General features: G+C 35.0%; 1 protein-coding gene, 4 long non-coding RNA genes and 1 pseudogene across 7 annotated transcripts in view; 3 read left to right on the top strand and 3 right to left on the bottom strand.

The window, feature by feature from the left end:
* Nucleotides 1-4,715, top strand: part of LOC138857183 (uncharacterized) — a 20,047-nt gene extending 15,332 nt beyond the window's left edge. The window contains exon 3 of the long non-coding RNA XR_011396207.1: nucleotides 4,577-4,715. This is a non-coding gene — a long non-coding RNA (uncharacterized lncRNA). The remainder of the gene's footprint in view (nucleotides 1-4,576) is intronic.
* Nucleotides 4,716-20,129: 15,414 nt separating this feature from the next.
* On the top strand, nucleotides 20,130-24,729 carry LOC106623279 (galactose mutarotase). Of its 3 annotated transcripts, none has more exons than XM_036372779.2 (7): nucleotides 20,130-20,641; nucleotides 20,704-20,797; nucleotides 20,861-21,234; nucleotides 21,327-21,565; nucleotides 23,956-24,049; nucleotides 24,175-24,294; nucleotides 24,367-24,729. In XM_036372779.2, exons 1-7 carry the CDS (start codon nucleotides 20,531-20,533, stop codon nucleotides 24,469-24,471), a joined length of 1,137 nt encoding a protein of 378 aa, XP_036228672.1. In that variant the 5' UTR covers nucleotides 20,130-20,530; the 3' UTR covers nucleotides 24,472-24,729. The 3 variants fall into 3 exon arrangements, with proteins under 3 accessions (XP_036228672.1, XP_014098203.1, XP_014098204.1); XM_014242728.3 differs by having other exon boundaries at nucleotides 20,131-20,641; nucleotides 24,172-24,294; XM_014242729.3 differs by having other exon boundaries at nucleotides 20,133-20,641; nucleotides 24,190-24,294.
* An 8,707-nt stretch (nucleotides 24,730-33,436) lies between these two features.
* On the bottom strand, nucleotides 33,437-39,227 carry LOC138857056 (uncharacterized; annotated as a pseudogene).
* A 1,850-nt stretch (nucleotides 39,228-41,077) lies between these two features.
* Nucleotides 41,078-43,224, bottom strand: LOC118682861 (uncharacterized). The gene is made up of 2 exons (XR_004978650.2): nucleotides 41,848-43,224; nucleotides 41,078-41,727 (listed from the first exon to the last, which is right to left on the bottom strand). It is a non-coding gene; the product is annotated as an uncharacterized lncRNA (long non-coding RNA).
* Nucleotides 43,225-46,347: 3,123 nt separating this feature from the next.
* Nucleotides 46,348-47,140, top strand: LOC138856995 (uncharacterized). Its single transcript, XR_011395973.1, has 3 exons — nucleotides 46,348-46,595; nucleotides 46,651-46,807; nucleotides 46,897-47,140. It is a non-coding gene; the product is annotated as an uncharacterized lncRNA (long non-coding RNA).
* Nucleotides 47,141-59,384: 12,244 nt separating this feature from the next.
* Nucleotides 59,385-60,801, bottom strand: LOC138856932 (uncharacterized). Its single transcript, XR_011395887.1, has 2 exons — nucleotides 60,623-60,801; nucleotides 59,385-60,568 (listed from the first exon to the last, which is right to left on the bottom strand). It is a non-coding gene; the product is annotated as an uncharacterized lncRNA (long non-coding RNA).
* Between the last annotated feature and the right edge of the window lie 11,288 nt (nucleotides 60,802-72,089).

Genomic DNA, 72,089 nt, shown 5'->3' with positions numbered 1-72,089 from the left:
TTCAAGCCCCTAAGTACTGAATATGTGGACCCCAGTGCCTATAGTTGACCTTCTACCGAAAATATCAGTCAATCCACAAAGAAATCTCAAACGAGTATACCATTTGACTTTGCGAGAGTATAAAATGTTCGGTTACATCCGAACTTAGCCCTTCCTTACTTGTTATTATTTAAATTTTTGTTTATGCGCATACCAAAGAACATCTGTGCATATGTATATATATACATTTTGCTTATAGAGTGGTGTAGTTCGTTGCGTAAATTGACAGGATGGTGAAATTTTATTTTCGAACTTGATGAGGGAACATCGAAAACGCGCAAGTTCGAAGAGAAGAGAAAATCCAATAAATGCAAATCAGAAAATAGTTGTGAATTGGTTTGAAATTGCATCTAAATAGAAAAGGAGAAAAAATGAAATTTCAATGTTAGAATCAAATGTGCATATGTATGTATGTATGTAAGTATATACATATGTAGGATATATTATATGTTTTAATAAATAAATATAAATAGTAGTAAAGTAGTTAAAATATAGTTTAAAAAAAGGAGTATAAATAAAAAAAATATAAATTGTTATTCAATTTTTTGACATGTGGGTGGGATTTGACCATTGGCAAATTGCAAAAATTCTTACTAGATCAGAAGAGGGAGGTATTCTCCTCTATTGATGTACCTGTTGGATAAATTTCTCATGACTTGAATGGGTGTTAACTGAGAAAATATTCAAATTGGGTAAGTGCGAAAATATAAAAGAAAGAATAGTAAAAGCAGAGAAACGAAATTCCAAACTATTAGTTATAATAAAAGCTTCTTGTGGTGCGGTAGTAAAATTTTAAATCGGTTTTAATTTTAATTAAAAAATTTATAAAAATGCCGCGAGGGCGAAAATGTTGTGAGCGCGAGTGTGAAAATGACAGTGGAAAGTGCAATTTGTTCATTTGGCCGAAAAATGAACAAATTGCACTTATATGGAGGCGAAACTTGGGGTTCGACAATTTACCCATAGCCCCCTCAAACGCGTTTGTTTGTGCTGCGCATTTCGCAGAAAATGCAATGGGGGCTAAAAAAATTGAGGATTGGTGCTGTACCCACACTAAATCTTGGTAAGTAACAAATTTAAATAAAATAATATTTTTGCGGTGATTTTATATATATATATATATATATATATATATTGATGCAGCATATATGCACGTATGTATTGTATGTATGTACTTGTATGTATGTGTGCCTATCGGGGTTTATGTATTCGTTTTGTTTGCTTGGGGGCATTCATTTCGAATGACATATTGTGTATATTCACATTATGTATATAAACATAAAATATTATTAATTATACATATATTAAATATATATTAATATGATAGGAAATTCGATTGATATTGTTCCTCCATCGAAAACGGAGAGGCGAACCTGCTGCGTTGAAGCAGAGAACTTAAAACAATGAGAAGGTGCAGGTTCGACAGCGAACAATTTGTAGGAATTCATCAAGGAGTTCACCCAGAGAACTTAACCAGAGAGTTGTTTTAAGTTCTCTGGTTGAAGGATGTCCATCGAATGGAAAAAAAATCCTTTTTTCATTCCCCCAAGATGAGATTGCCTTCAACAGCTGGGTTTTAGCATTAAAAATAAGTGCATCATACTCCGACCATAAAAAGTTGTTTATTTGTGACTGTCATTTTGATGCAAATTATGTCACAAATAATAGACTTAAGGAAGGAGCTATCCCTAAGCATAAAATATTTGTTTACGAAAATGAAGGCAGTTCCAGTAGCTTTTCTTCAAACAGGGTCCTTCTGCCTATTAAGCGGCAATACTCACGTAGGAATCAGATAGCGGGGGAAGATTTAAGTTTTGAGGAATTCGAATTATATTCGGATCTCCAGGTGAAGCGTAAACAAGATAGTGTTTCCTTCAACCTCGATTCCTCAAAATGTGACCGCGAATCTTGCGCTCGGATTGTGCGGGCTTATCAGCAGAATGCCCTTAAGCAAAATGAACGCATGAATGCGCTCAGGCAGGACAATAGGATTTTGAAAGAAAAATTATTTGAATTAGAGAATAGGACAATTATTGCATCCAAAGATGCTACTGAGGATGCAATAAATTTTGCTAGGATGATTGTCAGTACAATCAATACATACACTGAAGATCAAAAAAATTTAGCGCAAAATATTAATTATATGTCAACGAAGGCATATAACTTCTTGAGGGATGATCTTCAGTTTGCGCTGCCACATCCAAAATCTCTACTGCGCTGGCGCCCAATTAGATATGTCGTAGCAGGGATTGATCCTAGGGTTATAGGTAATTTGAAAACTCTTGTTGGGGAAATGTCCGAACACGAACGAATCTGTGTAATTATATTCGATGAAATACAATTAAAAAAGATTTCGTTTATAACAAAAGTAAGGATGTCATCGATGGTTTCGTTGACAAGGGAGAGGCAATAGGGAATTAAATATTGCCGACAAATGCTGCTTTTTCATGGCGAAAGCTATAGCATCTAATTGGAAATACGTAATTCCGTATTATGTGGCAAAAGGAGGGCTGTCCGCAGTAGATTTAGATGTAATATTGAAGAAAAACATTGAAGTCTTGGACATGATAGGACTCAATGTAAAAGCGATCATTTGTGATCAAGGTCCGGTGAATGTCCGATTATATAATAATTTAAAAGTTACAAAATCCGAACCATATGTTATAATCAATGGCAAAAAAGTTCATTGCCTATATGACTATTGCCATTTAATTAAGTCAGTTAGGAATAATTTATTGAAGCACGACTTAAAAACTATCGATGGCATAGCTAGCTTCAAGGTTATAAGGAAGCTGTATGCAATCGATAGTGTAAGTCATCATTTTAAAATATGTCCGAAGTTGACATCCTCCCACATATATCCCAATACTTTCGAGAAAATGAGCGTTTCTAGAGCTACACAGGTGCTCAGCAATTCAGTAGCAGCTGGCATCGACATGGCATTCAGGCAGGGATTATTGGGCACGGATGCATATATAATGAAATGCGCCATAGCGACACAAATGTTGGTAAAACGCATGAACGACTTGTTTGATGAGCTTGATTGCAAGGTGCTCAACAGTAAGAACCCGTTCAGGTGTCCCATTTGGCGAAACACTTCGGCCATGTTTGATAGGCTGAAGGACCACCTGCAGTTCATTTCGAATATCCAGGTTCCTAACACTATAAATGTTCAATGCTTATCAGGGTTTATCATAACCCTGACAGCAATGATGAATTTATCCAAAGATATCTTTGATAATTACAAAGATGTGAAATTTATATTGTTAGGAAAATTAAATCAAGACGCGCTAGAAAACTTTTTTTATAAAATTAGGGCTAGTCAGGGGGTAAATACTCATCCATCGGCCTATGATATTCAATTCATAGTCGCTCGTCTTATCTCAATGAAAATATTGAGACGCAGATTTAATAATAAAGGCTCAAACTGCGAAGACGATGACGACCTGAATCTTGATTGGAATATCAGCGAGGAAGATCATAACGCCCTCGATGATTCCGAGCAACATGCCGTTGATATAGTTGACATTCCCGATGAGCATTTTGCAGAAACCGAAGAAAATACTGCGGAGCTTCAAGTACAGCGGTATTACACTGGATACTCGATATACCAAAAACTTCTCTACAAGTTCAGATGCGATAACTGTGCAAAAGAGCTGTTGAAGACTCAAGGAGATTTAAATAAGCACTCCGAGTCTTTAATACGCTCTAAGAACTATAAAGATTGCACCGATCTGCGACTAATAAATCAGACTGACAGAGTTTTCGAAATTTGTCGGATACAGATGAAGTGGTATAAAGAGCTATTCGGAAAATATGCGCATTACTATGGAGTTCGAGAGCTCATCGAGGATGCCATAGATGATAGCACTAAAAACGTTTTTCCAGAATGGTTTTTAGAAGCTGGTGAATGCTTGGTCTACCGACAACAACTGTTTAAGTCCTTAGTAACAGTGTTGTTGTATAAAAATGCGAAATGGCTGGCTGAAGTAAAGAGGCAAGATAATGTGCAACGCCGAAAAATACGTAAACTAAAAAAATTAAATATATAAAAAATAGGGATTATGGTGCACTTATTTTAATCTAAAATTCTATTGATTGAAGGCAATAGGTATTAGGTGTGTTTTTTTGTGTAAGTGATGTATCATATCCATACATATTTAATACAATTTATTACATTTTTCGTTCACATTTAGATGTTCTTTTATTTTCAGCTCTTCTTTGTATATTTTCAGGTGTAAATAAGTTTAATTTAGAAGGTTTAAGTAGTTAAAAATGTATTTAAAATATATGTAGAAATAAGTTATAATTAGTTTTAGTTGTAGTGTAGTTTTTCTAGTTTTATTGCACATGAGCCTAGTTTTATAAAACAGGGCACATGAGCCTAGTTTTATAAATAGAAAAAATCGTGTGAGAATTTGTGGTTGAAGAGGAGGCAAATTCGCAAATCGTGTGCAATTAAAAAAATTTGTTTGTTTTATCGTTACAATTTAAATAACAAAATTACTTATATGCATTTGTTTTTTTTTATTTTCAGTGTTTTCTATTTTTCCATTTCAGATTTTTATTTAGATTAATATAATTAAGAAATACCTATAAGTATAATTTATTATTATTTTAATTAAATAATAATGTAATTAATAAAATATAAATAAATAAAAATTAATTTATTTGCATTTAATTCGTTAAATATTTGAGGTTTCGATAATACATAGGTAAGTATAACATTTTTTGATTTGACCACCAGTTAGTGTTCACTTCGTTTGTACAAAGCAGCTAAAAGTAGAATTGATGAATTGCCACGGTCTGTTTGTATGCACTATGACTTGTATACATACAAACAATTCAATATGCTATATACTTGTATTCATAATTACAAGAAGAAAAAATTCATTCATGCATATGCATATCTACATACATGAAAACGTGAATATGTCAAGGTCTGTTTGTATGTACACACGTCATATGCTCTTCAATATGCCATATATTCATACAAAAAGAACAAATTCATTCATACATATATCTACGCATTTAAATAACACCAACAACAAATTCATTCATAAGAACGCGCATATTCTACAAGTTGTTCAAAAGCTGCTTCTTCATGGTGATACTAAAAATCAGAAGTTGAAGAATTTTCTGATGTTTACTCTAGAAGAGAAAAATGGCAACTTGGGTCATTGCCGATTTAATATTTTTATACTACATATTGTTTTAAATTATAAAATTTATGTAAAATTGCCATTGCAAACTACATATAGTGCTTGTATATGTTTACTTATTATCATTCTTTAATAGTTTGTCGATTTAGCCCGTTTTATCTACAAACGACGTTATGAAAATGCAGACCAATCGTTAATCGTAGCATTTCAAAAGAGCATAAGTCAATTTTCAACAGCAAAGCCCTGCAAAAAGGACAAACGAGACAACATAGCCGATCGACATTGTCGCAAAATTGTCGATAGAAACAAATTTTGCCAACTCCGCCACGATGCACAAAATTCGGTGTCAATATGTATGCGAGCTCGTATGCATGTATGTGAATATGTATGATTGTCGACAAAGTCGTATTTTCGTTTTTTTCAACAACATAATGTACGCGCGAACTCGCCGTTATTTTCTTGGCTTGCCACCATGCACAGAGGCGTGTCAAGTGAGGGCTCATAATATATTAATATCTTGCTTAATTTGTATTGAAAAGTACTAATGCATTAATGACTTAATTTCGTAATATAATTAATAGACACGTAAAAATATAAATACCAATAAATTCAAACCTATAATCGTTTTTCGTTTAAATTCGATAAATAAAATATATATCTGATATAATTATGTGGCAGTGCGCCCCTGACCCCTTCTCGCAAAAAGCAAAAAGTGTAGACAAAAGTCATTGCTTGTGCGGGGCAAGAAGAAGCAAGCATCAGCGTACGTGTATTTAAGAATGTATGTGTGATTATCACATTTGTGTAAATACGCATAATAAGGAAATATTCAATAAACCTAAACATATGAACATATTTTCCTGATAGATTTTAATTATATCAGGAAGTAAAATATGCTATTAAGGGAATTGAATTGAGATATGCTAGTAATTCCAATTAATAAAATAAAAAAATTAAATAAAATTTAATTTTATGTATTTTACGATTCGAACGATATGCTCGTATTCGAAATGAGCTTAACTCCTTCGCGCTTACGACCTAAGCCACCACAAAAGTGGAAACACGGCCGCTTAGCCACCGTTTTATTATTATTTTTTGTTCAATAAGCAATTACTCACTCAACGCACATACAAAAGTTGGAAAAATTACATATCAGAGGTTATTTTATTATGAATTCTGGGGTTTTTGCCAGCAATCCTCCTTTTTAATTCAAAAGGCTTTTCACAATTTTAATTTTCGTCATATCAGTGAAATTGAAAACACAAATCTAAATAGGTATGCTCACCGATTATTCATTCGTTGTGTCTATTTATAGCCTTTTCTCCGTTTCGCACACAGCGTGGTGTATTTTTCTTTTTCGAAGTTATATTTTTCGATGTTCCCTTATGTGGAATTACAAATTAGTACTCAAAAAGTTTTCAGTTAACATTTGCTCCTTCTCTATTCATTTACGTTCTCTGATTTTATCATAGCTAACATTCGCCTTCTCTATTTATAAACATTCTCTGACTACGATGATGCTTTTTCGAACTTTCTATTTTAGCAATGACGCCAGGTTTGGTTTCTCGAACTGGTTGCATCATGCATATTGCAGTGTTTGCACATATATCCATACATACATATGTACTTATATTATCTGTGGTGTCGTTTGCATAGCACAGTTCTTTATTACAACATAAAATATTTTGCTTAAGTTCAAATCCTATCCAACATATGTACATACATTTTTTTTTACTTTTCTATTAAATTAAATTTTTATTATTAAAGGTGTTTTTTATTTGACCAGGACGTTAAGATAATTATATTGACTTAACAAAGTTCTCTTAGCTAGTATGTTGAACTAGTGGCATTGTCAGTTGATTGCAGATGAAAATGTAAGCAAACCAAAAATGCCGAGCCTTGTAGATGAGATTTGGGCTAAAATTAAGACAATTTAAACTTTTGTTTTCAGTTTTTTGTGTCCTTGATCTCAAATAAACAAAATCTATATATCGGGTTTTCCAATAGGGATGATATGATTTCTAATTGCCTGTTTGGCCATTTTTAATATGTCGTGATCTGTAATGATGATTACAATTTCATCACGGAAAGATATATGCAAGAACAACGTTTACAAATTATTCAATTTTATTATCAAAATAATCGTTCTCTAACTGCAGCTTTTCGTGAGCTTTTGCCATTTGTGGTCGTAATAATCGTCCACCTGTGCTCACTATTCGTCAAATAAATAATCAAAGCTGTCGGTTCTAGTGCTAAGAAAATTCACAAACTATTCATTACCAACCCTTACATCCATCTAAATTGACGGGTTTTTGGTCTGAATTGGTCTTTAGCAATAAACTAGACTCTCTTGAGCCTTAGAAATCAATATTGACATACATCGAATTCGTTCCTGCAAATAAAGTCGTGGAGGTCATTTGAATTTTGTTATATTCAGAACTTAATTATATCGATTGTACGATTAAAAAACATTTGAATTTCCTTAAGATTTTTTTTTTAATCATTCTTTTTGGACCATTTATTGGGTAGGTATTTTAATTATTCGTTAACAATTTCAAAAATTCGAACTAATCTTATCTTCATGTCAGACATTTTGAAGTAAATTGAATATCAGTTGACTTTACTTCCCCGCCTTGCCAACACAGTTTGAAAATATGAAATAAGCTAAGTGCGTTTTATTTTTCAACGATTTAGCTCTTAGCTTATGACCATAGGATGTATTAAGTTTGCCACGAAGTTTGTACCTCCCAGAAGGAAACGTGGGAGACCCCATAAAATATATACATAAATGATCAGCATGATGAGCTGAGTTCATTTAGCCATGTCCGTCTCAGTTTTTAAGCTATCGATCTGAAATTTTGCAACTGTCCTTTTCTCACAAAGAAGCTGCTCATTTGTCGGAACGGCCGATAGCGGACTACTATAGCATATAGCTGCCATACAAACTGAGCAATCGGAATCAAGTGCTTGTAAGGGAAACTCTTTCATTTGACGAGGTGACTTCACGAAATTTGGCATGGATTATTATTTAAGGCAATAATCTAAGCGCCGAAGAAATTGTATAGATCGGATGACTATAGCATATAGCTGCCATATTAACTGAACGATCGGAGTAAAGTGCTTGCATGGAAAATTTGTTTATTTGACGAGATATCTTCACGAAATTAGGAACTAGTTATCGCTTAAAGCAACAAATTATTCTCCACAGAAATTGGTCAGATCAGATCACTATATCATATAGCTGCCATACAAATTGAACGTTCGGAATTAAGTTCTTGTAAGGGATGAAAATTTTCTTGGTTCCTTTATAGAGTGGTGTTCCTTTATGATGTGGTGTAATTTCATTTTCGTACTTGCAGATTTTCGGTGTTCCCTTATAATAATTAACATTTTAGAACAGCTAATTCTCTGGTTATGTTTTTGTTTTGGATAACGCCTTATTATTAAATACATACATACATATGTATATACGTAGTTTATTGTTGATATTTCGGTGTGTGGTCTCTCACTAGTTATAAAGCACTTAATGTTATTATATACTAAAATTTAGTACAGTAAAACCCCCTTAGGTACCGAACTCGCTTAAATAACCAACATTTTTGGGGTCGCAATAGCAGCGACCTTTTGCCATATATTTTATTTCAATCAGCAATATCTACATATAAACTAATTTTATAATTTTATAATTTCCCAAATTTCTGTTTATATTTACTTCGAATATTGTTGTCCACACCGAAAATACAATAAAACCGTAGGTATAACCGGACTAGAAATTGCGCCAAATTCGTGTCCAGTTTAAAATTAGCGGAATTTAACAATTGTGAAAGAAAAGTTCCAACTAGCAACTAGATTTTTTCCTGGAATGTTGTAGATCAGTGAAAAAAAAATAATGCTTACTAAAAACATAAGGTGTGTGATAAATTCGTGGCCATCACGGTGTCAAAAAATTACATGGGATGACAGGCTACTTACCACCAACGGAAAGGCTTAAAATGTAAATGATAAAGGGCCGGATACATATAGTGAAGTCACGAAAATGATTCAGAAAATCAGTTCAAGAGATAAGCCCGCAGGCGAGAAATGGCTGAATATAGTAAAAAAAAGAAGCCGATCGAGAGGTGAAATAGTTCGAAACCCGGCACTATTATCTTAACAAAACAGAACTGCGGTTATACGCGGATATCCTGAAACGTGACGTAGGAAAACCCTCTAAGGAAACCTGCTAATAGAAATTAAAAACCCAGCAGGCAAGAGGGCCGAAAAGTTGAATAGTGTCCTAAAAGCAGCGAAATGGCTGTAATACTGCCAACAACACACAACGAAATTATTATGTGCAAGGACCTGGACGAGATAACCAATTGGCAACACACTACAAAAGGAGTGTGATGATTCAGAACTTAGGGAAACAACATGTAAAAAAGTTAGGAAGGTGTAACCGAATATTACATACTCTTGCAATTTGAAAATTAAGAAACGCACAAAAAAAACAAAATCCAATGTTAGGTATACGGCGACTAAGGGAAGTATTGCCCTTATTTTATCCGATTTAGGCAAGAGGATACACTGTTATTAGGGAGATATTATTTTTGAATTTGTTACATGAAAAGTAGGCGTGGTTGTCATCGGATTTCGTCCATTTATACATTTGGGTAACCTCACGCACCGAATTTGATGAAAATGGTTAAATAGTTCCAGCAATATAGAATTTCACCTAAAGATGACCGCCCATTGACCAATTTTTATACATGCTTCTATTAACCATACCATCTTGGTTGTGAAATTTAATGCCTGTGGAGCATTTATTCAGTGAGTTATAGGACTTTTAGTAGTTTTCAACATAACTGTTGTGGTTGTGGTTATTACCTGATTTTACCCATTTTCATAGTTTGACGAGATGCTAAAGAGACTTCTTGTTAGCAAGTTTGATTGATTTAGCTTTACCGGTTTTGAAAATTTGTTCTTTAAACCAATAGGGGGTGGAGCCACGCCCATTTTTTTTTTGGAGCTTAAATTAAATTACAGTTTTGTATCTTAATTTAGTGCTAAGTTATGGCAATTTATATGTTTTTGCTTAACAGCACTTTGTGACCGTGGCAAAGAGCCGATTCCGCCCATTTGCAATATCAACCCTCCTTGGATGCCAAGGAACATTTGTACTAGGTTTCATTAAGATATCTTATTTTTTACTCAAGCTACCGCGTGCACAGACGGACGGACAGATAGATCATCTCTCGGATTTTAACCAGACATATCATTTTGGTCTTTTATACATATCTAACTCTATATCTGTCTCGATTAGTTCTAGGTGATACAAACAACCGATAGGTGAACAAAACTATTGTACTCTCCGTTGCAACATGTTACCAGATTATAAAAATATGCGGAAAACCCAAAGCGGCACTCAGCTCAGCTGGATGCTTTACAATTCGGACCACTTGTCTTGAGTACGGCTCAGTGATCGCAACCGTACGATAATTATCGTACATATGCGATAATTTCATGCCTACGTACGATGTACGATCTGATATCATTATCGTACGCAGATTGTACGATAATTTTCATTATGATGCATTAAAAATGTATCTTATTTCTACCCTCGCAGATAATTGGGCGAATTTTTTTTTATAGGAAAAAAGAGGAGAAGGCGTGAGCTCTTGGCTGTTACTGCTAGCAAATATTTTTTCCGTCTTTTTGCTCACAACGCCATCTACTGGTTCGTTCAACGAACAAATAAATTCGATATTGTGGTTTGATTACGATTATGTTCTTTTCTTGTTATTGTATTGAGCTAACGTGCTCGCGTTCAAGATTTAAAATAGTAATTCGAAAAAAAACTGTAATTGGAAGCTCAACGCGATTATGCTTCTATATTAAATGATTGTGTTTTTATATTAATGAGTAAGTATGTCAATCGAAAACTTTAATTCATTGGCTATAAACTATATATAAACTATCATTTTCACTCTGTAGCTGTAAAGTGAAAAATGAGTTATTTACGTGAAGAAATAAATAATACTAAACCAACTGATGTTGATTTGGACATTACACCTCCAAGAAAAATTGCAAAAATTAGCAATAATTAAAATAATTATAGTCATTCTTTTTAAAAGTACGATAATTTCGTTTCATGTACGATAATTCTACGCTACTGGTACGATAATAGCCTCACTTCAAGATGTGAACACTGGTATGGCTTCACCAAAGTACCTAGATATCATGAAGTCAACGAAAAAATAAGGATGTTACAACCAAATCTTAAACATTGTGCTGCAGCAAGAAGATCTGCTAAATCAAACGGCTCTAGAAAAAAACATCATGTCCCATAAAGGTCCAAAAGAGGTTAACATGGGCGAACATACATGGATTATATTTTGTAAACTGCTAGGAGTATTCAAGTACTTCAGCGGAATCACATCTCAAAAACGAAGATTGAAACAAAAGAAATTCGATACTGATAATTTTTCAGAGCATCTGGAGTGCGGCAAAGTTACCAGGCGAAAGCGGCGCCCAATCGGTATCCGCGATGCCGATCGAACTAGTTGCAGTTTGCGACGCAAATATGCGTAGGACGAGATAGTTTAACAAAAGCCAGTAGCCTACATCATAACCTGGGTGGCGAGAACGAAAACCGCCTCTGAGAATAATTTAAATGCCAAAAAAAGCTTCAGAAGACAGGCATTAACAGTAGCAAATGATTCTGCTTTGAATAGCTTTGTGAAGAAGCAAATATAGACCTCTGGGGAGCTGCTCACAAAATATGCATGTCGAAGTTCAAAACGAAGTCTCAGCAACCTAAGGGTTCTTCTTTTATGAGGAAATTCGTCGAAGCAGTCTTTCCGACACATGAGCTCATTTCCTACGTTAAGCTACGAAGCTACAGTGTCACCCTTATTAGTCACGGAAGAAGAACTATTGGCGATTGCGAAAAAAATCAAAAACACCAAAACCCCTGGAATTGATATCAGAAGCATTGACTTTAAGATCCATTCTGTTCGTAAAGTGTACAATGCGTATATAATGGAAAATGGTTGGTATTTCCCAACCCGTGGAAGGTTCTAAATCTTAAAATCAAATAAGTGAGGAAGGTTGAAGTTCGGGTGTAACCGAATATTTTATACTCTCGCAAGGTAAAGTGATATAGTAGATTTTCGTATATATTTTAATTATAAGTAGAAAGAACCACAGGCAAGAAGATACACTATTATTAGAAAGAAATTCTTTCGGAATTTCATTAAGACTACCATATTGACCAATAGGTGCAGTATAAAGTCAACCGGAAGTTCTAAAATCTTTATATTAGGTATTTGGGCAAAGGGAAGTATCGACCCATTTTACCCCTTTTTGGCATAAAGGTATATTTTTATCAAAAAATCATTTCTCCCGAGTTGAAATTATATATTGCCGATATTTTCGGCAAAAGGTCGGACATATGCTCTGGTGTCCACACATTTGGTGTCTGTGTTATTGAAAAGATATAGTCCGATTTCAACAATTTCTTGTCGTTAGATTGAATACTTAGAGGACAAAGTATTTCTTTTTCTCCATTTTCACAGTGTATAAAGAAGTGCTAAAAATACTTCTTCTCAGCAAGTTTGGTAGATTTAGCTTCAGAGTTTTGAAAGACATATATGTACCTTGAACACTTTAGAGGGCGGGGCCACGCCCACTTTAAGAAAATGTTTAGCCCATAATGGCCTCTCACCGCTGCGATCTCTTGCACTAAAAAACAGTTTTGTATATTATTTTAGTGCTTAGTTATGACACTTTATAAGTTTAATGAGTTTTGTTGGCGCAGATTACGCCCATCTGACAGACAGTCGCTCGGATTTCAACTCGTCCCGTCATCATTTATATACGAAAAAAGGAAAGGGTCAATTTTGATTTTTCACGGGCTGTATACATTCGATTATCGATAATTTGATCGATTTTTGACTTTTTTTTGCTAAATTTTGAGCAAAAGCAATGTCACATTAAGATCGCTCAGGACTGGTTCAATGACGTCAACAACAATCCGGGTTTGCTCAAACGGGTCATAACTGGTGACGAAACGTGGGAACATGGTTATGACGTCGAATCCAAGGCCCAATCATCCCAATGGAAGCTGCCAAGACCGAAAAAGACACGCCAAGTTCCATCAAATGTGAAGGTTTTGCTCACTGGCTTCTTTGATTTAAATGGTGTGGTGCATCATGAGTTTCTGCCAAAAGGTCGTACACCTTATAAGGAAGATATGTAGCGTTTGTGTGAAGCAATACGGCTCAAACGATAGGAATTGTGGAAAAACCAAACGTGGATTCCGCATCACGATAATGCACCAGCACACACATCAATGCTTATTCGTGATTTTTTGGCCAAAAACAAAATCTTAATCATGCCTCAACCACCGTATTCACCAGATTTGGCTACCTTCGTTTTTTTTTCTATTCCCAAAACTGAAGAAACCAATGAAAGGAAAGCGTTTGCCACAATTGATGAGATCAAGTCAGAATCAAATAAAGAGCTAATGGTCATACCGAAAAGCGCATCTCCGAAATGCTTCGAGGACTAGAAAAAGCGTTGACACAAGTGTATTTTATCCGAGGGATATTAATTTGAAGGGGACAAAATAGATATTGATGTATATGTGTATATATTATATAACTCCATATCTATCTCGATTAGTTTAAGGTTATACAAGCAACCGTTAGGTGAACAAAACTATTATACTCTGTGCAACATGTTGTGGGGGTATAAAAAGAAATCTGAAGAACCTTCATCGATATCTTGTGCATGTTAATACTGCGAAATATACAGTAAGTGACAAAATATAGAAAGGCGACACAAAAAATATCGCGCACTAATTATCCTGTATATGTGGATTGCGTTCAATTCAACAAAATGGCCAAATACGAGGTTAAATGTACATATCTTCTAAACTCGCTCAGAAGTAGTCTTTTTGGAGAAAATGCAATAATAACCACGCATCGTATAAGCAAGGCTCGGTTGTAGATCCTCTACTATTAACCGTGATATACGACGGATTGCTAAGAATACATCAACCAAAATCAGTGGATGACATCACAGTGGAGCAGTGTCTAAACATCTAGATGACCTTACTCCTAAGCACAAGGAAAGGGGAAAAACGAGTATCACTCACAACAGGGGGACGAATTTGCGTGATTGAATCCGCTATCAAAGTCGCCTACAGTCGAAAAAAGATAGGAGAGAACCAAACACATCACAATGTGGCAGCCATGGTGAAATAGCTCAAACAAAAGTCGGTGGAGCTACAAACACCGATTCCAAACACCCATCCGTAAGTAAATAGACAACATGGGACGTAAACTTCCACCTAACCCAAACAATAATTGGACATGGATGTTTTAAACATTATCTCTGTTCCGATTCCTTAATTAACGTAGTCTTTACTGTCCGACATGTTCAGAGTGCATAGAAAACTCTGAGCACGTATTTTTTCAACTCCCTCGTTTTTTAAATATAAGGAAAAAGTTAAAAGCTATACTCGGCGATAGTTTATCGGTGGAAAATTCGACAGCACTCATAGAGGAGACTTAAATTATTTTTCTATCCCATAAATTAATACATAATCCGGGGGTTCCGTGGGAGGATATGAGTTGGGAATAGGTTAGGTTTAGCGGAGTAAGGTAAGTACCATAGTGTGGTGGTGAATCCAATGTGTCATCGTTGTGGCGATATTGCCTCATAATTTGAGTAAATTTAACAAATTGCTCTTATTAATTTCAATGTGAATATAAATAACTGAGGCAATAGTTCCTACTTCTAATTATTAAAATAGATAAAGAAATCTCAAACGGGTATACCATTTGTGTTTGCAAGCGTATAAAATGTTCGGTTATATCCAAACTTAGCCCTTCCTTACTTGTTAAGTTTTCTTTATTTCTGTTTATAATTAATATAACTTCTTATGTACTCGTATGTACATCAAAAATCAAATTCTGTATGCTTCTCCAATCTTTTCCATACACTTTTACGCAAACACTTCTTGGATGCATCGCACCCTTGTGTTTGACTCAGAAATCAAAATATGATCATTGTAGAATTTTACAAGATATTAGACCTAAATGTTTATTTACATATAAATGGCCGTTGGCGTTAATGTTTTCACAGATTCATACATACATATATGATATATGTACATACATACATATGTAATTATATGTGGAAACAGTTGAATCCAATACGTTATGTATACGCCCTGCAGTCGGATATGTTCCGGACTCAATCACTTTTTTTGACAATTTCTTGGAACTATGTTTTGCCGGTACCAGTCATCATAGAAAAAAAATAACAATTGTGATTTCAATCATATGGTAAATGGAGTAATGCAAAATATCGTACAAATGATGAACTGCCGTCATGTAAAGACATTGTGACAGATGATGTTTACTCTTTTTCTGTTGAAAGTGCTACTTTTTATCTTATCCACATCAGCCGCGTATATTCCCTTATTATTAACATTATATTCCGTATATTCCCTTTCACAACATTAGTTCTTATCAAAATTATCTTGATTTAACTACAATATTTTCATAATGGAGGTATGACTTTAATCTACAGTAGTCACATTTAAACTGATTTGTCTTCTAAGCCAACAGTTGCTTATATTTGACAACAGTTTTGACTTTGCTACTCATTCTACGGTATTTAAATATATAAAGAAAAATTCTATGAGCATATTTTTTGGTTTCCGCTCTTGATTAATGCTTCGTGTCTATGCCAGAGTACAGGTGGCTTGGAAATTAATCAAGAGCGGATACCAAAAATATGACGCGGCGAATTACTTTCATTCTCGCTATTCTGTTTCTCCTTACACTCTTTGTAATTATTTTTCACTTTTTCTTATAGAATAGGAGATTCGTAAATTACAGCGAATTCGCCTTACTCTTATGGTTTCCAGTACAAATGTCTCTTACTATAAATAATGTGCAATAGCTGAAAATCGGCAAGCTTTCTTTAACTCGCCTCACTTTATTGTTCATATCTTATTAATTCATTCTCTGACAATTTCCATTACTTGTCGTTCTCTTGTTTGTCAAGAGTTAATTGCGAGTTTGATTACTGACAATGTTCTTTGTTAGCTTTTGATTGCAATGACTGCAGAAAGAAATACTTGTAAGTTATTGGTATCTCGGTAAATGATAAAAATCAAGTATTTCTTTATCTTTCAGAGAATCTATTTTCAACGTTGCCAAGCGTGATAAGTAAGTTATCCATTTTATTTATCGATTCATTTTCCTATGACAAAACAAGTTTCAATTCGCATCAAAATTTAATATAAAATTTAAATGTTTCATAAATAAAACTGGTCAACATCAGTTTATGGCCACCCTCCTAATATAATATCTTATGAAGCCAAGCCAGCATATGTATATTCTTTTTATACGGTAACTTGGTATAGACACTGTATGATTTGACTCCATCTCTCCCATAACTTTTTATGATATAAACCGAGTATACCAAATTCCGTCAGTTCAATTTATATATAATATAAGTACCTATAAAATACAGTTATGATACCATAGTTGTATAAAACTATTACTTTTTAACACTTCTTTCAATCGTGTTATACGAAATACAAAATTTCTATCTACTAAATTTATCGGATAAAAACAACATAAGTCATTAAAAATTAAATATTTTATGATTTTGAGGCATTAGTTTGGGAAATAATATAAAAATATTTATAACAAGTAAGGAGAGCGGAAGTTCGGGTGTAATCGAAAATTTCATACTATTCCAACTTGCAAGGGTCAAAGCCGGCTAAATACCTCCAGGTGTCGGTGAAAGTGTTCAACTTCATTGTTCAACGAAATCGTGAATGGAATCAAATTTGGTATCATATTAACTTATTTTGTAGGTCATAGCCTCCCTTAATTTAAGCATTGGGGGCAAAGAAATGGAAGGGCTGATTGCATTAATTTTGGCCATTGCTCAGGTATATTTGAGAACTTATTTTCAAGTATTCATATAAATATAAACTCATACACTGTTATCAGAAAAACACGCTCTCTTAATGTCACTAAAATAGCTCTTACATTGGCCGATATACATACATATGTGGTATAAAGTCAACTGGGAGTTCGAAAATCTTGATATTAGGTATATGGAGCTAAGGAAGTTTTGACACGATTCCATTTTCTATACGAGGCTATAGTATTATTATAGAAACTTTATTCCCGAATTTCAATTATATATCTCAAAGATTGACCGATACTTTCGGCAAAAAACCAGCCATTCGCATAAGATTAAATACCTTGAGGGCATTATTTGTAAAAAGTTTCATCCGAATTTATCGATTGGGTTATTGATTTGTATACTGGATAGTGAATGAATCATATGTAATTTAAAACTAGTTCGCGTATATACAGACGGACGGACAGACAGACGGACAGACAGCCGGACATGGCTAAATCAATTCAGCTCGTCACGGTGATCATTTATATATATACTTTATATGGTCTCCGACGTTTCCTTCTGGGTGTTACAAACTTCGTGGCAAAATTAATATACCCTTTTCAGGGTATAATTACGCTATATGAGAAGAAGGCGTGCTTGTAATCCAAATGTACCACTTTCACAACGTAACATAGGATCTTCAGGATAATGTTATATACCGAATTTGGTTCAAATCGGTAGAGTAAGTCCCGAGATATGAATTTTTCCCTAAATGTGGACGGTGCAACGCCCAACGTCAAAATTTGATACCGGCTACTATAAAGCTCTCACGTACTATCTCGGGTGTGAAATTTTGTGTCTCTAAAGCATTTAGTTATTGATTTATCGTGCTTTTTGTAACTTCTAATAAAACCATTATATGGAGATAGGGCGGGGTTATAATTAAATTTCATGAACTTTCACAGTGTCGGTAGGGGTTTTTAAAGGATTTGTTCTATGCGAATTTGTGTGCTATAGTTTGAATGGTTTGGGAGAAATGTACATTAAACTTATTAGTGGGCAGGGTCACGCCCACTTTAACACAAAATTGTTCCCGCAGTTGCCCCTTGCTACTGCAATTCCTTGTACTAAAATGCAGTTTTATATCTTATTTTAGTGCTTAGTTATAGCATTTTGTTTCGATTAATTGCATTTGTTGGGCATGGCAGTTGGCCGATTAAGCCCATCTACGAACTCTTCCTTACTTTTTTACCAAGGAACACGTGTATAAAGTTTCATTACGATAACTCAAATTTTACTCAAGTTACAGTTTGCACGGACAGACGGACGGACAGACATTCACCCTGATTTCAACCTGTCTCGTCATCTTGATCATTTATATATAAGTATATATAACCCTACATACATATACATACATATCTTTTAATGTGATATAAAAAACCGTTTGGAGAACAAAACTACAATATTATATTCTGTAGCAACATGTTGCAAGAGTATAAAATAAATCAGCATGTACAATGTACATCTATGTATATAAAACAAAAATTAAACAAGTAAGGAAAGGCTAAGTTCGGATGTAAGCGAACATTTTATACTCTCGCAAAGTCAAACAGTATACTCGATTGAGTTTTCTTTATATATCTTGCTTGGTTTGCATAGTAGAAAGTGAAAGAATCAGATGGAATTTAAAATGGTGTTGTATGGGAAATAGACGTGGTTGTAATCTGATTTCGCCCATTCTCGCACTATAACATAGAACTATGAAAAGAATATAATATACCGAATTTGGTTGAAACCGGTTAAGCAGATGCTAAGATATGGGTTTTACCTAAAAGTGGGCGATGCCACGCCCACTGAATAATTCTGAACGTGATTCCTATTAAGTCATCTCATACCATCCCAAAGATAAAATTTATTGTCCCTGGCGTGTTTAGTGCTTGATTTAGCGTGCTTTAAGTAGTTTTTATTACCGTTATATGGGGACTGGGCGGAGTTGTCACCAGATTTCACTCATTTTCACACTGTCGATAGAGATGCTCAAAGAATTTGTTCTCACTGAATTTCGTTATTATAGCTTTAGCGGTTTAGGAGATACCATATTAAACCTATTATGTGGCGGTACCCCACCCACTTTAAAAAATATTTTTAAACTACAGATACCCCTCCTGTGATCCTGTATACCAAATAACTGTTTTGTATCTTATTGTGGAGCTTAGTTATGACAGTTTATTTGTTTTCGATTAATGGCGTTTTGTGGGTGGGCAGTAGGCCGATTACGACCATCTGTGATACAACCGTCTTACGGTATCAAAAAACATGTCTACCAAGTTTCATAAAGATATCTCAATTTTTACTCAAGTTACAGCTTACACAGACGAACGGACGGCCGGACAGATAGTCACCCGGATTTCAACTCGTCTCATCATTCTGATCATATATATATTTATAACCCTATATCTAACTCGCAAAGTTTTAGGTGATACAAACAACCGTTAGGTGAATAACAGGTTGCGAGAGTATAAATATTGAACTTACTTTTTGGAGCCTTAGTTGTACGTTATATCTATATCAAATATATTTAGTCATTAAAAATTGCTTTATGTAAAATGTATACAAATTTGATATTTTTCGGACTAGGCCATTTTTAGTCAATTGTAAACTAGTATTTTTGTTGACTTTTATCTTAAGGGACTTTGAAACAAAAAGATAATTCTATACCTTACTATTGTATATACTACGTACTACTGTGAAGGCATAACTAATTGCATATATTTTTAATTATACTAAATAAATCAGTTTTGTTTGAAATATAGTATTTTGAGTAGATTTAACGTCGAAAAGTCTTCCCGCAAAAACAGTTGGCATGACCGTAATGTGCACATGAGCAACTCGTATGCTTATTGAGAGAGCAAAGCGTTGCATAATAAACACTGGCTGGTGCTTATTTGTAGCTCTCTTACTTAAAGCAGCCACAAGTTGCAATTGAGCAGCGCCGCGTCCGCAAGCAAAAGGTAGATTGCGCGCTCGATTGACGTTATCACATCTTCCATATCAGCGACATTGAATGTGAATTGAAAGACGCGCAGCGCTTGATTACACAAAAGTCTGTAGCTCGACTACAAATACTTTTTACACTTTGGGTTGAGAAATAAAAATTTTCAAAGTTTAGAGAAATGAAAGCAGTCAAACGGGAAGTACATACGAAAATTGTCTAAAATTTGTAGACGTTCAATTTGAAACGACTATAGGAATATTTTCGCCTAATCGGCGATTTTAGACGTCAAACAGTAAACTTCCATACAGATATACATATGTACATTCATATGTGTGGAAACAAAGAGTTAAATAGAAAATAATCCAAATTAAGTGTAGCCGTGTGAAAGACCAAAATTAAAAACTAACTTAGTGACAAAATGGTTTGCGTGACAGAGGATGCTTTCGGCACCACAATCAACCCGCTAACGAAGAAGGAAGTGGCAATCAGGCGCTTTACCATCACCAATGACCGTAGGATGTCGATGCAGGTGAGTGGCACAATAGCAAGCATCTAAAAATTTGTGCAAATTGGCAATGCGAACGCTTTTAGTTGATAACCTTCGGCGCAACAATAACTTCCCTTAAAGTGCCGGACTCGCATGGCATGGTGGACGACATCACGCTCGGCTTCGATAATATCGAAGGTGAGTTTCAGTTCTTGTTACCGTTAAGAGGTTGATTCTTTGCATTTTCATCTTTTTACACAGGTTACTTGACCGAGAATAATCCCTACATTGGGTGTTCAGTGGGTCGCGTTTGCAGCCGCGTTGGCAATGGCAACTTTATACTCGATGGGAAAAAGTACGAGGTTACCAAAAATTTCTTGGGAAAACACATGTTGCACGGCGGTACTCATGGCTTTAGCAAGGTCATTTGGGAAGTGGATCAAGTGAGACCGGATGGTGTTGTTTTCAAGTTTACTTCGCCCGATGGTCACGAGGGCTTTCCCGGTGAAGTGGTTGCCACGGCTACTTACACCATTACGGATGATAATTGTATGCGCTTTTGCTTTGAAGCAACCACTAACAAGCCAACACCGGTTAATATGACCAATCACGCATACTTCAATTTGGCGGGACATGTGAGTGAAATATCCATAGAATTATAAAACCTTCAACTATAATATTATATATACATACATATGTACATACACATGTAAATATGTATTTTTAGAACGCAGGCAAGCAGGGTATGGTGGAACATATCGTTAAGATAAAGGCCGATTGTATAACCGATATGGACGAAGAAACGGTGCCGAATGGTCAGTTTATTTGTCTGGAGAACCATCCTTTGGATTTACGTAAGCTGACAAATGTCGGTGAAGGTTTGAGAAAAATATCTAAGATTGCCAAGGGTTACGACCACAATTACGTACTGAAGTACACACCGGGCTGTATCGAGAAGCAAGCGAAGTAAGTATTTAAACAATTCGGTTATGTTTATTATTGAATTAAATTAAGAGTGCATTCATATCATAAGCACTTGAGTGGTTGAGGGAAATCACTGATCATATTGAGCTTGTAATTCCGTGAGTTTGGGGTAAGGTTAATTCGTGCATGCTTTTGTGACGACACTGAAGTTTTTATGAAAAAATGTATAAAAAGATGGCAACAGTAGCAATTACGTAACAGTAACGCATCTCGGGAAAAATGGGATCGTTCGTACCCAAATCAATGTTCATTCGTTAGATAATAGTTTTTCCCAGGTAACGCTGAGGGGTTTTTCGATATTTTAATTATTATTAACACTTTGAAGGTAAAAACTCGATTTTTAGAGAAAATATCGGTGTATTTGTTATTGCTGAAAAAAATTCTTAAGAAATTTAAACTCTCTGACGTTACCTCGTACATTATGTACAGAAAAAGTGTTAGAAATTTCAAAGAATCTGTGCAGTAGTTTTAGAATTAAAACCGTGAGTTGTGGGGAAAACGCTTTGAAACGTTTGTAAGAACAAAAAAACAAAAAAACCTTAACTTCAGCTGCATAGAAGCTAAAATACCCTTCACAAGTGGATTTTTTATGGCATAAAAAAGTATAAAGAGATCTTTATTTTGATTTAGGTCAATTAGTTTGAAAGGCAGCTATAAGCTATAGTGGTCCGATCTGAACAACATATTCGGATATTGTAGCGATGTCTTTGTTAATAATCTAAACCAAATTTCATGAATATACCTTGACAAATAAAAGAGTTAGGTATGCGTGTGCAAAAATCCAAAATCCGATATCTCAAAAACAGAGGGACTAGTTCGCGTATATACAGACGTGAAGACAGACCGACATGACAAAATTAACTCAGTTCGTCAAAAAATTTCTTTGTTTAGAATCTACAGATACACCCTAATGTATATACTATATAGGGTTTCTAACATTTCCTTCTAGGTGTCAAAGTTAAAGTGCATATAATTTAATTAATTTACAATAAACTTTTTAAATTTTTGCTCTTTCAGGTAAGAGTTATGACTTTTGAGATAAAGTCTTCAAAAAGCTACGTACATATGTTTATTTGGTAAATGGTCTTTAATTTATAAAGCACTTAATAGCAGTTATCTCATATTAGTATCGAGGTATGGTTCTAACGCTAATCCTAGAGGATAAGGCGAATATCCGTTTATAATCAAACGTTGTTTAGAAGCGATTATTTATTGTGAAAAACATAATTTAAACTAACTAAATTAAGGAAAAGCTAAGTTCGGGTGTAACCGAACAGTTTATACTCTTGCAACTTACAAGGATGAAAACTCGTGTAATACCTTCAGTTGTTGGCAAAACTTTATATTGAATAAGTAATGAAGAGCTAAGTTAGGGTGTGACTGAACATTTTATAGTCTTGCAACTTGCAAGGAACAAAGGCGGAAGAAAACTTTCAGCCTTATATCAAACTAAGGAAAGTATCGCCGTGATTTCATTCATTTCAGGAAAAATTCATCTAGAGTTCTTACATATTGACCGATAGATGTGGTATAAAGTGAAGCGGAGGTTCGAAAATATTTATGTTAGGTACTACATATATGGAGGATAAGGGAAGTGTTGATCTGCTTTTACCAATTTTTGACACATTTTTAATGCGATTTCAACAACTTTTGGAAGTAAGACGAAATACGAGGTGTGTTCAAAGGAAAAGGTGAATTTTAATTTTTCGCGGGCTGTGTACATTCGATTATCGATATTTAGTTTTGTTATAAACGGACACATATGTTTATCATATGTTTGTATTACAAGCCAATTTTGATTAGTAGTTTGTTTTTCAACAGAAAAGGTAAGTCACATTTTTGTGAGCTCTTCGCTTTTTGAAAAATACACTGGTATGAGTAAAACACGCTCTTTCATTTTCATGCAGATTCCTTGAAGTTTTAAATATTTGGTTGACTTAGTCCCGCATATATTAGGGATATTATTTGAGGTACCTTAATTAAACTAAGAGATCGTCTTTATCTGTGGTAATGGCAATACCAAATATAAGATTTTCAAGCTTCTCATTGGCTTCATACCGTATGCATACATATATCGGTCAATATGTAAGACATCTGAACAAAATTAACTGAACGGATAATATTGGACATATAGTTTCATGCTAAAAATATGTGATATTGGTTTACCAACTACCAAAACCGAATTTCGTCATTCTAACAACCCTATGCTGAAAATATCGGTCAGAGTATAAGTTATATATTTATAGAATTACTTAATTTAAGGAATTTCCTCGGATTTGATCCTTGCCAGTTGCAAGAGTATGAAATGTTCGGATAGACCCGAACTTAGCCCTTCTTTACTTGTTTAAATTGAATATATACCATTTTTTCAGAATATTCCATCCCCCCAGTGGTCGCTGCATGGAAATTTTAAGCAATCAGCCCTGTATGCACTTCTATACCGCGCACAACATGCCCGACTTGGAGGTTAGTATTTTAATGATTCTAACCACATTAGCCATTCCCTTCATCATTCCCACTAAATTGCTAACCTACCCCTCATACCACATCCTACACATTGATATACATTGTAATGACAAATACTAAAGAAGAAAAGGGGTAAAAAGAAAGGTAACACGCAACCCATGATCATCGGGAAGGGGCGCAGTATGTACGAGAAGCACGGGTCGTTCTGTATGGAAACGCACTGGTTCCCGGACGCTGTGAATCACGTAAGCATTTATATATATATATAATTATGTGCTAATCGTTATGAGAAAAATACCTTTTATGAAAATTTTCAGGACAATTTCCCCTCCGTTATACTGAGCCCCGGCGAGACTTACCAACACGTTTGTATATTTAGACTTGGCGTTTATGACCCGAATTGCGAACGGCATGGCAACTAGTTAAGCGACTAAGTGACAGATAAGGGACGGAGAGCAGTGCTGCTCATCAGGCCTCACCCTAACACGGCTACAGGACAGTACTCGCACACTTCCACATACAACATATACATAAGTATATGTGTACAAAACTAGTAGTATTTTCATATAGTACAGATATGTATATTCAAATTATTGCTGAAGTATATGAAAACTATTCGTCCAAAATTCATTTGTAAATTAAAGAAGTAATAAATAACAAATTATTCATCTAGAAGTAAACTTTTTTTACCGTGAACAGCGCATATTAAATTTGCCACAACGTTTGTAACAGCCAAGAAGAAACGTCCAAGACCCTAAAAAGTATATACATACATATGTATATAAATGATCAGCGTGACGAGCTGAGTCTATTTGCCATGTCCGTCTGTCTATCTATATGTATATACGCGACTTAGACCCTAAGCTTTTAACCATATTGCTTCGAAATTTTGCACCCGTTCTATACTTCTTTTTGTTAAAGTTAACATTTCGGTGAAATAGGAGATAGTATCTATTTAAAATAGTAAACCTATGATCAATAACATAAGTTAATAAGATACCAAATAATAATCAAATAATAAAAAATTCTTTCGCAACATTTTTATATTTTCGCAACATGTTGCAACAGAGTATAGTTTTGTTCACCAAAGGGTTGTTTGCATCACCTAAAGCTAATCGAGATAGATATAGATTTCTATATACATATATTTCTTCTAATATTTGGTGATAATCAGTGGTTAGGTATATTTTTTCAGCCATCATGTTGAACTTATTTTAAAATATACCAGACAACAATGCTAAAAAAGTTTCTTAGAGTGCTGGACTTTGTATAGAGCAAAAAAATCTTTCTAGAAAAAATTGCATGAAATAAATATTAGTAATGTAGTATCAAAAAGGCTAAAGACCCTTTTTATGTGGTTATAGATAAACTGCGACCCCATCGGTTTACATGCTACTGTCTATTATTTCAGTTTTGCGACACATTTTAATACGAAAGTCATGAGGTGAACTCTAAACTCAAGAAAATTACATTTTTACCTAGCGCCGTTGGCAGCTTATGAAAGGTATAGATATTACGACATAAAGAAGAAAATCTACATACCTGCTCTACATATGTGTATACCATACTTAATTATATGTAAGTTATTGTTAATTTAGCCTTCATGGGTAGACCCTTCAAAATAGGTACCATAGATCCCCCTGTTTTAGAAAGCGTTTAACAAAAGCAATTTACGAGAACTTAATTTCAATACAATGAAATAAACTACTAATTTCTAAAATATAAATATAACTATAAATTATGTAATATTATTATGTTAGTGAATAGCTAAGTAATATATAGGTATACAAAAGTACGTAAGCTGTACCAACATGTTGCAAGAGTATAATAAATATCAGTACACTGTACTGTTTGTAGTTTCAGTTTCACTAGATGTCTTTACCAGCAAAGTGCTTTATTCAAACTAATTTTAGTGTATTAGTTCTATAGTGTTTAAAGTATTATTATATACAGTGACGAGCAAAACCGTATTATATATAGTGGCGAGCAAACACATATACATATCTGGAAAAAGGAGTCATAGCAAGGACTTACAAGGAATTACAGTGAAATAGAGCAGCACCTAGGATCCAACTTTTAACACCCGGACGGACTGAATTATATAAGTATTTTATAAATGAATCCATGTATTATTAATTAATTATGCCTAGATTAAGTAGAAAATCTATATTACTAAGTCGTCTTCAGAATAGAAGACGTATGAGAGTTCTTCGTGCAAACTCTTTATATAGAGATAGTGAGCAATTACAAAATACTGTAAGTCACGCTAATCGTAGATTAGATTCCGATGTACGTTTGTTCGAACAAATTATCAATACAAATCAACATAGGACCAGGCGGGAAAATCTCGAGGTACGGTCTTTTGAACAAAATTTAAATACTGTACAACATAGAACAAGGCGGCAAGATCCGCAAATTCGCTCTGAAGAGCAAATAAGAGATACTCGAGGTCATAGGTCTCGGCGTGAAGACCCCGAGGTTCGATCTGTTGAGCAAGTTGCAAATACTGTTCAACATAGAACAAGGCGGCAAGATCCGCAAATTCGCTCTGAAGAGCAAATAAGAAATACTCAAGGTCATAGGTCTCGGCGTGAAGACCCCGAGGTTCGATCTGTTGAGCAAGTTGCAAATACTGTTCAACATAGAACAAGGCGGCAAGATCCTCAAATTCGATCTGAAGAGTAAATAAGAAATACTCGAGGTCATAGATCTCGTCGAGAAAATCCTGAGGTACGTTATGATGAACAAAGTAGGAACACTAGGGATCATAGAGAACTTCGCGCAAGAAATCCTGAGTATAGGAATTTAGAGCGCATTCGTGATCAAATGCAAAGGGAACATGCAAGAAGACATCCTGAAGTAAAGTGAGAGGAGCGTGATAGAGAAACACAACGTCGACAGCTTAGTAGAAGGGGTATGAGGGAAGAAATTTTGAATCAGAGATGTTTTAGACAAAGTCAAGTTCGCCTTCGTAGAAATAACCCGCTCAATAGGCAAATTGAAAACCAAAGGCAGTCCAACGAATCCGATCAACGAGAGAAAATAATATTATTGAAACTGATAATAGTGCCAATTTAACAGATTTCAAAAACATTTATTTCCAAAATATAAATAAGGGCCCTACTGAAATGTGTATTTGCTGTGGCGGATTATGGTTTTCACACCAAGTTCGCAAATTAAATTTCGAAACTATTGCGCAAGGTCACCCAAATGCTGCATCCGTCTTCTATTCAATGCAAAAATTTCCTTCGGAAGATGGAAATTACAATTTTTGTGCTACTTGCAAAAATGCAATTGTCAAAAAGAACGTTCCAAAAATATGTTTAACTAACGGTCTAGACTTTCCTGAAATACCGGATTGTTTGAAAGATTTAACCCCAATTGAAGAACGTCTCATAATGTCTAGATTGCCTTTTATGACAATCCGTCCGTTAGGATATCAAGGTCAGAGTTTGCTCAAAGGTGCTGTTGTTAATATCCCAATTTCTGCTAATATTGTGGCATCGCTACCAAGGTCCTTTGATGAGGCTCATGTGATACAAATTCACTTAAGAAGGCGTTTGGAAAACAATCATGATTACATGATCGATACCATACGCCCCGCAAAGATTATGGAAGCTTTGCAATTCTTAGTGAATACTCTTCTGTATCGTGAGCACAATATACATATTAATGAGAACTGGATTTCAGAATTTAATAACCAAGAAGAAGTTCTGTTTGTTGCATCTGCAGAGGATTTCCGATTGGTTTAATCTTTTAATGCGGCACAAACTTTTCATGATAATCCCTCAGGTAATAATATCCCCACGGATCTTTTACCTTCAGAGCTAAATCCAGGCGGTCAAGAAACTCTTTTGAACAATATTCCTGTAGAAAACTTAGACTATAACCATTTAGTTATAGCGCCAGGTGAAGGACAAAGACCAATTGACATAATTCAAGATAATAATTCAGAAGAGTTGTCATTTGGAACAATATACGTTGGGCAGAAGCGTACATGCTCTGAAACGTATAGCAAGATAATACGTTCTGAAATTCGCCGTTTTGACAGAAGAGCGTGTGTACCATTCCAAAGTTGTTCTATGATTACAAAAAATTAGAACTGCTACAAATTAAGAATAGTACATCCATTTGCCTTAGAAAGTTTTCAGGTCGCAACCGAGTTACGGCCCAAAATCTATTAAACGAAAACTTTGTTCAAAACTTGATTCAACACGATGATGCTTACAAGGTTTTGAAAGGCGTTAGATCCTCACCTGCGCACTGGGAAGCTGAGAAGAAAAAGGCAATCGCTATGATTCGCCAATTTGGGTTTCCAACCTTCTTTATCACTTTATCGGCTGCAGAATCTCAGTGGGTCGAGCTTTAGTTCATCCTCTCTAAAACTGTTGATTCTAAAGATATTTCAGAAGAGGAAGCCACTAGTTTAACAACCCAAGATAGATATCGCTTAATTCGGTCAGACGCGGTTACTTGTGCTAGATATTTTGACTACCGCTATCGACAAATTCTTAAGCTTTTTAAAGATAACGCCGGCATTATTGGAGAGCATTTTGTCACAAATTTCTACTGGAGAGTGGAGTTTCAACAGAGAGGTTCCCCGCATGTACACGGCATGTATTGGTTTAATAATGCTCCCAGGATCAACCTTCAAGACCCTCAGATATTCACTGATGTCATTAGTTTTATTGACAATTATATTTCTATAGATGGTTCGGTCAGCCACTTAGAAAATTATTTGGATTATCAAAAGCATAACCACAGTCGGTCTTGTACTAGGGAAATAAGAGGACAACAGTTTTGTCGTTTTGGTATACCATATCCACCAATGTTTTCAACGCAAATACTGTTACCTCTTACAGAAACAAGTCAAAATTCAGAAAGACACAAGGAAAACTTTTTCAAAATTCAAAACGTTTTAAATTCAAATATGACTACAGAAGACATTTCTAATTTAAACGATTTTGAACATTTCTTGTCTGATAGTAGAATAAATATGTTTTTTGATGACTATTTGTTAGCCCTTAGATCAAGTTTAACAAAACCCAAAATTTTTCAAAAAAGAAAATTACAGGATCGTTTTATAAACGCTTATAATCCTCTGATTTTGGAACTCCATAGAGCAAATATGGATATCCAATATATACTGGATGCATATGCTTGCTGCTCATATAGGTATAATTAATTATATAAACAAGTCTAACAGGGGAATTTCTAGGCTCTTAAATGAAGCTATTACAGAGGTAAATGCTGGAAATTATACTATTAAGCAAAAACTTAAACATATAGGTCACAAATTTATATCAGGCACAGAAATATCTGCACAAGAAGCAGTATATTGCTGGATTGGGCTCCATCTTTCGGAAGCAAGTAATGCAGAAATATTTATAAATACCTCTCGACCTGAGAAACGTGTTCGAATGGTAAAACCTAGAGCGGATCTTCAGAACCTTTCTTCAGGTTCAACTGAAATTTCCGTTGCCGGTATTTTAGACCGCTATGTTCAAAGATCCGATCAGTTAGAAACTCTTTGTTTATCTGATTTTGCTTCCAGGTATAAATATTTTAAATCTAGTAGAAGAGCACAAGACAGTGACCATGAAAAAGAAGAGAGAGAAGACGATAATTTACCAGAAAGCGGGGTTGTCATGCCTTTTAAAGACGGTAGTGGTTTTGTTAAAAAACGTACCAAACCTTGTATAATTCGGTATAGAAGGTTTAACCCAGATTTGAGTATTTCCTCGAAATGGTAATGTTTTACTATCCTTGGCGGAATGAACAGCAAGATTTCATTGTAAACGATAATGAGCAGACTTGCATAACACATCGTATTCTAATTGAATTGACACTAAAAACCTTCGCCAAATATATGATTACAGTGAACATAAACACGTGTGATGGCTTGGTTAATGGGGCAGCTGGACAACTTATGCAAATTGATTTCCATTGTTCTTTTCCAACAATTCTGTGGATTAAATTTTTGGAACCTGCTGTTGGTTTGATAGCACGATCAAAAAAGCCTCATCCTCTAGAAAGTTCTTGAACACCAATTGAAAAGGTTATAAAATCTTTTCAATAAAAAGAAATGAACAAATTTCAATTGAAATAAATCAGTTTCCAGTTGTTCCGGCTAAGGGAATAACTACAAGTATTCATAAAAGTCAAGATGCCACATATAATAAAGTTGTAGTTCATACTCGACCCAGAATGCCTAGAGCTTCAATATATGTCGCTTGTAGTCGAGCTACTTCTGCAGAAGGTCTATTCATCATAGGAAATTTTATTCCTCCTAACAAATTTTCTGAATCGGATCCTGTATTTAGGGAACTGAGGGAATTGAACACAAATAAAGCTCTGACAACAAGTTTCAATTTTATGATTTCCCGAACATCAGGACATCAAATTTTATTCCATAATGTTCAGAGTCTTCACGCTCACATTAATGATATAAAAAGCGACTGTTTGATGCTATCTTCAGATATTTTATGTTTTGTAGAAACTTGGAGTTATCCTTGCGAAAATTTTGATATACTTACCAGGATTTACTCCAATTAACGAGCTGAGAATAAATAGCACGGAAACAACCAACAGAAATAAACGGGGCATTATAATATATGCAAAGCATAGTATTGCTTGCTCTATAGAATCAAAGGCTGTAAAGAAAATATATTCAGGCCGCAAAATTTTAGAAGCGGTTTTGTTTAAATGTTTCAATATTAATATTCTGGTTCTATATAGAAATTCAGCTTTCTCTGTCAGACAATTAATTGTAGAACTTCAGGAAATTCTTACTTCTGAGTTAGGCAATCAAAATGTGCTAATTGTTGGAGATTTTAAAATTTTTTTAATGTCTACAGGGACTGCAATAAGAAATCTGCTCCAAGAAAAAAACTTTAGTTCCCTGCTTGGTGCAGAATATTCAACTACACCTGCCGGTACACAAATTGATTGGGCATTTTCAAACATGGATCCTTCCCATGTTAATGCAATTACTGACATTATTGTAGTATATCAATATATGAGAGAAATTAAATAGTATAAGGAGAAAATAAATATATTATGGATATATGTATGTATAAGAATCTCTACAAAAATTTATGTTTAATATTGTAAATATACAAATTAATATAATAATATAATTTTTAAAATTGTTAATATTCATTATTTTTAAACGAAACATGTATAATAATATCGATATAATAAATAAAAAATGTTATTCATTGTTCAAAAACGATATCTTTTCATACTCCTCACCTACAGTTGTAATGCATTCTATATAAAATCAATTATAAGCCTATACAACGATTTCTCATGATTTTGTAAATTTAGTTTACAAATTGCTTTAATTAATTTCACTGTGAATTAAAATAACTGAGGCAGCAGTTCCTACTTCTAGTTATTAAAATATATAAAGAAATCTCAAACGAGTATACTACTTGACTTTGCGAGAGTCCTATGTCCTCACGCATATCCAAACAATGTGAATGATATATATGTATACATACATACAGCTGTGTTCACAAAAATAGCAGTGCGAGAAATGCAATCAAGTAATGATATTTTTATTATTATTCCAACTTCTACGCATTGTTGTTGTAGAATGGAATGTGTATAAGGAAGAAACGAAAAAATCCCGTTAGATTTGCGAGATTTAAACAAATGAACAACTCTTTTTGCTAGAAGCACCAGTCCTTGGCTGTTCATTAAAATAGCAGTGCGTATCTTGATAAGCCAAAAAAATTTTGTTAAGACGTTTAATTGATAAAAAGTAAGTGGTTTTGTGTTAGTGACTATTATTAATATTAGAAAACACTAAAATAAATTTATATTTTTTAACTTAGTGGGCAGGGGCAAACATTGTACTCCTGAAAAAAGAAATATTATAGTGCAACTAAGAAACCTGGGAAAAACATATAAAGACATCCAAGAAATATGTGGATGTTCTGCTAAAACGATTCATAATGCTTTAAACTTTAAAGAAATGCCCGAAAATCGTGGTATCCAACGTAAAACCACGCCTCATGAGAACCGATCTATTGTGCGATATAGCAGGGCGCAGCCTTTTGCATCGTCCAGCAAGATAAAAAATTACTTAAGCTTGAATGTTAGTGGCGTTACTATTCGGCGACGTCTTAAAGAACAAAATCTCAAAGCGTGCCATCCACGAAAAGTTCCACTGTTAGCCACCAGACATATCAAAGCACATTTGGAGTTCGCCAAAAGTCGCCTTAATTGGCCCATTACAAAGTGGCGAAATATTTTATGGAGTGACGAAAGTAAAATTGTGTTATTTGGTGTAAAGGGCTCCAGACAACATGTCAGACGTTCACATAACACAGAGTACGATCCTAGGTACACTTTGAAGACAGTTAAACACGGCGGATTGAGTATTATGGTATGGGCATGTTTTTCTAACAGTGGAGTGGGCCCTATATTCATGATTGATGGGATCATGGATCGATCTAGTATATATGTTAACATATTAGAAAATGTTATGTTTCCATATGCCAATTGGGAAATGCCACTAAAATGGACGTTTCAACAAGATAACGACCCCAAACGTACAAGCAAACTGGTCAAAAGCTGGATGGCATCAAAGCGGATCGATCTTATGTCATGGCCTGCGCAGTCTCCGGATTTAAATCCAATTGAAAACCTATGGGGAGATGTTAAACGATATGTTGCAAATGCAAATCCAACATCTCGATCACAGCTTTGGGAGGTTGTTCAAAAATCATGGGAGCGGATCCCTGTCAAGCGCTGCCAGGACTTGTTGGATTCTGTGCCTCGCAGATGCCAGGCCGTAAAACAAATTAAAATAGTTTTTTGGAGTTCAACAATGTTTTTTTCAACTAATTCCACTGTTTTCATTACTCACTGCTATTTTTATGAACAGCTGTAAACAGCACTTTTTTGTTTAAATTAATAATGTAAAAAAAATTAACAACATTTTGAATAATAAATTGATTTGTTTTTGTTTAAAATAATCACAAAGTTAAAACAAAATTAAATTTGTGAACATTCATTTACTTTTTGATATATAAAATTAAGTTTAAAGTTGCAGCTCATGAGCACTGCTATTTTTATGAAAACAGCTGTAAATATGTAAGAACTTCTGTTATGCAGCCAGACGCCGTCTACAGCGTAACCAATGTGCATTGCGAATGCATAGGAGCACGCAACACTTTTGGTTAATCGCACAAAATAACAGCTACATATCCAGGTATTTCACAACTTCTCGGAACTTCTATGGAAATGTGTACTGTCTCTTTTCGACGTATACAGAATTTGCTTTTGGAAAAATCGTAAACATTGACAGTCATTTTACTGATAATATGACTGTCAGTACTGACATAATAAATGTGAGTGTATTGGTGAACCCATCAGTAGTTTCTTGTAAGGCATGTTTCCCAACCCGATCACAAATGTTGAGGGATAATCACAAAGATTCGATGACTGATGATATATTGTATCAACATCGAACAAGGTGCAACGATACAAGTATAACGACATTATTCAGTGACGCAATGTACAATGATCCATTAATTGCTATTGAGGATCATTGACCATTTTCCAATCAGTCATTTCGGTATGAGTTCACCAAATCGAAGTGCATCTGATTGAAACAACACATACTTATGTATATAAATCGTGAACTACAGTAACTATAAAAAACAATTATGCTGACAGTTTCGGCAGGGCAAGGGGGATTTTTTTTGACGCAGTAGGTGGAACTGGCAAACCATTTCTTATTTCGTTAATTATTTAATTCTAGTCGTTCATGGCTACAGTGTCGAAACAGTGCAAATTATCATTTGGGATGAATGCATTGAACACATAAACATTCGCCTGAGGAATTGGATAGGATATCGAAATATATAAAAAAACAACTACAAACTATATGGCGGCTGTCTGTAACTCCTTTCAGGTGATTTCAAATAGACACTTCCCGTTATTCCACGTTCAACATACGCTGAGAAAATCAACGCGGCTGTGGTGTAAGATTGAAAATATACAACTGACAGTGAACATATGTGTTCATATGCTCCAAGATCCATCTGCCGAAACTTTCTTAAAACAACTGTTAGATATTGGCAATGGAAAAGTTGCTATACATAAAAATACTGGATGCATAAAATTACCGAACGATTTCTGCGTAATCATCAACTCACAAAATACTCTCATGGACCATTTATTTCCCGATGTATACATAAAGTATAAAAATTTTTAGTTGCTGACAGAAAGAGCGATTTTGGCAGCAAAATATGTGGATTTCAATGGATTAACTTCAAAGATACAACAGGTGTTGCCATTGGACTTGATATCATACAAATCTATCGGTCCTGCTCCGCCGCACCATTTACAACTGCAGGTTGGATCTCCAGTTATTTTGCTAAAAAATTTGAACCCACCACGGCTTTGCAATGGCACACGATTAGTTATTAAAAAATTAATGAAAAATATTATAGAAGCCACCATTTTGAATGGCAAGTTCCGTGGTGAAAATGTATTGCGAATGCCATGAACTCCTATAATTCTTACAGATGTGCCAATTGAATTCAAATGGACTCAATTTCGAATTAGACTAGCATTCGCAATGACGATCAATAAGTCACAAGGTCAAACGTTGTCTGTTTGTGGCTTAGATTTGGGTACACCATGCTTTTTCAACGGACTACTTTATAGGACATGTTCTCGCGTAGGCAAACCATCCAGTTTGTTTGTATTCGCTAAAGACGTACAGACCAAAAATACCGTATACTCGATTGCGTTGATAGATCAATCTTTGTTTATTTTTGATTGCCATAATTAGTAGTAGAAATAACAACTAATTGTGTTTAAAAATATATTTGTTACTTTAATAAAAAAAATTTATTAACTTATATAAAGTATAAATAATATTAATTGTCTACAACTTTCTCCTCTTTATAATTACATCCCCGACACACTTATAGTGTCAGCTATTTTTAAAAATATCTCCTAAAAATTACGTATGTATATGGCAAACCAACGTTTTCAGGGACAGCTAGTATATACATATGTATATATGTATGTAAGTATATGTATGTATGTATAAAGGTAGGTACAAGTACAATAACAAATTCTCAAAGCTATTATCAAAAATAAATAAATATAGATGTGGCTATGCAGCAAAATAGGAAAAAAGTAATTCAGTCAATATATATGGATATATACTATGTATACATATTTATATATATGCATACATATATATATAAAAGTATACAAGTATATACATTGGTACAAGTAAAATAACAAATTCTTAAAACTATTACATATAAGTTAAAAAAATTAAAAAATTCCTTTGGCTCCGCTTTTATAACCTTTAAATTATTGGTGAGCATCTAAGCACCTGTATGGCTTTCATCTGCTTAGCTTGGCTCATATCATTCATTATTGACACCAACATTTTGAAGAATGCTTACACTGTCTCGCTGCCTTTTTAAGAAGCTCGCTCCTTACAAGCTTCTTTGTATAATTCAACGGCTTCTTTAAAACTGCCGTTGTCATCACTGTTGGTTCTTCCTCGTTTCCGCTTTACTGGAGTTGATGCCGACAACTCCAGTGGCGACTGCATCAACTGCGGATACTCCGCTGTATCAACCAGCAGCCTCCTACTATGAAATAATAAATAAAATAAATATGTCTATAACACATTAAAAATATGAACTTACGGCTTAGCCTTAACAAATGGTTTTAAGAAATCCATATTTGCCAGCAATGGCCAAGTGTCGTACATGAGCACCGCACTGCCGGAGTGAATCTTTCACGTTGGGACTTCCGCCGCTGTACATATTGCTCTTCTAGTAAAAACAAAATATAAACAATTAATAAAAAGGATTGTGTGGTTTTCTGAAACCACAGTAAAAGTGAAACGTTTTTTTACATTTTGGACATTAAATAAAAATTTTCAAAATAATATTCCAATAAGAGTATAAACATCGCTTCATCAATCTTAATTTTTGACTTTGAAAATTGGAATGATAACACTGGCATACAGTGGTTTTGTTGCCCTGAATATAACACTGATTTTGAATATATTTATGCTCACAATTCATGAAATTATTAATGATTTTATAAGAATTGCTCTCAATTTTGTAAAAATTATTATTTTCATTTTAAACTAAAAAAATCGGAAAATAAGAAATAAAATGACATAAATGTTGAAAATATTAGTTTTATTTTGAAAGATTAAGAAACATTAAAGTAAACAGAGAAAAAGATGATAAAAACGTTTACTATATTTCCATAAAACGCCTTTTATTAGCTTTTCTTTTATCATTCTTTTTTGGACAATCTCTTTTACTCATATTTGCTCCTAGAATCTGAAAATTTGTCAGCATATTTTGTACAATTTCTTCATAATTTGGTGCTTCATGATTACCTTGGAAATTCTCGACTACCATAACAAAACTTTCCCAAGCTTTACTTTCCGGAATATTCATAACTTTAATAAAATCTGAGTCCTTTATCATTTGCCTAATTTGAGGACCATCAAATATTCCAACTTTCAACTTTTCCATACTAAGCTTTGGAAATTAAAACAATTTCCGTCCTTGTCTAGTGCTTTAACAAATTGCTTGATCATTCCTAACTTTATGTGTAATGGTGGGAGTATGATTTTGTCTCTGCTTATCAATGGTTCCCTTAACAGGACATTTTGTGGACTGTAAATCTGGATATCTCCAGGTTTGATTGCGATAAAAACCTTTAGCATATACAACGCAAAAGTAACAATCATTGATATGATTTGTAGGCTCCATCCAGATCATCGGAATACCAAAGTCTAATCCAGAACGTTCTCCTTTTTTCCATAACCGTAAAGACTCAACGCATAATTTACAAACTTTATAAGGAGCCCATGGTTTTTCTAGTTTGTCCATTTTAAAATAATCATTGTAAGCTTCCTTAACGAAGTCTGTGATGTTTCGTTGTTGTTTTTTCGTTAAATAAACACCGCAAATATAACAAAACAAATCAGAACTATATTTACACTTTCTTCGTGACGAACTCATATTTTAAAACAACACAAAACAAATATATATTTAAATATATATTCAGTAATTAAAGGAATATAAACTCATGAGAACGTATTTAGATTCACGAGTTAGTACTTCGTCTTGTCGAATAACTGAGATCTTAGCTGTTCTGCGGAGCAAGGGGTGGGGATTGCTAAGAGTAGGGATCACGTGATGTTTGTATGAGCGAAAAAGTTGCGCATAAGCCTAATCATGACCGATAAAATCAATTTTTATGAATAAAAAACTGATTATTGTTCAAATTATAAGATTTGGGAAAATCATAAAAATATCATAAAAATAAGAGCACATTCAGTGCTTTTATAAATATATTTGTGATCTGTACCCTTGAAAACATGAAAATTATCACAGATATCCAGGGCAACAATATTTTTTTGTAGGGCTGTGTAATGGGAAATAATAAAAGTAGACTAGATCTCCAACTAATATTTTTATTGAATTCTGTATCTTAGAATACGAAATACTTAATGTTTAACAATTATTTAGAGGACATACACATATTAAAAACTGAAAATACTAAGTATTTTATAATCGTTAAGTCATTTTCACCAGTTTTTCAATTATTTTCAATCATTCTATCTTCATCATGAGTTTCACAGTTTATATGTGTATGTATTTTAGCCGCTTGCATTTTTGACGATACCTGCGGCATCGTTTCGTATTTCGTTGCTTTTGATGTAAAAGTTTTGCTGTAACAATATTTTCAGATACAGGCTCACCACTTTGAACGATATTAGTACTCAGCATGGCATCTGTTAAAAACACTTTAATAAATATAAATATATTGCATGGACCGAATACAAATAAAAATACTTACTTTAATATTCATACGAAATAAGGTAAATAATAAATTCAAGTACTCAGAATTTAAATAAATCCATAATCAACAACATTACTAGCAAAAAGTTCTAACAATGCTAAATAAAAACTATATTTAGTCACCAGGATCTTTTTTTTTTATTTTTCTAAAAGCACGTGCTCTATCGGCGTTCGGCGTAAAATTTATTCATCGTCATTCATTTTTATACTCTCGCAACCTGTTGCTACAGAGTATAATAGTTTTGTTCACCTAACGGTTGTTTGTATCACCTAAAACTAATCGAGTTAGATATAGGGTTATGTATATATAAATGAAGAGACGAGTTTGAATCCGGGTGACTGTCTGTCCGTCCGTCCGTCCGTGCAAGCTGTAACTTGAGTAAAAATTGAGATATCTTTATGAAACTTGGTAGACATGTTTCTTGGTACCGTGAGATGGTTGGTGTTGCAGATGGGCGTAATCGGACCACTGCCACGCCCATAAGATACAAGACTGTTATTTGGTACACAGGATCACATTAGGGAGTGGCATCTGCACATAAAATTTTATCTCCTAAACCCCTAATGCTATAATAATAAAATTCACTGGAAGCAAATGTTTTTAGCACTTCTATTGACGGTGTGAAAATAGTTGAAATCGGGTGGCAACTCCGCCCACTCCCCATATAACGGAACTGTTAAAAACTACTAACTGTTCAAGCCCCTAAGACCTTCTATCGAAAACATCAGCCAATCCACAAAGAAATCTCAAACGAGTATACCATTTGACTTTGCGAGAGTATAAAATGTTCGGTTACATCCGAACTTAGCCCTTCCTTACTTGTTATACTCTTCTTTGATTTTTCCTGGTTGATCAGTTTATGGACCACAAGCTGTGTCGTTGTTTACCAAAAGCAAAAAAAATAACATTTACATTAAACACTGGCAAAAGCAAACAAAATAGCATGGAGCACGAGCACAAATAAGTAATAGTATATACACTACACGGTCAGCTGATGCGAACTGTAGGCGCCGCTTAATTGACCTCGGCTGCTCCGACGGGCACCTTCATTTTTAGGCCTACTCCACGGCCGATCGTCACGTGACATGTAATACACAGAGGAAAAAGTTCCAGACGATGTAATAAAAATTTTACTTTAAAACACATAAACATATAAATCTACTAACCTGTTGCTCCTAGTCCTCGGGCGATGTTTGCCCAGGCAGCCGCCTTTTTATCCGACAACCGGTATCCGAGGCACGTTTTATTTTACAAAATTTCGTAGCCGCACTCCCTCAATCAATCGCTCGTCGTCGTAGAATTATTAAAACAAAGTGTCACAACAGACGCGATGAGCGAAAAGATAAAAATAATCAAATAAAAATTAATCAAATACTATATGCATAACTGGGCCTTTATGCAGATTGCTTTTATTATTGTTGAAGGTGTCTCTTTACCATAAGCTGATCGTAGTAATAGTGAAATAATAAGGCAAGAAGGGTGTAACCGAACATTTCATAACATTACAACTTGCAGGGAATAAAGGCGGAGGATATTAGGCATGGTTATTTGCAGTGACTAATAGGATTGTTTGGGTAAATTCACTCAACAAATTTGATTGAAATCGGTCGAGTAGTTCCTGAGATATTGGATTTCGCCTAAAGGTGGGCGGAGTCACACCTCTTGTCCAATGTTCAGAATTTTCCTAAAGAGTCCCTCTCTACCATCCTAGTTGTGAAATTTAATGGTTGTGGCTTATTTATTCAGTGAGTTATAGTACTTATATGGAGAGTGGGGGTGGTTATTATCCGATATTACCCATTTCCACAATGAGCCACGCCCACTTTACAAAAAAATTTAACCCACAGGTCTAAAACTTCACGAAATAGGTTAGAATAAGCACATGCTTTTACTACGGAGTGGAGCAGAAGACTAACGGTATATATTTCGTGTATTGGGCATACCAAAATATAGCTCAGGTTACACCGACGAATGAATTTAGGAACTGGATTTCATTATACCTGAGATTCTTATAGTTTAACTTATATTTTGCATACATGGGTAAGTTACAATCGAATAGACCTATACATGCGGTATGAAGTCAGTCGGAGGTTCGAAAATCTTTCTATTAGATATATGGGGGCTAAGAGAATAATTGATCTGATTCAACTTCTTTTTGACATACAGACATACTAATATCAGAAAAGGATTCTCTTCGAATTCCTTTAATATATCTCACAGATTAACCGATATTTTCAATAAAAAGTTCATAATTAGAACTGGTACACACACAGTTTCGGTATCAGAGAACTTGAACAGTTTTGCTCCAATGTGGTCATAAGATGGCAAACTTTAAAGGCACTATTCGTACACATTTTTTTTTGGATACATTGATTGGTTCTTGATTTGTATACTGAAAAGTGAAACAATCAGAGGAAATTTAAAATTTTGTTATATGAAAAGTAGGTTTTCACCTGATTTCGCTTATTTTCGCACTGTCATGTAGAAATGTCATAACAATATTACCTGCCATCTCTGCTGTAAAATTTAATGTCTCTGCCGTATTTAGTTATAGAGTTATCGCACTTTTAGTAGTTTATAACAAAATTGTTATATGGGTAGTGGGCGAGGTTATCATCCGATTTCACCCATTGTCACACTGTTGTAACAAGAGTTGAAAAAGTGTGTCCTGTGCAAATTTGGGTAATATAGCGGGGCCACGCCCACTTTAAAAGATTTTCAAACCACAGGTGTCCCTCCTTAATATTATTGGTGGTGCCAAACTTGAGTACTGTATCTTAACTGACGGTTTACTTATGGCACTTCATATGTTTTTGATTAATGGCGTTTTGTGGGCGTGGCAGTGGTCCGATTACGCCCATCAGCAATACAAACCGTGTTACGGTACCAAGAAACATGTGTACCAAGTTTCATCAATATATCTTAATTTTTACGCAAGTTACATCTTTCCCGGACATACGGACGGAGGGACAGACAGTCACCCGGATTTCAACTCGTCTCGTCATCCTGATCATTTATATATAAATATGTACTTATGTATATATCTTTAAATCTAACTCGATTTTTAGGTGATACAAACAACCGTTATGTGCACAAACCTATTATACTTTGAAGCAACATGTTGCAAGAGTATAAAAATAAAGCGTTGGATTATTTCCATTTAAAACTAGAATAAAGTTTATTTAAATAACAGTTTACATACTTATTTGTACTTCTGAATAATTGATTTGTAAGACCAATTATTAAACTCAATGAAGATTCTAATTGTCTTACCGCTGGTGGGGGACAGAAATAGACTTCATTGAGCTGAGAACTTATTCATTCTAATTTTATTTTGTTAAATGCATCGCTTATATACTATTTACAAATCTTACTATCTAATTAAATTTATACATATGTATGTGCGTATGTGGCACGCACACCACATAGGGTTGTTTTTAAGTACAACTCAATACATGTGTGTGTGTGTATGTCCGTATGTATGTAGCACATTGTTTATGCTACATGTTATGGGATTGTTTTCAAGTGCTCATGTGCACTTGTAATCAATTGCCTAAATATATATCTTAGGTCTACAAGTTATCATATGAGTGTATATTTGTTTATGTGTTTGCTTATGTATGTATGTATGCCTGTTAAATATATTTGAGCATACATATTTAGGATTAGTGGACTGTATATTCTAACATATTTCTTATCTTAATGTGTAAAATAATAAAACTAAATTTATTGCTGCACGCCGTCTAAGTGGGGCCCTTGTGGTCCTAACGCACATGATCATTTTTGAACACTTCTCTGCGCTAAATTTTTGGAAAAAAAAGATTACTATATTTTTGTTTATAACAAAGATAACAGTGAAATATGTATATGTATGTACATATGTATATAATATAAAAATGCGCCATGCACGACTCACGTACCTTAACCTTTGCTGATTAATACAATTTTGATTAGCCATAGACAGCAGTATTAACCCAACACTTTCAATAACTTGTTTACCATTTCTTTATCCGCAGAGGCTTCCCTTCCAAAATAAAATTAAAACTTCACGTTTTTTTGGCTTTAGCGAAGTTCTATCAAACTCCGAATATGTGCTACTCCGTTTTAGAATCCGCTTATACTTTATCATATAATTTAAAAATTTTCTGGTAATGTCGTCCCGACTAAAAGGGAATCCCGCGTCCACTCTATTAATATTTTGGAAAACTTTCTCCCAAAACAGAGAACTTCTTTCAAATAAATTCCTCTGCATACCACATATTTTGTCTGTTTAATCATAAATTTTCTGTCATTCACTTTAGTTTAAGTTAAGTGACAATTGCAATTGTAATAATTTTAAACATAATGAAGAGAAGAGAATTAAGTTCAGAAAAAAGAAAAGTTGTAATTTCTAACTCTAAAGATGGTAAATCTTTATCGGAAATCGAAAAAATGGTGGAAAGTAGCAAATCAACTTTACTAAGGTCTGGCAGACCGAAATTGCTTCTGGACCGTGATGAACGTTTTATCAAAGGCATAGTCAAGAATCAAAGAATACATTTGAAAGTGCTCTTAAAATAGCCACTAGTTTGGAAATTGCTAAAAATATATCAGTATCATCAGATACAGTGCGCAGAGCAATCCATCGTAGTGCTTGTTATAATCGATGGAATAATGACCAAAGAGGTTTACCTTAATTTATTGAAAAATAATTTGTTGCAGAGTGCGGAAAAAATGGGAATAAAGGAAGATTTATGTTTTCCAAAAAACAACGATCCTAAACATACTGCACATCAGGGATAATGGGATGCCCAACTCGTCTCTCACTGGAAATGAGAGAGCAATTGCTAGACGTCAAAACCTACTGAACTCAGACCTGTCAAAGCCAGATTGAAATCACACAAAATTATAATGGGAATGGAGACATTTTTAATTTTTACTCTCCATTTGTAACGGCCGTTATTACGAAGAATAACGAAAGAAAAACAGCACGCAGCTTGTGAACTGGTAAGTATATTTTAATTTTTATTAGATAAATTTGCATGTATTTAATAATTTTTAACGTTATTTTACAGCCGAAAAGCCAAAATCAAACTTAAAATGGAGAAAGTGTGTTGCAGGCTGCAGCGAGGAGGGACGAACTTACCATTTTCCATGTAAGGGAACGGATCTCGAACGGTGAGTACATGACAAAATAAATTAATTAAATAATGCAAAAAGTGTGTTTAATATGTGATATATGATAAATAATTGTAAAAATGTCTTTCGATACATTAAAATTTAGAAAATTAATTTTTTGAAGTAACGACTGTGCGCATATCATTAATTATTTTGGATGTGCTATTAATAATACAATTTATTGTAGTTCTGCATATGTATAAGTATTTAAGTGCAAAAGTGATCAAAGAAGTTTTAAATAATTGTAACAAGTGTTAAAATATGAGTTTCGATAGTTTACAATTTATCTAAATTTCATTCTTAAATTATTTTGAAGTAACGATTTATCGTTGAATATTTATAATAATTATAAAATAGCTAACTAAATTAAATATCTATACGGCTTTATTAAAATAAATAAATAGTTTACGTGTTTTGCCATTTTTTGCACTATTATAATTATATATATTTTATATTATATTATTTTATAATTTGAATATATTATGTTTTTTTCTTTTAATAGGCGTAAATGTTGGCTCAGACGTTTAGGTGTTTCTGAAAGATTAAATGAAGAAAAACCTAAACACATTTTTGATTGTAAACGCCATTTTTAAGAAAAAATGCGCCACGCAAAAAAATTGGGTCCGAGGGCCATTCCCGATATTAATTTAATTGTTGAGCCTTCATTTAACGCCTCAAATTCTTTTTTTGAAAACCCTATAGAACTGGGTTTTGAAGATTTGCGTAAGTTGATCGGATATTATTCATTTTTATGAAATGACGAATAATTTTAGTTTTTTTAAGGGATGGCTATTAAATATAAACAGTTTAAGACGGTTGTAGCGATTTTTGTCGCACTAATGATTTCCATACTTGAAGACGAAATGACTATGTCAGGACAGTTTGGAACATTTTTTAGGGCAGATTAGAAGCAGAGGAGGTACTAGAGTAACGCTTTACATGTTCTCTAGTTTATTTAGGAAATCGTGTGTCTACGTTATGTAAATATCGGAAATTGTGAGCTGCCTTTAGAACCTGATGCTAATTTCGGATCTTATTAATAATGTTCTACTTAATGTGTGGAATAATTCACTTTTAAACGACCTTTCTTGGCAGGCTTTTCAAGGCTTACCACGACCTGAACACTTCCTTCTTAGATCAATTTCTTTAGATAGTACTTTAGAAATTAACTTTTTAAAAGAAAATGCTTTTAGTTATTTTTGCGGCTATCTTTATTTAAAAACTTTCAAAATGCACTCATGCTCTCTTCCATTACCTTATTTACGAGATGAAATTCCTTCGGACGAATTCATCTTCATTTATCAAAATCAAATAGACAAATGCAATTTAGTAAAGCCGCCTCAGGAGTTTGTTGCATTTGTAAAAGTGTTTGAAACAAAATTTTTATAAGAATTCGATAGTATTTGTCATAAGATAGGAGTAGGATACATTATTTTTAATGAAATGAAAGTTGTTAGGCCATTTTTGTGTTAAGAAAATTCTGACCCGCAAATAGTTATAGCAGAGAATGTTAATGAATAGAAAAGGAGCAAATGTTAGCTGTACTAAAATGTTAATTACGATGAGGGAACATCGAAAACGAACAAGTTCGAAAATAAAATGTCACCACACCTATCAATTTACGCAACGAACTACACCACTCTATAAGCAAAATGTATATACATACATACATATGCACAGATGTTCTTTGGTATGCGCAAAAATTTAAATAATAAAAACGAAAGAAATTGACTTCTGACAAGAAAATGTAAGTAATGAGGGAAATAAAAATGAAATTAGAATTAAAATATCATTTAATAAAAAATAGTTATAAAAATAAAAAAAGAGTATAAAAAATATCTGATAGGATTTAATCTTAGGCAAAATATTTCATTGCAAACTCGCGACATATATTCTAAGTATTTCATATTACAACGACAACAAATTCATTCATAAGGAACGTGCGTCTGCTTCAAAGCAAAGTGCGTTCATTCATAACTCTGCGCCGCGCTTTTTTTTTTGTGCGCCTGGTAAACCACATTTGGTGTTCATATAGAATTCCTACCGCAAATGCGCGAGAATAAAAATGAATGAAATTGAATTTGAATGTCTTCAGTAAAATTGAATAAGTTTCAAGTTTACAATTGATCCTACCCTCGCATTTGTATTTTGCCCACAAGCTACCTCCTCAAAACGATGCTAAAAATCAGAAACTGAAGAATTTATCTGATGTTCCCTTCTGAGAGGAGAATTGGCAACATGACATATTAGCAAGTTAAAATAATATTTAAATTTTTTTCATATTATGCAGTATACCTATATGGCATTAAATTATAAAATTTATATAAAATTGACATTTATATGAAATCATTAACTACTTCTATGTATATATTCTAAGCACACTCCATATAGTACTTTTATATGTTTACTTATCATTATTTCATAGTTTCTCAATTTAGCCCAAAGTGGCAATGCGCCCCTGACCCCTCCTTGCCAGCGATCGTTCAACTCGCAAAAAGCAAAAAGTGTAGACAAAAGTCATTGTTTGTGCGGGGCAAGAAGAAGCAAGTATCAGTGTACGTGTATTTAAGAATGTATGTGTGATTATCACATTTGTGTAATTACGCATAATAAGGAAATATTCAATAAACCTAAAAATATGAACATATTTTCCTGATATATTTTAATTATATCAGGAAGTAAAATATGCCATTAAAGTAATTGAATTATGATATGCTTAGACTCTAATTAATAAAATAAAAAAATAAATAAAATTTAATTCACATGAGTTTTAGGATTCGAACTTATATGCTCGTATTCGGAATGAGCTTAACTCCTTCACGCTTACAACTCAACCACCACAAGAGTAGAAACGCGGCCGCTTAACCACCGTTTTATTGTTATCCTTTGTTCAATAAGCAATTACTCATGCAATTATTGCAATCATGAATTGTGCTATACAAACAGCACCACAGATAACATATTATTTAAATAGTGTAATGTGTGAACTCAAACATCAATAATTTTTATACTCTCGCAACCTGTTGCTACAGAGTATAATAGTTTTGTTCACCTAGCGCCCTAACCGATTTCAACCAAATTCGGTATATAACATTCTTCTCATATTTCTATAAATCGGATAACACCGACGCATATTTCCCATATAACACCATTTTAAATTCCAACTGATTCTTTCACTTTCCACTATGCAAACCAAGCAACAATGATTGTATCGGAGTAAAACTTTGCGTGAATAATACATTTAAAGTGTACCACCTTGTGTGCCACTCGAAAACACACTGAAATGGCAAATTGCATACATATTTATGTGACGTGATTTTTGGTTTTTACTGAGGAAATCAAACGGTTCTTAATAACGGGAAATGTGAATAACATCGATCTATCATACTCAAAAAGGCGATGTTATGTATAATTGTTATTGTAAAAAACACGAAAAGTTTTATTTTTATTTTGAAATTAATATGACTTTTTTACGCATATACATAGTGCATACTTATTTTTGTGATACACTGTATGTACCCAAGTATATATATATGTGAATATTTTAATATTAAAGTAAAATGCAGGTACATTTTTGGCATGTAGGTGAGATTTGACCAAATGCAAATGGCAAAAACTAGAGCAGAAGGGAGAGATATTCTCATCTATTGATGGAGGAAATGCACCTGTTTACGTAATTTCTGATGACTTTAATGGGTGTCAACTGCGAAAATATTCTATTGGGTAAGTGCGAAAATATAAAAAAGGGAATAACAAAAGAATGAAACGAAATTCCAAAACATCAGTTATAATAAAATCTTGTTCTTGCGCAGGTGTACAATTTTAAATTGTTTTTAATTACATATTATTTTTCATGATGCCGCGAGTCCGTAAACGTAGTGTGCGCGAGTGGTCAACTGACAATAAAAAGTGTATTTTGTTCATTTGGCCGAAAAATTTGGAAGACGAAACACGTTTGTTTGTGCTGCGCATGTTGAAGATAATGCAAGGGGGGCTGAAAATTGGAGAATTGGATCTGTTCCCACGTTAAATCCTGGTAAGTTACAAATTTAAATATTATTAAATGTTTTACGATATTGCCAGTTAATCTTTGTGCATATATGCCCGTATGTATGTATGTATACTTATGTGCGTATCGGGGTTTATGCGTTGAAGGATGTCCATCGGATGAAAAAAAATCCTTTTTTCATTCACCGTAGATGAGATTGCATTCAACAGCGGGGTGTTAGTATTACAAATAAATGCAACATAATCCGACCGTAAAAAGTTATTTATTTGCGACAGCAATTTTGATGCGAATTATGTCGCAAATAATAGACTTAAGAAGGAGCTTTCCCGAAGCATAAATTATTTTAACAAAATACAGGTAGTTGCAGTAGCTTGTCGTCGAACAGAGTCCTTCTGCCTATTAAACGCCATTATTCATATAGAAATCAGATAAGGGGAGAAGATTTGAGTTATGAGGAATTCGAATTATATTCGGATCTCGAGATGAAGAGTAAACAAGATAGTGTTTCCTTCAACATCGATTTCTCAAAATGCCCGTAAACAAAATGAACCCATGAATGCGCCACCTACCTGAGCGCTGAGGATTTGAAACAAAAAGAATTTGAATTAGAGAATAGGTTAATTATTGGCTATTTCGCTGGCGCCCAATTAAATGTTATGGTAGGGGTTGATCCTAGGGTTATAGGTAATTTAAAAACTCTTGTTGGGTAAATGTCCAATTACGAACGGATCTGTGTAATAATAATCGACGAGATTGCAATTAAAAAGGTCTCGTTTATAACATTGAGAAAGGAGACGGCCATAGGCAATTACATTGACATCCTCCCACATTTATCCCAATAACTTCGAGAGAATGAGCGTTTCTAAAGCTAAAACTCATGAATGACTTGTTCGATGAGCTTGATTGTAATGTGCGCAACAGCAAGAGCCCGTACAAGTGGCCCATTCAACAAAACACTTCGGCAAAGTTTGGTAGGCTGAAGGACCACCTGCAGTTCATTTCGCATATCGAGGATCCTAGCAATATACATAAATGCTCAATGCTTTTCAGGGTTTATCATAACTATAACAGCAATCATGAATTTATCGACAGAAATCTTTGCTAATCACAAAGATGTTAAATTTATATTGTTAGGAAAATTAAGCCAAGACGCGCTATTAAACTTTTTTTTTGTAAAATTAGGACTAAGTAGGGAATAAATACCCATTCATCGGCTTATGATATTCAATTCGTAGTCGCTCGTCTTATCTCAATGAAAATATTGAGACGCAGTTTCAATAATAAACGCTAATTGGAATGTAAGCGAGGAAGATCATAGCTCTCTCGATGAATCTGAGCAATACGCCGTTGATGTAGTTGACATTCCCGATGAGCACTTTGCAGAAACCGAAGAAAATACTGCGGAACTTCAAGTACAGCGGTATTTCACTGGATACTCTATATACCAAAAACTTCTCTCCAAGTTCAGATGCGATAACTGTGCAAAAGATCTGTTGAAGGCTCACGGAGATTTAGATAAGACTCCGAGTATTTAATCCGCTCTAAAAACTACAAAGATTACACCGATCTGCGACTGATTAATCCAACTGACACAGCGTTTGAAATTTGTCGGCTGCAGATGAAGCGGTATAAAGAGCTATTCGGAAAATATGCACATTATTATGGAGTTCGAGAGCTCATCGAGGATGCCATAGCTGATAGTACTAAAAGCCTTTTTCCGAAATGATTTTTAGAAGCTGGTGAATAATTGGACTACCGACAACAACTGTTAAAGTAGATTTAATCAATAATTCACCTGTCCAATAAAATTAGGCCCATGTGCAATAAAAGCTACACTACAACTAAACCTAATTATAACTATGTATAAGTATTCTACAAGTTGCCCAAAAGCTGCTTCTTCATGGTGATACTAAAAATCAGAAGTTGAAGAACTTTCTGATGTTCACTCCAGAAAAGAAAAATTGCGTCTTAGGTCATTGCCGATTTAATCTTTCTGTTTTTTAAATTTCATACATATATTATACTGAATAAATATGGTTTTATATTATAAAATTTATGTAAAATTGTCATTTATATGAAATCCTCTATTACTTCTATGAGTTCGAGGCACATTCCGGCACTAGCTTTTGTATGTTTACTTATTATCATTAGTTCATAGTTTTTTGATTTAGCCTATTTTATATAAAAACGACGTTATGAAAATACAAGTAAATAAGTAATCGTAGACGACATTGTCGATAGATTGTCCATTGAATCATATTTTGTTAACTCCATGACGATTCGGACAATTCAATGTCAATATGTATGAGAGCTCATATGTATGTATGTATGTACATATATAATGTATGTTTGTCGACAAAGTCGTCATTTTGGTATTTTTATTTTCAACAACACAATGTCCGCGCGAACTTGCCGTTACTTTCATGGCATGCTACCAGCATTGTATAAATCTACGAGTAGCCAATCCTAAGATTTTCGCTAATGCACTACTACTACTAAAATCACACTGTTTCCAATTTTATCAAAAATATTATTGTGTAACGGTTTGTAAATTCTATGAATTTCGTGCAAGCGTGTGATGTCAAAAGTTACTTCAACGGGCATTTTTTTAAGACAAGAAGCTTTAAAATTTTTAAGTGATTCTACAATGTATTTAATGTTTTAAGTTTTTGTTAAAGTTCAGTGTTAATAATTTCAGTTCAGTTGCTTATAATTTATTAGTAATTCAGGGAGACAGTCGGAGTGAGTAAGTATAGTAACATTAATTTATTAAATTTGTTAATATTTGTGTGATGATTTTATAGGATGCCTGGCAGAAGGTGCGCTTCTGGTTGCAATTTGGAGGTACCGATGTATCCCTTGCCATCAGAAGGGTAAATGTCCAGGTGAGTTGTATATATTAAAATAAGTGAATATAATAATAATATATAAATAGGTATAATAAATAGTTATAATAGTAACAAATAGTGCTAATAAAAAAGTGAATAGGTCAGAAACGGTTATTTTGTAAATAAAGAATTAAAATGAATGAAATTTTGTGGACTGATTAAAAGTGCTTACACCAGAGAACGTAAATGAATAGAGAAGGACCAAATGTTAAATGAAATCTTTTTGAGTACTAATTTGTTGTTCCAGATGAGGGAACATCGAAAAATATAACTTCGAAAAAGAAAAATACACCACGCAATGTGCGAAATGCTATAAATAGACACAACGAATATTCCTAAATGAAATTTCGTTGCGCATACCTATTTAGATTTATGTTTTCAATTTCTATGATATGACAAATTTATAATTATGAAAAACCTTCTTTATTAAAAATCTGTATTATCGGTAAAAACCCCAAAATTCATAATAAAATAAACATTTAATAGGCAATTTCTCCAACTTATGTAAGTATGTGCGTTGCGTGAGTAATTGCTTATTGAGCAAAGGATAACAATAAAATGGTGGCTAAGCAACCGCGTTTCCACTTTTATGGTGGGTGAGGTCGTAAGCGGGCAGGGGTTAAGCACAATCCGAATACGAGCCTACACGTTCCAATCCTAAAACTCATGTAAATTAAATTTTATTTAATTTTTTTATATTATTAATTGGAATTACTAGCATATCTCAATTCAATTACTTAAATAGCATATTTTACTTCCTGATATAATTAAAATCTATCAGGAAAATATGTTCATATGTTTAGGTTTATTGAATATTTCCTTATTATGCGTAATTACACAAATGTGATAATCACACATACATTCTTAGATACACGTACGCTGATGCTTGCTTCTTTTTGCCACACGCAAGCAATGACTTTTGTCAAAACTTTGCTTTTTGCGAGAAGCAAGTTGAACGATCGCTGGCAAGGAGGGGTCAAGGGCGCACGGCCACATAAATATTTCACATAAATTTTTATTAATCGAATTTATTTTAAAACGATTATAGGTATGCATTTATTTGTATTTATATTTTTACGTATCTATTAATTATATTACGTCAATAAGTCATAATGCATTAGTATTTTTCAATACAAATTAAGCAAGATATTAATGTATTATGAGCTCTCACTTGACACGCCTCTGTGCATGGTGGGAAGCCAGCGAAATAACGGCAAGTTCGCGCGGACATTGTGTTGTTGAAAAAAACCAAATGACGACTTTGCCGACAAACATACATATTAACATACATACATACATATGAGCTCGCATACATATTGACACCGAATTGTGTGAATTGTCGCGGAGTTGACAAAATTTGTTTCAATCGACAATTTTGCGACAATGTCGGTCGGCTATGTTGTCTCGTTTGTCCTTTTTGCAGTGGTTTGCTATTGAAAGTTGACTTATGCTCTTTTGAAATATTGCGATTACCGATTGGGCTGCATTTTCATAGCGTCGTTTTTAGATAAAATGGGCTAAATTGAGAAACTATGAAATAATGATAATAAGTAAACATATAAAAGTACTATATGGACTGTGCTTTGAATATAAGTATAGAAGTAGTTAAAGATTTCATATGAATGGCAATTTTATATATATTTTATAATTTAATGCCATATAGGTATACTGCATAATATGAAAAAAATTTAAATATTATTTTAACTCGCTAATAGGTCATGTTGCCAATTCTCCTCTCTGAAGGGAACATCAGACAAATTCTTCAGTTTCTGATTTTTAGCATCGTTGTGAGGAGGTAGCTTGTGGGCAAAATACAAATGCGAGGGGAATGGTAGGATCAGTTGTAAAATTGAAACTTCTTCAATTTTACTGAAGACATTCAAATTCACTTTCATTCATTTTTATTTTCGAGCATTTGCGGTAGGAATTCTATATGAAAACCAAATGTGGTTTACTAGGCGCACAGAAAAGATAGCGCGGCGCAGAGTTATGAACGAGCGCACTTTGCTTTGAAGCAGACGCACGTTCCTTATGAATGAATTTGTTGTCGTTGTAATATGAATTACTTAGAAAATAAGCCTCGAGCTCGCTTGAATATTATTGGCCGATGATGGTGCGTCTACGTTTTTTTTTGTCACTTGCGCGAATGTTTGATTTTTTGCGAAAGACATATTGAGGGACATACATATGTACATATGTGTACATATATGCAAATATATTTGGACATGCGAATGTAGGAAGGCAATTTCAAGAATATTCACATATAGACATATGAACATTGAAGCAAGTAAACAACAATAGCTGTTTGAGTTCACAGATTAGACAATTTGGTTTGAATATTGTCTGTGGTGCTGCTTGTATAGCAGACTTCTTTATTTCAACGTGAAATATTTGCCTAAGTTCAAATCCTATTATTTTTATACTCTCGCAACCTGTTGCTACAGAGTATAATAGTTTTGTTCACCTAACGGTTGTTTGTATCACCTAAAACTAATCGAGTTAGATATAGGGTTATGTATATATAAATGATCAGGATGAAGAGACGAGTTGAAATCCGGGTGACTGTCTGTCCGTCTGTCCGTCCGTCCGTGCAAGCTCTAACTGGAGTTAAAATTTATATATCTTTATGAAACTTGGTAGACATATTTCTTGGTTCCGTGAGACGGTTGGTATTGCAGATGGGCGTAATCGGACCACTGCCACGCCCACAAAACGCCATTAATCAAAAACAAATAAATAACCATAACTAAGCTCCGCAATAAGATACAAGACTGTTATTTGGTACACAGGATCACATTAGGGAGGGCATCTGCAGTTAAGAATTTTTTTTAAAAGTTGGCGTGGTCCCGCCTCTAATAGGTTTAATGTGCATATCTCCTAAACCGCTAATGCTAAAATAACAAATTTCACTGCAAGCAAATGTTTTTAGGACCCCTACCTACAGTGTGAAAATGGGTGAAATCAGGTGGCAACTCCGCCCACTCCCCATATAACGGACTGTTAAAAACTACTAAAAGCGCGATAAATAAAGCACTAAACACGCCAGAGACATTAAATTTTATCTCTTGGATAGTATGAGATGACTTTATAGAAACCGCAAAATTAAACAGTGGGCGTGGCACAGCCCACTTTTCGCTGAAAACCCATATCTTGGGATCTGCTTAACTGATTTCAACCAAATTCGGTGCATAACGTTCTTTTCATATTTCTATGTTATAGTGCGAAAATGAGCGAAATCGGATTACAACCACGCCTACTTCCCATGTAACACCATTTTAAATTCCATCTGATTCTTTCACTTTCCACTATGCAAATCAAGCAACAATGACTGTATCGGGATAAAACTTTGCGTGAATAATGCGATTAAAGTGTGCCACCTTGTGGCCAAAAATTGTCTAAATCGAATCAAAACTGTTCAAGCCCCTAAGTACTAAATATGTGAACCCCAGTGCCTATAGTTGACCTTCTACCGAAAATATCAGTCAATCCTCAAAGAAATCTCAAACGAGTATACTATTTGACTTTGCGAGAGTATAAAATGTTCGGTTACATCCGAACTTAGCCCTTCCTTACTTGTTTAAATACTATTTTATTATTTTTATAATCCTTTTTTATTAAAAGATATTTTAATTATATTTTCATATTATTTCCTCCATTATTTATATTTTCTTGTCGGCAGTCAATTACTTTCATTTTTATTATTTCAATTTTTGTTTATGCGCATATCAAAGAACATCTGTGCATATGTATGTGTATACATTTTGCTTATAGAGTGGTGTAGTTCGTTGCGTACCCTGACAGGTGTGGTGACATTTTATTTTCGAACTTGCGCGTTTTCGATGTTCCCTCATCGTAATTAACATTCTAGTACAGCTAACATTTGCTCCTTCTCTATTCATTAACATTGTCTGCTTATACTATCATTACATTTATTTTATTTAACATAAATATGTTATTTAAAATTTGTTTTTTTTTTAAGTAATGTTAAATAACAAAGCGCCTAAAACGTTCACCTTTCATAATCCGTTTACAGAAGTTTGTATTGGTTATTCGTTCGAAAGATATTGATATTTTCTTTTAGTTTAGTTATGTTAACTTACATGTTTATGGTTGTGTGAGTGAAATTTCTTTGTCAGTTGAATATTTAAATTGTTAGTTTACTAGTTTAGTTAATGTACGTTTTGTTTTGTTTAATTTCAATTAGGCGCCGCGAATGGATCAAGCTGTACGACGTAGTGAATCCAACGGCTAAATATTTATTTGCGTGCCAAAGGCATTTCTCCTTAAAGATGAGGCTCCAAATTGGCTTTACCAGATTTAGATTTAAGAATACTATCACCTGCAGTAAGATTAGACAGAGCAGTAAATTGTAGTGAACAACTAGGTAGTATAATTGACCAAAACGAACAAGACATTGAATTAGGTAGTGAAAGTTTAAATCCGATGCATCTTACCTCTTCTCCAATTAGAACTGTCTCGACTTCAAACTCTGATATGTTTTAAGTTGAGACCTTGGGTAAATCCCTTCAACCCCTATATAATGAATATCACACATGTTCTTCCTCTTTAGGTAACACTCAAATAATTAACACATGGGCAAATAGTAGGCAAACGCAAACAGAGCGATATTTGACAGAAGGGCACCTAGGAAAAGAATGTATCGGCAGGAGATGGACGAAAAGTCGCAGGAGATAGAATTTTTACGCAATAAGGCTTCTAGTGTTTTAACACTTCATCCAAGGTATTGGTGGAAAAACTTGGACCCACCCTTTAGCATATTTTTTTTCTCCACAAAGCTTGCAAAGGAGATATAATGAAAAAATATACACATAGCCAATAAAGTCTGCGTTCAACCGACACATTTTTTTAAGTAAAGTAAAAACACAATGTAAATACTAGGTAATTCAGTTCAAATTTTTTACATGTATTTCTTCTTAATATATTTAAGATCAAAATGCAAAAGCAAAAATGTATATTCCTATTTTCATTTTTGTGATAACGGGATTTTAGTGTAAGAACAAGTAAACATAGGCGCCATTAAGTCTGTGTTCAGTTAGCTTGAATTGGTTCTTTTTGTGTAGATTCTATTGTGTTTTAATATAATAAGTCGTTTAGTTCAATCGCAAACAACTGACCTATAAAGAAGGAGACGTAATACATTCCAAGACGCAAACAAGGAACAAAAACGTAAAAAAATACGCGAAACACATAGTTAAAGAAGATAACGGGAAAACAATAACAACCAATAATATAGTTATTATACATAAGGACAATATCAGAGTAAAGGCATGTACGGAATAATATTTATCTCACTTTTCTCTATCGTACCTTGCGATAGTATAATAGATTTAACCGGTAGGAAATATGTACTTGTAGAAACAGATCCTGTTTACATAAGTATATCAGGACACAGCTTTCTTATATCACATATCTAACCTTACAAAAATAATCGCGCCGTACGAAAATATAATGAAATCATCATACAATCTAGAAAACCAACCGGAAACTCAAATATTAGTGACCAAACAATCTCTGAAAAATCAACTCATTCCAAATATCTATAGACCCAAAAGATCACTTAACTTCCTTGGTTCCAGGTTAATATTCATCACTGCCACACCAGACCACGTTGACCTTGTAGAAATCAAAACTTTACTTAATATGCTAAGAGAAAATAATAATAAGCAAAGAACAATTAATTCACAGTTCGAAAGAATACTCGAAACCCTTGATCCCAAAGCAATAACCGAAAACACTATTATATCAGAAATTTATAATGAACTCCAATCAATAACGAACACTATAAATTTTGCAAAAACTAATAATTTTTACTCTGGCACACTCCTCAAATTCAATCTACAAATTCAGTAACATCCAAATCTCTCAACATTTTTGATACCTATTGAAGAAAACCCAGTACAGCTGACGTTCTTCATCATAATGGGATTCCTTACTTTAGTAGTCATTACTTATGGTATTGTAAATCTCTGCCAATACCACGAAAATAGAAATTCACTTAACAGACAAAAGCAAATTGACGAGTTATACGAAATCGAAATGAACCGTCTTCAACAGCAACTCGCAGCAGCAGCGTAGCGAGGACGCTCCGTTTTAAGAGGGAGAGAAGTTAACGACATAGCCGCACACCGCATACATATCTGCATACAATATGTGATCTCTACACTTCACATACACAGCGTAGATATACATATGTACATACATACATACATATCATAGATACTTATATATAAGTGACATAGCATACAAATGTAATGTAACATGTAGCGCGATATCTCAGCTGTTATACAAGTCAGCTGTTATATAAATTTTATACGACAACACTGAAGAATACACAATTGAGGGATAACAATTTCAGACAGACTCTTCCACTAGAAGCCGCGTTGTTTAAAAAGTCCTGGAACTTTTGAATTGTACCTTGTATCATTCAATGAATTAGAATCACTTGTCCTATTGTCTCAAAAAAGTAATGCATCAATCAATGCAATGTATCCTTCTCCCCCAAAAAAACAAAAAAAAAAATTGAACCATGTAAAGAAAATATTATAACTCCGGCATTATCAAGTATGTTAGATCGAACAAAAACCTCAAACCGTAGCGCAACATTCATTGTAGCTGCAACAACTGCATCTATGAAGAAAGACTTATCAAAAGTTAGTGTCAGTGAAGATACTGTCCGCCGTACACGGCAAAAACATCGAGAGAGCGCTTGTACATCTATTCAAAAGTCATTTAAACCAAATGCATGTCTCACTGTGCATTGGGATTCAAAATTAATGAAAACGTCAAACTCTTGTGAAGCTGAAGATCGGTTAGCAATAATAGTTACAGGAGAAGGAATATCAAAAGTTTTGGCTATTCCTGTTATTGATGGATCATCAGGCATTAGTCAGGCTACGGCTATTTATAAGGAAGAAATGGAACTTCAATGTTGAAATCAAATGTGCATATGTACCCCAGTATATACATGTCGTATATGTATATATTTTATTAAATATACAAATCTTAATAAACGTAAAAAAAGTAAAGGCATGTAGGTGAGATTTGACCAAAAGAAAATGGCAAAAACTAGAATAGAAGGGGGAGGTATTCTCATCTATTGATGGAGGAAATGCACCTGTTTGCTTAATTTCTAGTTACTTTAATGGGTGTCAACTGAGAAAATATTCAAAGGGTAAGTGCGAAAATATAAAAAAGGGAATAACAAAAGAAAAAAACGAAATTCCAAAACATCAGTTGTAATAAAATCTTGTTCTTGTGCAGGTGTACAATTTTAAATCGTTTTTAATTACATATTATATTTCATGATGAAAGCGCGGGCCCGTAAACGTAGTGTGCGCAAGTGTAATTTTGATGCGAATTATGTCGCAAATAATAGACTTAAGGAAGGAGCTTTCCCGAAGCATAAATTATTTTATGAAAATACAGGTAGTTTCAGTAGCTTTTCGTCGAACAGAGTCCTTCTGCCTATTAAACGCCATTATTCATATAGAAATCAGATAGGGGATGAAGATTTGAGTTTTGAGGAATTCGAATTATATTCGGATCTCGAGGTGAAGCGTAAACAAGATAGTGTTTCCTTCAACATCGATTTCTCTAAATGTCGAGAATGCCCGTTAACAAAATGAACCCATGAATGCGCTCAGGTAGGTGAATAGGATTTGAAACAAAAAGAATTTGAATTAGAGAATAGGTCAATTATTGCATCCAAAAATGCTACTGAGGATGCAATAAATTTTGCCGGGATGATTGTCAGTATAATCAATACATATGTATACTGAAGAGAAAATATTTTGCATAAAATATTATATTAATTATATGTAAACGAAGGCATATAACTTTCTCTACTACGCTGGCGCCCAATTAAATACATATGTTATGGCAGGGGTTGATCCTAGGGTTATAGGTAATTTAAAAACTCTTGTTGGGTAAATGTCTAATTACGAATGAATCTGTGTAATAATAATCGACGAGATTGCAAATTGGAAATCATCGATAGTTACGTTGACAAAGGAGACGGCAATAGGCAATTACATTGACATCCTCCCACATATATCCCAATAACTTCCGAGAAAATGAGCGTTTCTAAAGCTAAAACGCATGAATGACTTGTTCGATGAGCTTGATTGTAATGTGCGCAACAACAGGAGCCCGTACAAGTGGCCCATTCAACGAAACACTTCGGCAAAGTTTGATAGGCTGAAGGACCACCTGTAGTTCATTTCGCATATCGAGGATCCTAGCAATATACATAAATGCTCAATGCTTTTCAGGGTTTATCATAACTATAACAGCAATCATGAATTTATCGACAGAAATCTTTGCTAATCACAAAGATGTTAAATTTATATTGTTAGGAAAATTAAGCCAAGACGCGCTATTAAACTTTTTTTTTGTAAAATTAGGACTAAGTAGGGAATAAATACCCATCCATCGGCTTATGATATTCAATTCGTAGTCGCTCGTCTTATCTCAATGAAAATATTGAGACGCAGTTTCAATAATAGAGGCTGAAACTGCGAAGAAAATACTGCGGAACTTCAAGTACAGCAGTATTTCACTGGATACTCTATATACCAAAAACTTCTCTCCAAGTTCAGATGTGATAACTGTGCAAAAGACCTGTTGAAGGCTCTCGGATATAAGACTCCGAGTATTTAATCCGTTCTAAAAACTACAAAGATTACACCGATCTGCGACTGATTAATCCAACTGACACAGCGTTTGAAATTTGTCGGATGCAGATGAAGTGGTATAAAGAGCTTTCGGAAAATATGCACATTATTATGGAGTTCGAGAGCTCATCGAGGATGCCATAGCTGATAGTACTAAAAGCCTTTTTCCGAAATAGTTTTTAGAAGCTGGTGAATAATTGGACTACCGACAACAACTGTTAAAGTAGATTTAATCAATAATTGACATTTCCAAAAAAATTAGGCTCAGTGGAATAAAAACTATACTACAACTAAAACTAATTATAACTAATATCTACATACATAAGTATGTATATTTTAAATACATTTATAACTACATATGTCCTTATTATCATTGTTTCATAGTTTTTCGATTTAGCCTATTTTATATACTTACAAACGAAAGTAAGTAGGTAATCGTAGACGACATTGGCGATGGATTGTCCATTGAATCAAATTACGTCAACTCCATGACGATTCGCACAATTCAATGTCAATATGTATGCGAGCTCATATGTATGTATGTTTGTACATATATGTATAATGTATGTTTGTCGACAAAGTCGTCATTTGGTTTTTTTTTCAACAACACAATGTCCGCGCGAACTTGCCGTTACTTTCATGGCATGCTACCATCATTGTATAAATCTACAATTAGCCAATCCTAAGATTTTCACTAATGCACACGCAAAAATGTCCCACTTGGTACGGGTTGCCTTGAAAATTCTACTACTAAAACCACACTTGGTACGGGTTTTCCACCAATATTCTACTACTAAAACGTCCAAATGACACAAATCTGCTAGTGTGTTGCCGTGTTATGTTTTAAAATTTATCACTAATACTATGTTCGCACCGACACAAAATTCATGTTTTCATCGACAAAAGAGGTTTTCACGCGAAAACTTGTGTTTTCATCCATACAAAATCTGAGAATTGAAAAAGCAGTTTTCGCTGAAAACCCCTTGAAAACTTACATTCCACTCATTATAATCGGTGTCTGCTCTAGTTTAATCGATATTATTGGAAGACATATTTTGCCAGCCCTAAATGTCACTTGACAATTCGTTTACATTCTGTGAATTTATTAACATTCAAATGGAGAAAAAAGTGTATAAAAACGATACGAGATGATGGGGGAACCTCAATGTGGCATCCGTCTGGAAACAATTATTAGACCATTGGCGCAAATATATGATTTTATAACTAATATTTACCAATTGTTCCTAAGCATTGCGGGAATCCCAGTACCTCGAGACCAGTCACCAATTCTGTTATGCTTTCTCTATTTAGTGGCAGCATTTTGAAGCAGAATGGTTGCCGTAATCTCCAGATTTCGGTGCAAAATTCCAGCAAAATTTCGCATACCGTATATTTACCTACTCTGAACATATTAGCGATACTCCGATACTCCGCAGATGAGCCTAAAGCAAATATCTATTCCACTATTTTCTCGAGCGGAATAGCTTTTCTGTAGTTCGTATCAACTTTTTGTAGACGCCGGAGGATTTCGCATAATTTTTTAAATGAACTGCGGTTCATGCGAAAGTTTTCTTTAAAAAAAACAGATCTATTTCGTTGGCAATCGTTTTCCCAAAATTGATTTTTGCGTTGCTGGAATTATTGATATTTATTTGAAAAGTTTTGCTTCAGTAGAAACCTATACAAACCTTTGTTCAACATGATTTAATCGGCATCCAAGGTCCTTTATTACACATAACAGAATTAAACGTTTTTTGTTCTATTTTTTTTTAAGGCGAATGTGCTGGGTACTAAGAACTTCTATCGATTCTCTTAAAGAATCGTCGTTGCTCAAGAAATTTATCTGGCTTCTCAAAGCCAATAATTTCGTAATTAAAATTTTCTTCTCGGAATTCTATAAAACAAACAATAATAATTGTAAGCAAATATTTAAAATTTTAAAACTTACCATTCTCGTTGGCCGAAACGTACGTAACTAATGTAAACAAATAAATGTGTGAACTGTCAATGAAAACTCATCGAAAACACAAAATGTCGGTCCGAACGACTTTGCTTCCACAATCCAGAAAATGTGTGTTTACAAGAGGATTTCAATTCGGTGCGAACATAGTATAAGAATGCTTTTATTACATATTCAAATATTTTCCGGTTGTTATAATTCCTAAAGATTCAATTTACATTATTTAAATTATTATTTAATGTATTGAAATATTATTAAATGTTTCCAATTTTATCAAAAATATTATTGTGTAACGGTTTGTAAATTCTATGAATTTCGTGCAAGCGTGTAATGTCAAAAGTTACATCAACGGACATTTTCTTTAAGCCAAGAAGCTTTAAAACTTTTAAGTGATTGTACAATGTATTTGGCAAAAATCCTCCGCTGAACCCGCCACGAGGGTGCCGACTGGAAATAGATACCACAGGTTCACGTCGTTAGTAGTGAGGTATCTAGCTAAGGTCAGGCTTCCTATCTGGGTGTTCGGTACTCTTCGATAGTGCAGCATCCAGATAGGAGGTCTTACCATGGTAGGAGGTAAAGGGCTGGATCAAGGTGTCATGCGACCCGTGCCGAAGATCAACCTGGCTGGGGGCCCTTAAATAGCCCAGTCTCGCACGGAGCTTACGGATACCTGGCGCCCTTCGTAATAAGATAGCCTTACTTGCGTAGCGGGGGCTATGCGCAAGCGCACATACTTTCCCCTACACTCGTGGGTCCAAAATATGAGCCAAAACATTGATAAAAATAATAAAAACAAAAACAAAAAGGAGTCCGGACCTCCTTCAAAAAGACCGGAGGGAGCGGGTTGCTCCCAGAGAAGAGCAGCGTTTGGCACGAGCTCGACAACAGCCAAAGCGAGGACAGGAGCGAAGGCGAATTCTAAGGGGGCAGTAGCCAAGGCTGGCGCCACAAAAACAGCAACGCTGGAGGCAGCCCATACCAACCCCTGTAGCCAAGGCTTGGCAGCTAAGCAGGAGAAGGTGGGAGATGCTAAAAACGAAGCTGCCAGCAGTGGGTCAGCCAGAGAGTGGCCTTCCTTCAAGATTGATGACCCGGCAAAGGCAAAGTATGCAGAGAGGCGACGCGCTGCATACCTGTTGAAGAAGGTGGAGCTGCAACCGCCAACCAATGAGGAGCTCCGAGAATCCATTGATTGCGCGAGAGCTGTCCTACCTAACTTCAAGCTAGAAGCGCCGGTAGTGGCAACAAAAAGACAAAGGTCCGCTGAAGAGGCTAAGCCGTCAGCTAAGAGACCGAAAACTAAGGGCGTGACGCCCGTAAGATCTTTTGCTGATGTGGCCCGAAACCGCATTGTCATTGGGGTACTGGATGAGGGTGACCCCGAAGGAAAAATCCCCAGAGCACAATGGAAATGGGTGCAAGCCGCACTGAAGAATGTGGCTTTGGAAGTGCTACGAAGCAATCCAGGTCCACCCCCGTCATGTGCGGATGCCGGATGGTATCAAGGGCAGATAAAGATGATAGCGTGTGACGACGAGAGATCGGCAACCCAAATCTGCCAACGGAGGGATGGAGATTCGTCAAGGCCTTTGACGACCCAGCAGCAGAATCTGGTGTGGAGACGAAGCGAGCCACAATGCAGATTCTGCTGCTTCTAACAAAAGAATCCGTAGAACCGCTAGCGAAAAGTGGCGGAGAGATCAACTACGGATTCACAAAAGTAAAGGTCATGACCTACAAATCAGACGCCGATGCAGGAGAAAACTTGGCATCGGAATCGGAGTGCGAAGTCGAGGAAGATCCAGTGGAGTCCTCGAGCGACGCAGAGATCACGGATCAAGGTGAGTGTACTTCAGGGTCTGAACTTGCGGACAGACTCTCTAAACTCTACACTGAGAGTGAGCTTTTAAGCGACTGTCATGATGATGCAGAGAAGACCATAACTAATGCGTCTTCTCCAAATTAATTTACACCACAGCAAATTAGCGTCCCTAGCCCTAGTTAACCGCATGGCAGAAGAACGGCCTGACTTTGTCCTCATTCAGGAGCCATGGGTTAACGGAGGGCGTATTTGCGGTCTGAGGGCACCAGGTTACAATCTATACGCGAATGGTTGTGTAGGTAAACCTAGGACATGTATAATGGCTAACAAAAAGCTTAATGTCTTTTTATTACACAGTTACAGTAGTAACGACACTACGGTGGTAAGCTGGGAGACGAGCAAGAGGAAATACCGGCTCGCATCATGCTACATGCCGTACGACGAGGTAGCAGTACCATCGCAGCTGTTCAAGGAGCTGGTACGAGACGCCGAAGCATCCAAGTGTTCGATCATACTTGGGTGCGACTCCAATGCGCACCATAATCTATGGGGAAGCACGGACATTAATGAAAGGGGTGAGTTGCTCTTTAATTATCTAATAGGAAGTAAGCTTTTGTTATGTAACAAAGGTAGTACGCCAACATTTATAACCAGAAACCAACAGGAAGTATTAGATATAACACTGGTATCGGTATTGGAAGAACACTCCTTCTCAGACCACCGCTACATTGAGTGTATAATTAAAGAAAATGTAGTTAGGGAGGAGAAATTTAGGAATCATAGGAAAACGAACTGGCAGATGCACATGTAGGAGCTAAAAAAGCGTATTCCTATGATTCCACCATTCCAACCGGAAAAGAAAGAGGACCTAGACATCCTCGTTAAACGATTCACAGATTCTTGTCGTCAAGCACTAGAGGTAGCTTGTCCATTAACGCACAGTAGGGGAAGAATTAGACCTCCTTGGTGGACCCCAATACTTAAGAACATGCAGAAGAATTGCAGGAGGCAATTCAATTCTGCCAAACTATCCCAGGAAGATATAGAGTGGGATAACTATCACAACCACCTTCGGGCATACAAAAAGGAGGTAAGAAAAGCAAAAAGAAATTCGTGGAAATCTTTTTGTAGTGACATCGAAGATACGGCAGAAGTGTCCCGACTGAGAAAGATAATGACACAGTCGAAACATAGCATCGGATACCTTCAGAAGCCAGATCACAGCTGAACGGAATCCAGTAAAGAGACTCTGGGCCTACTAATGGACACTCACTTCCCAGACAGTTCCGAGAACCTCATAGGGGAGCATATAATGGAGAGTGAAGTAAGCTCAGAGACCCTTCCACTAGACATAGTGTCAGATGACAATGTTTATTGGGCAATAGGCAGCTTCAAGCCTTATAAAACGCCGGGACCAGACGGTTTATTCCCGGCCCAGTTACAGCAATCCCTGAGCTACAAAATAAACTGGATAACAACCATGTTTAGAGGGGCGCTGAAATTGAACTATATTCCCTCGACATGGAGGGAAGTTAAGGTAATATATATCCCAAAGGCGGGCAAAAGCTCACATATTAATCCAAAGGATTTTAGACCAATTAGTCTTTCATCATTTCTTTTAAAAACGCTGGAAAGACTAATAGAAATACATATAAAGGACATACTAAACCCAAGAAAAATGGCAGTTTCGCAGCATGCGTACTCGAAGGGTAGATCCACAGAAACGGCAGTAAGCTCAGTGGTAGCAGAGATTGAAAAATCTCTGGAAATAAAAGAATACACCCTCGTAGCCTTCCTAGACATAGAAGGTGCCTTTAACAACATCCAGCCGAAGGCCATATTGAGCGCGCATAAAGATCTGGGCATATCTGAGCCTCTCCAGAAATTAATTGATGGTCAATTATTTCAACGCTGGGAGCTTCAACGATGTACAGATCTGTCCGAAGGGACACACCCCAAGGAGGCGTGTTATCCCTACTTCTCTGGGTCCTGACAATGAATAAAATGCTTGTGGATCTAGAAAAGAAGGGGGTACATGTTATGGCCTACGCTGATGATGTGGCAGTCTCGGTTAGGGGCAAGTTCCCGAACACCCTCGCTAGTCTCATGCAGACAATACTAAACGAGATTAATCGATGGGCCGTATCATGCGGACTGAATTTAAATGCTAGCAAGACAGAACTAGTATTGTTTACTAAGAAACACAGTACTCCCGAAATCACGCCGCCATTTGTAAATGGCACCAGGCTAACGATAGGGGATAAAGCAAGCTACTTGGGACTAATTTTGGACAGGAAGCTTTCTTGGAAACAAAACCTGGAAGCAAGGGTAAAGAAAGCTGCTACAGCGCTTTACACGTGTAAGAATGGTGCGGCCCAGGTGGGGACTGACACCTCGGGTGGCTCACTGGCTGTACACAGCAATTGTAAGGCCGATCATGACCTACGGGATAGTAGTATGGTAGCCGATTACAGAAAAGAAATATGCGATTAGAAGCATGGAAAGTATACAAAGAGCAGCTAGTATTTGCATTAGTGGAGCTCCCAGAACTACGCCAAGCCAGGCACTCAACATAATTTTACACTTGCTGCCAACAGACTTATATTGCAAGCAAATGGCAGCGAAGTCAGCTCTGAGACTGAGGGAAGCCTCCCTACTAGTCGCCTGCAACAAAGTGCATTCTAGGATACTTAGGAAGTTCCCGTTTCTTCCCATAACTACGGATTTTCGCAATCCGGGGGAGCTGAACCTAAATCCGGTCCTCAATATTGCCTTTCCCTCCAGAGAGGAGTGGGATAGGGATGTAGTGGACAAGGAAGAAGGGATTAGCTTCTATACGGATGGTTCCAAACTGGATAACCGAGTAGGCGGCGGTGTCTTCTTGGCCAAATTAGATACCAAAATCGCCTTCCAGTTACCAGACCACTGTAGTGTCTTCCAAGCAGAGGTCACTGCAATTAAAGAAAGCTTTCTTGTACTAACAAAAAGCGTAATCACAACAAGAAGTGTATTTATATATACAGACAGCCAAGCGGCTTTGAAATCTCTGATGTCTCATAGGATTTCGTCGAAGACAGTGAAGGATTGCCATGATCTTCTAGCGGATCTGTCATCCTATTTCACTGTAAATCTGCAATGGATTCCAGGACACAGTGACATCCCTGGTAACTGCGTAGCAGATGAACTAGCTAGAACAGGCACCACCCTACAACTAGATCCTGGTAAGGTGGACATAAATATGCCTCTTGCTACGTGTAGATACCTAATCGACAAACATGTCATTAATATAGCCGAGTGTCAGTGGAATCAATCCCTGACCTGCTCAACCAGCAGGCAAACGTGGCAAGAATGGAATATGAGCCGCACATGCCGACTGTTAAAATTCAAGAGGAATAATATTAGAACTCTCGTAGGAGTACTAACAGGGCACTGTCTAATAGGCAGACATGCAAGTAGACTTGGCGCGCCATATAACGACTATTGTAGAAGCTGTCAGGAAGTAGAAGAGGAGGAGACCATTACAAATCTTCTATGCGATTGCGCAGCACTATATAGGAAAAGAATCGCAACCATCGATCGTGGGTTTTTTGACGACGTCTCGGAGGTTGCACAGATAAAACTTGTCTCACTGATGAAGTTCATCAGAAGTACGGGGTGGTTCAGAGAGGAGCCAATAGAGTGAGGGGATCACAGTCCCAGTGGTATCACAATGGGCCTCCTAAAGGCCTAAGTGTGTCGAATGACAGCCACTTTACCTACCTACCTACCTACAATGTATTTAATGTTTTAAGTTTTTGTTAAAGTTCAGTGTTAATAATTTCACTTCAGTTGCTTATAATTTATTAGTAATTCAAGGAGACAGTCGGAGTGAGTAAGTATAATAACATTAATATATTAAATTTGTTAATATTTGTGTGATGATTTTATAGGATGGATGGCAGAAGGTGCGCTTCTGGTTGCAATTTGGAGGTACCGATGTATCCCTTGCCATCAGAAGGGTAAATGTCCAGGTGAGTTTTATATATGAAAATAAGTGAATATAAATATAATATATAAATAGGTATAATAAATAGTTATAATAGTAACAAATACTGCAAATAAAAAAGTGAATAAAATGAATGAAATTTTGTGGACTGATTGAAAAGTGCTTATACTATCATAACATTTATTTAACTTAACATATGTATGTACAGTCACATCGAAAGTCGGGCAAGGACTAAGCAAAATTTCAACTGTTAATAAATTTGTAATAAAAAAAAATATTAAACTCAATTTTTTTTATTTTGTTACAAAAAATCCTACAGTTAGAAAACAGTAAGAATATATATTCAAAGTAACGCAAAATATGCACATTGAACAAAAACTGAGCTAAGGCTACTTTTTCGCCTCACATTGAAATTCGGGCAAACTGTATTTCTACCGAATTTAACGGTAAATGATTCGTTATATCTATTTGAAGCTTTGTTATAAGCCTAAATATTTCCTTCTCTCCAAATACGCTTTACCAGATTTAAATTTAAGAATATTATCACCTGCAGTGGGATTAGACAGAGCAGTAGGTTGTAGTGAATAAGTAGGTAGTATAATACACTTTAATCCATCTTGATTAAGTGCGATATTATTGTTTAAAAAAGCTAGGCTCAGTTGCAACACCAATAAAAAGAACAATAACAGAAACATGGAAATATTATAAAATCAATTTGAAAGTTACAGTTTGTTGCTCTAATTAGGTCCTCCAAATAGAGCATTAAATCGCTCTGTATCTAGATACATATGTACATATGTCACTGCCTCAGTGCATTTATCGCAATCAATTTAACACAGAATTTTCTGGTAGATACCATAACCTGTGTCATACCACTTGACTTGGACGTCAGCTTCGTCGTCCTCTTCAACGAATTTTCGTCTGGAATAACTAAATTTTCCAAACCGAGTTTCTCATATTCCTGATCGCTTTCCTGCACATCTAAATGACGATCTTCGGGACCTAGGTTTCAATCTAAATTTACATCGTCATTATCGTCACAATTAGCCCCCTTATTTTCGAAGTTCTGCCTTAAGATTTTCATCGATATTAATCGTCCTACTATATATTGAATTTCATGGGCAGTGGGATGGGTATTCATACCCTGACTGGCTCGGACTCTATAAAAAAAAAATTTCCCAACGCATACTGATTCAATTTCCCAAGAAATATACAGTGAATCAATTAAGTTTAGGTACAACGGCATTTTCTCATCAGTAACTTTTTTTTATTAACACAAAAAATATAATAACAAAAACATCGAATTCATTAACACTATAAAAAAAAATTTCCCAACGCATACTGATTCAATTTCCCAAGAAATATACAGTGAATCAATTAAGTTTAGGTACAACGGCATTTTCTCATCAGTAACTTTTTTTTATTAACACAAAAAATATAATAACAAAAACATCGAATTCATTAATTTCACGTCAAAAAAGTTTGGTACAAAAACGAAAGTGATTTAAGAAATAATTGATACAGAAAACATATGATATTTTTAATACTTTGTTGTTCCCCCTTAGGTTTTATTATTTAATTATTGCTTGCAAACGCCGATGCATGCTTTTTACTAGCACATTAGTGTCAGACTTTGTAATTTTGGCCCATTCAGTCTCTATAGGGGCTTTTAACGTGTCCTTGGACGAAATATTGTGTTTTCGAATCCTTTTTTCTAACAAATCCCATATGTGCTCTATGGGATTAATGTCGGGTGATTGTGGTGGTGTTTGGAGTTGCTTGCAGTTATATAAAAGCCATTCGCGGACTAGGTACGACGTGTGTTTTGGGTCGTTATCTTGCTGAAAAAAAATCGGCTGCTGTCGATACCCAGGTTTTGCATGCTTGGACGCAAATTTTCCTTCAAAATGTTCAGATATATATATTTTCCATTTTATCTGTAATAAACTTCAAATTACCACGCCAGATGCAGCCATACACCCCCAAACCATGATGTTTCCCCCACCATGTTTGACTGTAGGTATCAAGTTATTTTCTTGCATCTCTGCATTGGCACGCCTCCACACTTTTATTACTCCGTCCGACCCAAAAATTTTGAATTTTGATTCGACGGTGAATACAACATTCTCCTAAAACGAATCTGGCTTATCAAGATACTCTTTCGCAAATTTTAATCGTTTTTTTTTATTTGCTTTTGATATGAATGGTTTATGTCGCGCAGTTCGGCCATAATAACCAGCTTTGTGCAGCGCATTCCTCACAGTTTGAGGATTTAAATTTTTTTTTAAATTCGACGTTTATATTATTCGTAATTTTTACTGCTGAAATACGCGGATTTCGTTTAACTGCAACGATGGCATTACGTTCTTCGTAGGGTGTCAAAGCTTCAGGTCTGCCCGACCTGAGTTTTATATTTAGATCTCCGTTATTTGTATATGATTTCATAATGTTATAAACACTTGAAGGACGTTTCCCTACTATGTTGCCAATTTCACTTAAAGTTTTATTTTCCAAATATATATATAATTTTAATATTAACTTTCTTACTTCGAGCGAAATTTGTAAGCCGCGACCCATTTTTTTTTATTTCAGCTACTACACTAAGCTTTAACACTTCTACGTTTTTACATTTGATTATGTGTAGTTCTCTCTCCGGCTTACACAAATTATTAAAAAAAAAACTATTATACTCTGTAGCAACAGGTTGCGAGAGTATAAAAATTAATCAAACGCAAAAAAATCAACAAACATGATACGCTGAATGAGCTGTACCTAAACTTTTTTGAGTATTTTAGGCTGCTTTTTTAAGTCACAGCGTCTAAGTGGCGCCACAAGATAGATTACGGCACAAAAATCACTCAGTAACGATCAGCGAATGCTGTTCTAAGAATGTACATAACGGTTTTTTTTTAACTTTTGTTGAAATTAGTTGTTTGAACGATTTTTGGTATGAATTGTTACTGTACCTAAACTTAATTAATACATACAGTGATGTTTTAAATCCTTTTGATCCCTAAATAGCTCAGTGGATAACATTATAACGCCCCTAATTATTTTAACAAACCCGTCAGTACATATTACGCGATTATGTTTAGCAAATTTAATTGATTTTAAAAACTGTATATGATCATAGAGGCGTTGGACCTTCCCGGAATCATTTCTTTGGAGCGGATATTTCAATGGATTTTTTGATGCAAAATTTTTAAAGCCTACAGGAGTTGTAATATCATATTTCATTTCGTGCATGTAAAAGGGGGTTTCTTCACTAGTTTGCATTAAATTAAAAGTACAAGTTTGATAAAAAATGTACGGATCGGACAAATCATTCGCGGCTGTCTAATGCAGAGCCTTCGTCGTTATTTTGAGTCCCTAATCCTAATCTAATCTAAAGGTTATGTCGTCCTCCGTATTTCCTACAGCTACCTTAGGATGGTCATATGTAATAGTGACGAGCGGGCATACCTAGCCCCAGGCAAAAGTTTGAATCTAGAGGCGTACCCTGGGTCAAAATGGTTGCGACAAATAAATAGGGTATTAGAAGGCGACACGATTATGTTGCAAGCCTATGCCCAACTCTGACGAACATCGTCCGTTTTAGGGAATTCGAATAGCGTCGGCTGCCTAGATACGCAGCTGCTAATGCAGCATATTCTTCCTGGCAGTGGACCCGTCCACAAATGCCTAGGTGCTTCGTCGTAACCTAATTACATAAACATTTTATATTCAACACCTGTTCATGTTGTATTTACGCTAATTATACACATATTTCTAATTAAAATAAAGTTTTTTAATTAATATATTTATATAAACTACTATATATAATTTATTATTATTAAAAGAAGAACTTGCCAAGGTTGAGGGTGGGCACAGCATGTGTCAACAATCTTCTCACGACTTAGCGACATAGCCGCATACCGCATACAATATGTGGTCTCTACACCTCACATCCATATCGTACATATACATATGTACATACATACATACATACATATCATAGATACTTATATGTAAGTGACATAGCATAGTGCACTTTTACACAGGGACTCAAACGAGTCTCATTTTTTTTTCAAATTTTCTTTTGGTTTCGCTCAGTGCATTCACACGGTCAAAAAGAGTCCAGCAACTCGAGTCTAGTTTTTCTGCATTCCTTTTCACAAATATTTGTGCAGTTCGACTGCGCAACACTGCGTGCTGCGTATTTCATTTGTATGTTGAGATGATGGTCACACATTTTGCTTGCAATGAATTACCATGAATATGGTAGAACCAGAGAACGTAAAATACAGAGAAGGTCCAACTACGGACCAGCGTGTGAATTGTCAAAACCTAACAAAATGCAATGAGCGTGTTTCACCACAGATATCATGAAAAATGTATTACATTTTAGTTAAAATATATTACTTCAAAGGAATATTTGCAGTTGCTTTTTAAATATTGCTTATGTTTGATAATATGAAATGCTTTCATATAAGTACATATGTATGTATATGTATCTGCTATGTTTTACTATATATATACATACATAAGTATATAACACACTAACATAATACCTTAAAAATCTTAATATATTTAAATAGTAATATATGCAAATCACACCTTTCATGATTTAAAGCTTACATACATACATATGTATGTACTTATGTAAGTACAATTCAAATTCAAATAAAGTTATTATCATTTATCAGTAATAACATTTGCGCGCACTGCTCTATATGTACATACATACATATGTGCTTATGACATTGCTACACAAATAATGGATACACAAACCTACATTCATATATTCGTAAATATGTCACTCGCAAAAACTACAAACTTGTTCTACAAAAACAACAATCGTCACAAGTCAATATGTCAGCCAAATAGGCGAAGCCCAAATTTATAGTAAATCACACAACAACAACATTTTCATTCATGAACGCAGGCGCACATGCAATAAGCTAAGTCGTTTCATTCATAAAAGCAAACGCCTTACACATCTCCCCGAGCATGCGTTTGCCAACTACATCTTTTCGCGACGATGGCAAAAGCTAATAATCATAAATTGAACAAATTTCTGATATTCCCTCTAGCAGGGAAAAGTTGCAACCACGCAAGCCCACAAAACACAGAAAAAATTGAGAAAACTGGCAACAAGGCTTTTGCCGATTTAAAATATTTTACAACTTAAATTTACAATTTTAAAATATTTTTCCGTGTCTCACAAAAATCTGCGTCAATATGTATGCATGCTCATACAGAAACATACATATTTACGATAGTTTGTAGGCAAAGCTGTTAGAGCGGCACGGGAAGCGGTGACAATCGGCGGCCGTTCGTTATTTTTTTCGGCATAGCTCGGTTTTTCTACCAACAACACAATGTTGTGACGCTTTGTCGTCGCGTCAGTCCTTCGACACAGTGACTCTTTGACAAGAAAACAAAAAACGTGAGCTTCGGCAATTGGTTGTCCAGGGCAACGGAGATTTCCCATGAAACAATGAGTGTACATATGTTCCATGTAGACAAATTAATAATTATAATGGGTACTTTCATATTTGTTTATATGCACACATAATTATACATATATATTTGAATAAGAATATTTGGGACCGCTTCGTCTTTTTTTATAGGGTTATGTCAAGCAAGAGGTGTACAAAATCAAA

The sequence above is a fragment of the Bactrocera oleae genome, chromosome 4 (genome assembly GCF_042242935.1).
Source record: "Bactrocera oleae isolate idBacOlea1 chromosome 4, idBacOlea1, whole genome shotgun sequence".
Lineage (NCBI taxonomy): Eukaryota > Metazoa > Arthropoda > Insecta > Diptera > Tephritidae > Bactrocera > Bactrocera oleae.
Note: the sequence above shows the minus strand (reverse complement) of the source record. Positions and strands in the feature narration are given on the sequence as shown.

What these genes read in the sequence shown, in the direction of transcription:
- LOC106623279 (XM_014242728.3), top strand. Translation starts at nt 20,531, where the DNA reads ATGGTTTGCGTGACAGAGGATGCTTTCGGCACCACAATCAACCCGCTA. An exon ending in ACCGTAGGATGTCGATGCAG is followed by an intron (nt 20,642 to 20,703) that starts GTGAGTGGCACA and finishes GAACGCTTTTAG; the next exon opens with TTGATAACCTTCGGCGCAAC. An exon ending in CGGCTTCGATAATATCGAAG is followed by an intron (nt 20,798 to 20,860) that starts GTGAGTTTCAGT and finishes CTTTTTACACAG; the next exon opens with GTTACTTGACCGAGAATAAT.